Source organism: Balaenoptera acutorostrata, chromosome 15 (assembly GCF_949987535.1).
Source record: "Balaenoptera acutorostrata chromosome 15, mBalAcu1.1, whole genome shotgun sequence".
Taxonomy (NCBI): domain Eukaryota; kingdom Metazoa; phylum Chordata; class Mammalia; order Artiodactyla; family Balaenopteridae; genus Balaenoptera; species Balaenoptera acutorostrata.
Window position 1 is genome coordinate 87,246,233 of NC_080078.1, and position 72,089 is coordinate 87,318,321.

Sequence of the window (72,089 nt, forward strand, 5' to 3'; positions counted from 1 at the left end):
AGCACTTTCCTCTGGCTCCCCAGGGCTTAACCCCCCCCCCCGCCCCCACCACTGGTTTCAGTGGAGTTGAGTTCGCCCCGACTGCACTAGTCTTGAGGAATGTCTCGCCTGCCTGTTTAACTCTGTCTGGGGCCAGTTTGACTTTGACACACGTCTGCAGGCATCAGTGAAACCATTTGCGCAAGCCCGGACCGCCGCTCCAGCAAGCGCTCGGCTGTCCTGTGTATAAACACGTGCGCGCCAGCCAGTTAATCCAGGCCGGTTGCCTCTGTTTGTGTCAGATGATTCAGACTGTGTTCAGACGTGGAAAACACACCGAATCAATCTCAGAACTGGGCCCAGCAAATCTCAGGAGAACTGTTGGACGGCCTTTTGCTTCCCAGCACACTCTCTTCCCCAGACTAGCCTAATTTCAAGCTCCCCGACGTCGGCTTTGTATTAGTCACCTACATCATTTGGTGTGATAGGGCTTTTGCCTTTCAGCACCACTGAGGCACGATGTCGGCAGAGTCAAGCTGCCTCACACCAGCAGGGGCCCTTTTGAGCGTGCTCCCGAGCCCCTCCAAGCCCTTTATCCTTTCATCTTACAGGACCCCCAGGAAAACACTGCTAACCCCTCTTCACTGATGAGGAAGCCAGGCTCAGAAAGACTGAGGGTCTTGCCCAAGGTCACATGCACGGACAGAGCCAGAGCTGGGCCCCCGAGACTGCACGATTTCACAACGGAATGTAGCAAGGATTTAATTGAGTGGAGTAGGAATCCCAGAGGGAACGTAAACCCAGGGGGGATATATCTAGATTGCTGGCAGGGCAGCTGGGTCAGAAACCAATCTCCTGAGGGACCAAAGGGGACTCCTGCTGAAAGGAGACCCTTCCTGGCAGAAGCACTGGAGGAGGGTCTGGGCACTGTGTGTCTAGGGCAGATGGGGTATTGTCTGGGAAGAAAGGAAGGGATGGGCTACGGCAGGACCCATGAACTCAGCTGTCTCGCTGGGTTCTGCAGGACTTCAGGACCCCTCTGCTTGTGCAACACCAAGGGGACAGAGCCATCCCCCTTCCCATGACAGGACATCATTGAGCCTTGGAAAGTCAAAGGCTTCAGTGCTTCAGCAACTGGGAGAGAACCAGGGCCGCACAAATAAGGCGGCACTGGTGGAGGCTCAGGACGGAGCGGCAGCCGTCCTGGGGGGAGGAGTCTTGCTCATGAGCACAGGTGAGCGCCCGCCACCTGTGGACTTCAGGCACTCCTGCAGAGGGATGTTCTAGGGACTGAAGGGACCACAGGAGCCACTGAGGATTGCTTTTCTGTTGTCATCGTCTCTCCTCCTCTACTTAGTAGCCAGTGAGGGCTGGGGAGGCAGCTCTGCTGTCTCTTTATCGGCAATTTCACCCCCACCTGCCGAGAGTGAGATGCCTCCATGGGAATTTGACTCTGCCTCCCAAAGGTCAAGTTAAAACCACTACGTCTCCGTCTCCGGTGCTGCCTTTACAGGCACTGGGTAGGGTGGGATCTGCCGATGGAAGTTGATACCTGCCAGGAGAATTGCGTGTCAGTCAGTGAAACTATCACCTGTTCACTTGATAAGAGAAAATTAAATTATTCAGCTCCCAATAACACAAGCAGCATCCCAGCCATGATAGTGGCGTAATTGTTTTACAATTAAGGCACGCCGAGTCATGTTAATAATGTGTGCATTGAGTCGCTTATTTTTTTCCAAAGAGAGGCAATTCAAATAAGTAATTTAGTGGTAGAAATAAACTATGAATTTAATTTATATGTTCATTAATTGTACAATTAAACAGAACACTAATTGACTGTAGAATTATAGCTAAATGGAACACTGCACCCGGGTAATTAGTTCTCGTCCCGTTTTTCATTGTGAACGTAATTTTTGGTGGTCTCATCCTACCCAATTAGGTTTTGTTTGGCTTTATTGGAGCATAAATCATTCTTCTAGCACAGAGATTTAATCCCCCCAATACAGCTGGTGTGTTACTCCCTTTTTGCCAAAGGTTAACTCTTAAAAGAAAGGACATCTGGCTATAGCAGTCGGGATGGGCTGGTGCTGGCCTGTTCTGCAATTTCCAGTGCGTTCCCTGCAGCGGGAAGGGTAGAGGCGAAGAGTGCAGGTCAGTGATGGTAGCATCTTGGTTCTTCCCCTGCATCCGGGAGGGGCCGGAAGTCTGGACGACCTGCTCACCGCTTCTAAGGTTTTCACCTGGAATGGCCATTTTTAAACCATGGTCCCTTGAAGCCCACACAGGCTGTGGGCTCCGACACGGAGGAAGCCTGACAGGCAGGAAAGGTGTGTATGCCGGAAACGTGGTATCTTTTCATGGAAATGAAATGTCTGCAATAAACTCAGGACCACTTACCTTTGTGGGCTGCTCCATCGGGAGCTCGCACCTTAAGCTGATGTCATGAGCCAGAGGGTCCGGTTGTGATCAGCTAATCCCTGGTTCATCCTGAGATACATGTTTTCCCAGCTGCTCAGAAAGAAGAAAAGGAGAAGGGAAGATGTGAAGTGGTGGCTCGCTAATGACGCTGGAATGTAGCTTCCCCACGTGCATCGGGGAGGCTGGGGTACAGAGCCCCACGCAGGCGCCTCTGGAGGCACCAGGATCTCGCGGGGGTTTGGGTGGCTTGTCAAAGTGCACATTCCTGGCAGAGGGGCCCTCCCGGAGCAGTTTAAACTTCAGGGCTTCTCTCGGGCACAGTCCCTGAATGCAGCATAAAGTCAGACATGAAGCAGGCTGTTGCCAGCACGTTTTCCTTACACAGAGCTTCTGTGGGACCAGATTTGCTCAAGTCATCCAACAAACAGGGTGCATCCCAGACATGGTGACGGGTACTGGGGATACAGCGTCGGACAAGGCAGACCCAAATCCCTGCCCCATGGGACCCACGGCTGAGACCACAGCCACGGGGAATGTGACCCAGGGCCATCGGATGAGTCTCCTCGGCCGGCCCTGACCCAGCTGGAGGGGAATCCAAACAGCGGTCCCCGTATCAGCCTCCTGTGGCAGCTGTAACAAATTATCACCAACTTGGCAGCTAAAACAACACAAACTAGTTATGTGACAGTTCTGGGCGCTGGAAGTCTGACATGGATCTCCTGGGGCAAGATCAAGGTGTCATCAGCACTGGTCCCCTTTGAGGCTCCAGGGCCGCATTCCTTGCCTGGCCTTTTCCAGCTTCTGGAAGCGCCTGCGTTCCTTGGCTCGTGACCCCTTCCTCCATCTTCAGAGTCAGCAGTGGCGTCACTCCCACCTCTGCCTCCATCCTCACATCTCCCATTTTGACCCTCCAACCTCCCTCTTGCACTTAAGGACCCTCGTGAGGACTTTGGGTCCATCCAGACCATCCAGGACACCCTCCCATCTCAAGATCTTCAGTTAAATCAAATCTGGGGAGTCCCTTTTGCCATGTTGGGTAACCTGGTTCCAGGGATTAAGGTGAGGACGTTTGGGGGGCCGTTATTCTTCCCACCACCCTCCCCGTGGGGAAAAGGCGTGCAGTGGTGCCAGGTCTTAGATTCTGGGGGAAACAGACGGTCCTTCTGAGAGGCTTTAGAAATACTTGGTGTTAACTCTTCATTCCATCCTCCAGTCTGCTCCCAGTGACACTGAAATGAGAAATGTGACATTCAGAAGTGACAGGAATGCTCAAAGGCAAAAACCCTTCCTGCCCGTGGAGAGGAACTGGGTGGAACCAGTTTTTGTTTTATGTTTTTGTTGCATTATTTATACCATTGAAAGGCAAATTCCCATAGAAACGAATTATGACAGCAATGGAAGTTAGAAGGGTGGCCTCCCAGGTGATTCCATAATCTAGGGAAGGAGAAATTGCTCAGAACATCATTCACTTTACCATAAAAGTGTTGATGTAACAGGGCCTTAAACTGGAAAATTTCCCTAGTGACTAGTTTGCATGAAATTTATAATTATACATGAAACGTAATTAAAGAGCAGTCATTGTTGGTTCCTGAGTGTCAATAACTGAACATTTACCAGAGGAGAAGGCAAGCTTGCACCTCAGGAGTCTGTGGTGTACACACCCTCCCCCGAACCTTAGTTTCTTCCCGTCTTTATTTTGTTCCTAAGTACTTAGCACCTTCTGATACACTCTATAATTTACTTACTTGTTTTTTTTATCATCTGTCTCCCCCATGAGATCAGGGATTTTGCGTTTTGTTTTCTCTTCCAAGAACTAGAAAAGTGACTGCTCTGTCAAAGGCAGTTGATAAATATTTATAGAATGAATAAGTAATTTACACCATATGATTAGTACACTGTATTTTGCATATGGGAAATAATCTTTCTATTATAGAATTAAACCTGGGTTTTTATTGCTGTTTGGAGGATAAGATTTTTTTTTTTTAAGTGTTAAGTCAAGCCAAGATGCTTTAGGACTTTCCCAAGTTCCCAAATCAGGCCACGCAGTGGGGATTGGTCAGCTCCTTCCCCAACCAGACTCTCTCAAGTTCCCACTAAGATATTCATAAAGGCACAGAGAAAAATGGAGAATTTGTGAAGCCCTTGCACAATGCTGATGGAAAAGTTGAAGAGATAAGATGAAATGGTTAATTATAGATAAGAAAACCAATGTGAGGAATTATAGCTGTTTCTAAGGAAAATACCAGAACTACTGAAACAGAGTTAATTATCAATGACATCATTACAGAAAAATTGCTGGAAATGTGATAAATATCTCAGAATACAGGCGACAAATGTTCTCCATATCCCAAGGAAAATCAGTCAAAATGGGCCAAAGTTAGACACATTTCGGCAAGGATTTAAAATGATAAAATAAAGATAAACGCAAAGACCAGTTTTAGAAGGAGAAGATATGGCTGCATAAAAACAAACACAAATGTGTGTGGTCTCAGATCGCTCCCCACCACACTCCTGCCAGAAGGAAATAACGGCAGCTGCTGCAGTTCATGAAAAAAAGTGGAAAATCTGAGAACCTTAGACCCAAGCAGGGACTTTCCCTGTGTGTGGGTGACACCAGGCAGTCTCTGACATCCACCGGCTCATGAAATACACCATCCAGACACATTTTCTTCAAAGTGTTATAAAATGTCTACTTTAGTGCAGTAAGAGATGAATTTAACAGTTGAAGATTCCATCCGAGACTCGAAAAACTCCATGATGTAAGCACATCACAGGGTCTTGGATGTGCTGCAGAATCTAGTAGGACGGTTCTCATGCTGAGGTCTTCAGGGAGTTTGCCCGCCCCCAGAGATTCTGCTTCTGTTCTGTAGCCCGGCCAGACAACAGCTCTAATAGCCAATGAACCCTTATTTAAATTAAATAACTTCACCCTAAATTGCTATCTCTCATCCTGAGAGTTGGGCAGAATGCACCGAAATGTGCAGCTGATTGCCTCTGCCTTTCAGGAACCTGGGTGAGCCTTCCGTTCTCTCTTCTCCTTTGCATTTTCTAGGTTTTTAAAAGAAAAAGTCTTTCCAGTGAAAACAAGCAAAAAAACCAACCAAACAAAAAAAGCTTCACAGAAAGAGAAGAGCCAAGTTTTACAGGTCACAGTGACCTGATACCAATATATTCTAACATTCAGTTCTCATTGGAACAGAAAACCCTGTATTTTTATCTGGCTTTTACAAACCTCTTCAAATGTGAACTTCCAGATCCTCTCTGAAATTCCCCTTCTGTGCCACACTCAGTGAAATACATCTTTAATAAAAAGACTGAAAGTGAGTTTTTATCTAAGAGACTCCTGGAAACTTTGGAAGTTAATTCGTAGTTGAAAAAAACAAAACAGGCTTGGGTTTGTCTGGCTCAGCTGTCTGCTGACCTTGAAATTCAGGGTGGGCTGCTTACCTGCTCTAAGCCCTTGTTTCCCCATCTTTGAAATGGAGATGATTGTATCTACTTCAAAACAGCAAAGACAGAAATAATGCAACTTGAGGAAAGGTCAGAGACCCTCCCTCTCACAGTGTAGACGCTGGTGGTTGTAGAGGTACTGTGACGGATGAGGGAACGTGGATCTTCACCTTGGCATCTGTGGGAGAGGTAACTCTTCATGCTTTGTTACCCTCACATTTCAACAGAACCATCAAACCAACAGACTTGTGGGTCAGGAGATCCCCAAGACCACCATCAGTTTCAACAATTCACTAGGAGGACTCAGGAAAGCAGTTAAACTCATGGTTATGGTTTATCACAACGTAAGGATGCAGAGTAAGATCAGCTGATGGAAGACATGTGTAGGGCAGGCCTGGGAGAGACCAGGTGTGAACACCCAGGTGTGTGCCCCGAATGCAGTCGTGGAGAGCATTTACTTTTCCCAGCAGTGGTGTCTGACAACATGTGTGAAGCATGGCCATCCAGGGATGCTCACTGAGCCTTCGTGTCCAAGGTGTTCACGGTGGTCAGTTACACACACAGGCAACACTGACCACCCCTGTGGCTGACCTTTGGTCTCTAGTCCCTCCAGGGGTTGAGCTGATACAGCACGGCCCCAGGCCCTCACCACACATCTCGTTGTTGGCATAGAATATCAGGGGTAGCCCAAGGCCTCCGGTAAACAAGGACACTCTTACTAAACAGGAGGATCCAAGGAGAGCTCACCTCCCAGGAACTGGGCACAGGTCACTCCTTTCCGAGGCGAGGTTGATCCTCTACTGCACATCTCCTATCGGAGGTTCACTATTTGAAAAAGTCAAGACATAGGTGATAAAGACCCATCAGCAAAATGGCAGAAGGGATTCCAGGGCCCTGGGAGAGAGCTGTCTTTGGAACCAATTGCTAACATTTCTGAGAGGACAGGATATAGTTGAAAACTACTGTGACCACATGCTCTCACTACTTGCTGAGAGGTGACAACTCGGACTTTCCAGAACTGATGGTCTACCCCAGAGGTCAGCACACTTTTCCTGCTGTAAATATTTGTGGCTTTGCAGGTCTTGTGGTCTCAGCTCTGGGGTAGAACAAGAGCAGCCATTGACAACATGTAAACAAACCGGGGAGGCTGGGTTCCAGTAAAACTTTCTTTCTTTGTTTGCAGACACGGCAATTTGAATTCCACGTCATTTTCACATGTCATGAAATATGATGATCCCTTTGGTTTCTGGACTACGTGATGCACAGGGGATATTTGGGGGGGTTATGGAAATATTCTGTATGAAACAATAATGGTGCATACAGGCCATTATGTGTCTGTCAAAACTTATAGAACTGTATGACTCAAAGACCAAACCTTAACGTAAAAGGTGGACTTGGGTTAAGGCTCACAGTTGTAGAAAATGTACCACTAATGTAAGCTGTCAATAGGGAGAAGTGTGTACCTGGGCTGAGGGGGGAAGGGAGCGGGCATGTAGAGCTCTATGCACTGTCTGCTCAGTGATTCTGGAAATCTAAAACTATATGAAAAAATAAGGCCTAAAATGTTAAAACATTCTTAGCTCGCAGGTCATAGGAAACCAGAGACAGGTGGGGTTTGGCCCGTGACGCATCCTCACTGACCCGCAGACGAGGCGGAGGAAGGGCTCACACGTATACATATGTGGCCCCTTGGAAACACCAGGACTGGGTGTGTAAACAACCTGAGCGTCCTTACAGTGCGCACGAAGGGCTTCGGCTTCCGCTGAGCTGGGAGCAGCTGCTGTTCCTACTTGCTTTCCGCTTAAACAGCTGGATTATTTGCAGCGAAGACTTTGAAACGCGGGCCTGAAGGGAGACAGAAATGTCTTCAGGTGTTGTGCTGCCTTTAATAAGCTGCTCCCCCTCCTTGCTTCTTGAAGATGGAACAATCAATACAGCATCCCTTTGAACAGAATAATAAGCACCATTCATTTGGGAAACGTGTGTTGAGCACCCACCGTATGCTCGCCGCCTGCCTGGGCTGCCGGAGCTGGTGGCAGTTATGGGGCGATGTCGAAAATGGCTGGACAGCAACTCCAAATAAGAGAAAGAACACGTGGGGTCATGTTGCCTTTGTGGAATGTTTGCTAATAGATTTTAATGCAGCCCTGCGTTCCCATCGTGTGGCTGCCTGGTGCCCGCCTGACTTCCGTCTGTGGCTGTTCAGTCTGCCCGCGTCAGATGATGAGAACGCGTTCATCAGCCTCCCCTTGACAGGATGTGCATTTACTGCTTCTGACATTCTCATTACATCCACCGAGGGCTCAACCTAGTTCGTAAAGGCAGCGATGAAGTGGGTTTCCCACAGGAGAGATGAGGATGGAGGCCCCCTGACTCCACACTTGGAGATGGTCAGCAGAAACCAAGTCTGATCCTGCAGTCTCGCTTTCAGCGTTCACATGATTCTCTCTCCTTGGGATTCAGAGGGATCGGAGACCTAATTACAACTTCTCCTCCCGTGTTGAGCATTTACTCCAATTACGTGGTCAATAACTCATTGTATATGGATTTAAGTACTACTTGGGGACTTTCCATTTTTCTCCATCTCTGAGGCAGTGAGAATTGTGTTTTCGTCCATGGAGACCCCTTCCCTAGAGCCTTCTACCTGCTGGCTTAGCTCCTTCTGTGTAAGCCGGTCTTTCAAAGGAAGAACAAGGCAGCTTTAGCAAACCGCTGAGAGCACGGCGTCTGGGTGAGACTACAGGATTCCACCACACATCCCTAGCTCTGAGAATTCATTTCTGGTGCCTCAGTCTCCCCATCTTCAAAATGGGAATAACATTGATGCCTATTTGAAAAGCCCTTAGGATGATGCCCGATATGAAGTGTGCAATAAAGGAATAATCTGTAAAGAGGGCAAAGCAGTGAAAGCTGAGCATTTCCAGAGCAGCTTTGGGAAGAGAAAACAGAGAAAAGATGAGAGGCAGCCTGCTCTAGGTCCTGAATTCAGCAAGGATCTCAGAGCTGAATGCACAACCAGAGCTCTCAGTCCCATGTGTAATCACTGCGGGTGTAGAAATGATGCTGCCTTCTGTTTACCGACTTCCTCAGGCCAGGGTACTTTCAATGTAGAGACTCATTGCCTTCCAGAGTATTAAGAAAATCCCCACCAAAGGGGGCTGGATCTGCTTCTTACGCTCCCAGGAATGCACATTCGTTAAGAACCAGGCTGTCCCTGAAACACATTCTCAGACATGGGCTATAAATCCACCCTCTTCTTTGACAAACAGTAAATCAAACGTAGGTGATGACATTGATTTACCTGTAACTTAAATCCTTAGAAGTGTCATGTGCAATCTTGCTACTTTATTGGTGGTGCCCACTTTTCACTACAAGCCTCACAAAACATGTGACAAACCTCCGGGTGAAAATGTGTGATCTAAGATAAAACATTTCTCTGCAAGACCTCATTTCTCTATAGATTCAGAAACCTTTTGCACTACAGAGCTGCACTCCTGTGAATGAGGCCCCAGGGCCGGCAGCCGCAGCATCCCAGGGGAGCTTGTTAGGAATGCAGAATCTAGGGTCCCACCGGACCTGCTGACCCCCAGACCCCTGGGTGGTTCGTGTGCTCCTTAAAATGTGAACAGCTGTGCTGTTGTGCAGGTCGAGAGAAGCCAGGATGAGCCGTGTGTGGCTTCTGGCCCTCATCACGTCACTTCTGATCTAGTGACCTCTGCTTCAGCAGCAAGACACCCAAGCTCGACGCCCCGTGAGCTAATGAGTTAGAAGTCCACAGAGGCCAGTGGTTCCATGAATGGCAAAGCGTTGCCTCCAATCTGTCATTTTGGGGCTCCCCTTAGAGCACGTTTCCTCATTTTCCACTCCGTGCACTGAAATGCCTCCCAAAGAGCCCCTTGAAGAACGTTGCCTTCCAACAGGAGGACGGCAGAAAAACTGGGCAGAACGTGGGCTAGTTCCACTTTGCTCGCCTGCCATCTCCCCCCCATGCCTCCTTGCTGCCGCCTTGCAGTGAGCCATGTTTTATTTAACATTTTGTAATTGCAAAATGCATTTACACTTTATTTATTGAGTGTCTCTCCTTCTGTGCTCTCGGCCTGCTGAAGAATGATGGGGGTGATGCAATGTAGGAAGCAGAGGAAATGAACTTGGGGTAATGAGTTTTCACTTGACATCGGATGCAGTGTTTTATTTCACTCTCCTGACATGCATTTGGTTAGGGGCCATTTAGAATTACTAGTTAATATCGATACTTTCTATTAGATAATTCAGGGTGTGGAGCAACTTCTTTGTGATGGGTACGCTTTTGCATTTTATAATCAAAATCTATAGAGGAGTGCATCTCAGCTGTTCTCTTTGTGTAATGTTTATGCTACCTACAGACAAAAAAAAAGAGAGATCTTTTTGAAAAAGAAAGGCACATTTTTATTCTTCATTGAAACATGTAATCGAGTTCTTTATATATCAGACGAGTCTATTCATCTGTATTGAATGGTCATGGAGATGTTCTGTCTATTCAAAATGCACACAGCCTCAGTGCAAATGCAGGATGGACTCTTGTGATACCTAGGAAAATATAATGCTTTTCGGAACAACAGTTCCAACCGATTATAAAGTTGCCAAATGTTTGGACATAATCATTTCTGAAAAGACGATTAACAAAAAGTCAATTGATTCTGGCTCCTTTGGACTGACATGAATATTTTAGATTTAACTTGTGGTTTAGATGGCAATGAAGGGAGGGTCCATAGCTGTCAAGTACCTGTTAAAGATGTAGACATACACATACTTTGAAGTAGGAAAGCATATTCAATGTAAATTAACTTTAACATTCAAAGGTGATGGTTCGTGATTTATTTTCAAAATAGTGTATCTGTGAAAAATTAAGAGCCACAAGGATCCAATTATCTCGATGGCAGTCTAATTTATGTGGCATGAAGTACTTAAAGAAAAGTCGGGAGGGATGTTTAGTAAGGCTAAATTGGTGTTGCCTTGCTGGATCACAGCTTGAAGTCTATCTGAACGACATGGATCTCATTAAACATCATCAACTTAAAATCGCTTAGGTGATAAGAAAGATGAAGATGAAGATCAGCCCGATAAAAGTTTCCCTTTTGTTTATAAATGTACTTCCTCTTGGGAGCATCTCTGGCTTCCCCAAGCAAACAGCGCTTTGCCAGACAAGCTGGGAAGGCGGATGGGCTGGGAGCATCTTTCTGCCAAGATGCCCAGGTCTGTGGCAGCCCGACCGTTAGAGGGTGGTTCAGACCATCAACTCCCTCTGTCCCAGAGCCTGAAGTCCTGGCTGCTTGCTGGTATTGATTTTGGAAAGGAGATTTGAAATCGATCAATATCTGTTGGCAGCTGAAACCTTCAGATATTTGTTAAAGAAGCAGATCGTCATGTTTCTGTGGGCAGAGAGGGTGGCTGGTATTCAGGGTTACATGATTAAATAACACCTGGTTTAGCTGTTGTTGGTAAGTGACAGGTCGGCACAGAAGCGGGCATTTCCTGTGATTAATCTAAACAAGAACAACCCACATTGACCTGTTCCTTTGGCACCCGTGTAAGTGAAGAAAATTTGTCATTTGCTGCTTTAGAAGCACTTTCTCCCATCTAATGAGCTCTGCAGACAGATGGGGGGTTCCAATATAAACCTGCCACAGAGACCAGAACTATCAAGCAGCTGCAGGAGGCGGAGGGCCTTCCAGCAAAGCAGAGCACGGCTCAGCTCCCCAGGCACTCCTTCCACACTCTGAAAGGAGTGCAGGAAACAAAACATCTAAGTCATTAGGCAACCATGGGCTGCAGCCTTTCACAGCAACCGGAAGAGACATCCTTGCCCCATAAGCCTAGTGTCTGGGGGTGCATATGTCTCTACAAATTTATCTAGCTTCAGCCCCTAGTGGCACAAGGGATGCTGAATTCAGAGCAGGCATTAAAATGTATTTCCCTAGTAAGGAAGAATTCCTAAGCAGCCCACTGTTTACCATTTCATCTTCTGTGGAACGTTTTGGGACACACTGATAAAATACTCCATACTTGGCCATTCCACAGAGTCTAGGATTGTCAGCCTCTTCTGGGGTGACTTGAGGTTGGGGGGTAAGCTGGTGCTCATACAATCACAGATGCAAAGGAGGCAATTTAAGATACCCTGAACGTAACCAAGTCAAGTGAGAATATATCCAAGCTCAGGGGAAAAAGTAAAGATTCAAGAGAATCAAGATAGAATACCTGAAAATCCACAGCTGTAACCAGAATACTTAGATTTTATGCATAGCTTTCCATCGTTTAAGACTTTTGGGTTCTCTGAAACAAAGAGAAGAGGGTTTGAATCCTCTTCTGTGTTTGAATCTCTGCTTGCCCATGTGTCAGGTAACAGTGTGTGCTGAGTCTTAGATTCCTTATCTCGAGAGAGAAATGATAATCCCCAGCTTCAAGAACCCTTGTGTAGAGTAGATGAGATATCAAATATGCTACCCAGGGAGCAGCTGCGTAATAAATAGTATCTGAAATGGTATATTCCCCTGATGGGTATCTGTTTATTTACTACATGGCTATGCTACACACACACAGTGAATACACAGGTGCCTTCCTCTCCGTGTGTGTGTGTGTGTGTGTGTGTGTGTGTCCACTCTCAGAACCTCAACATCAAACGAGGCGTCCGTCAGACCTGTGGAGAGCTTATCTTTCTTCCTGATCTCCTGATCCGGCATTGACGTCCTCAACCTGGGATCCCATGTGGTCTCATCCCATGGGTCTTGGGGCCCATTCGTCTTGAGCCAACTCTAAATAATACGTCCTCCGGGAGCCCCAGGCAGATGAAGGGGCGGTTGTTACTGCTGGCATCCAGCAAATGCATCCAGCTCGTCAGTTTAAGTGCACCCTCACCTTTGAAGGTATATGCTGTCCCTGGCAATGGCAGTTTCTACCAAGTTCCGAGCAGACAACACAGTTTGAGCTGAACAATTTACAAAGGGCTTTCACATGTGTGATTCAGATCAATTGCTTTCTGCCCAGGGGTCAATGACAAACTGTATCAAGCGTTTCATAGCTCACCCTCACGATCAGTAAAATGTCTTCCCTCTCATTTATGCCCAGAACCAAAAGTCATGTGGGTCAGATTTTAATTTCTCACTAGGCCAGAGTCAGAGAATTAACCAGTATCCTTTAATGGAGGGCAGGTAGAAAGACACCTTGTAGGGCAATAAGGGAAAGGCAGAATCTCCAGGCATCAGTAGAAGGCAAGACCCTGAGAAGGATCCTTTTGCTGAGACTTCCACGTGTATGGGGTGTACCCTGTGACATACTGAAGGACCTGTGAATGAAGTATCTTTTATTCGTATGGTGGAGAAGAGGCCCATTACCATCAGGTGTCAGGACAAATTATAGGTCGACACCAGGAAAAAAAATCCGGTGAGTTCACCACTGGATCCCAAGCCCTGAGCTGCACACCTGGTACCACGGACAGATGCCTGTCACTGAGTGGACAGGAGACAAGGCAGAGAGGGAGGAGAACGGCTGTGTGTGTCTCTCATTGCTTCTGTCACGGCCCCGAGGGGAAGGGAGTTCAGAAGAGAAAATGATGAAGGAACAGGAGTGAGGGTCCCTGAGCAGCTGCTCCGTGCCAGGCACCCCTCTCAATAACGCTGTGGCCTGAGAGGCAGGTGTCATCCCCCGAAGTTCAGAGACGGAATCCTGCTCAAGGCTGCTAAGCGGTTGTAACGGGTCAAATCAGGATTCAACCTCACGGCTTTGCCCAAGCTGATGGACCGCTAGGAGGGCCCTGAGTCCTATGGAGAGGAGAGTCGGCGCACAGGTGTGCAGTGTGAGAGTCTGGAACAGGCACCTGGGTTCCTGGAAGGAAACCTCCAGCTTCACCTTCCTCCCGTCATGCACCTAGTGCCACCAGCGTCCCTCAAGACTGGACACCTAGACGCTGTGCTCCCCAAAGGCGGCAGAGAATGAGGGTTGGTCTTGCTGGGTTTCCTGACCCCCTCCTGCCCAGGACCCACCTCATCTTCCCTGGTGACCCAAGGGGCTCCACACGTGGACCCTGCCTTTCCTGGCCATGAGCTCGGAAGCATCTTTGTAAAGACCATAGTGATTAAAAAAGAGACACTTTGCCATCCATGGACACAGCATCGTGCCCGTGATTCTTTAATGAAGAAGACTCTAATCTCTGCCCCTGCTCATTTCTTGTTACCACAATTATAAATGTTTCTGTGGCTTTGTGGAGAGCTTTCTGGAAGCATAGAGGCAGAAAATCTATTTTCATGAAAGCTCTGCCTTTTAAATGAGGCTGTTGTTTCTTGTGGCCTGAATGCCACTCTAATTGCCCCTTCCTGATCAAATGACTCTCTTAATTGCTGCAGGTGTGTCTCTGCAGAAGGCACTTTCCTGGGCTGCCCCTCGGAATGGGTGGTGGCTGGCAGTTCCATCCAAACAGCATCGGTGAAGCAAGTACCAAGAGCTTTATACACGCCTCACCTTGTGGAGGTCTCACAATAACTTTGCGAGACAGATACCATTGTTGCTCCCATTGTACAGATGCAGAAACTAAGGCACAGGGGCCAAACAACTAACCCAAAGGCAGACAAGTAGTCGGTGCAACCAGTAGATGGCTGAGACAGGGCTTGAGTGTGTGTGGCGTGCTGGTAAACCAGCTCTCTGGGGGAATAAAAATGGGAGTGGTGGGTTTTAGCACTTGCCCATTTCTATAGTGTAAATAATCCCATCATTTAAAGCCACGGATGGTTTAATAGCTGGCTTGCTGAATTCCTAAATATTTAACAACCAGCTCTTGCCAGGCAGGGCAAGTGGGCTTCACTCACCCTCATTACTGGACCTCAGACACCAGCCACTGGGTCCAGCCAAGGCTGGAGGAGGGTCTTTAGCACAGTTGGGAACAACACCCATTTCTATATTCCCACACCCAGGGTTTAGGGTGAGAGGGAGGTGCCCCTCTGCATGTCATCAGAAATACTATGCATTTTGTGAAATCTTCCGAAACTCCTGAAAGGAAGCTAAGTCTAATTTTAAATCTTGAAGGAGTCCGTAGGAAGGAATCTCTAGAATTAGGTCTATCACAAGGAAGCTCTGCAACTTTCCAAAGGTAGGAAATGTCTGACCCAAATCACCTTCTTAGCAGGGTCCTTCTATCTGTGCTTCTCTTTCTATCACCTCTGATTTGAGCTGCGGCTACACTGCAGCGTCTGTCTGTTTGGCTCCGTGAGGTCAGGGCAGGGTCCGTTTTGGAGGACCTGGCTCATCTACAGACCCCTTCTCAGAACGGGCCCTGACCCGGGCCTGCCGAAGGAGCAGGTCTCACTAGCCCGCTGTGTCAGGAGTAGACCCCCCAAGGAGGAAGCACCAGCCCCGTCCTGCTGAGGGACCAGCCCCAGTGGCCACACCTGACACTGGACCACAGGGGTCCTAGCCAGTACTGACCAGCTCGTCTCAGTGATAAGCAGTCAGACGTGGGGATGGCCTTACCTGGTGGTGGGCACTGGGATTTCATGCGTGTGAACTGCCAGTGGCCACCCATGTAAGGGCCTTTGCAAATGGAACACAAAGTCTGCATTTATTTTCTGATTGATCAAATGGACTCTAAGGATGTACTGTATCCTGGTCCAAAATTCCACCACAGATTAGAAATTCATTTAAAATCGTGTTTAGCCAAGTTCCCCAACATCGCTCTCCAGAGGTTATTCAGTAAGCCCAAATAATTCCCTATGATCCAATTTCCATGGACAAATTTTAGACCAGAACTGGAATTTCTTTTCCCTCTCAAATACAAATGCCAATGTTTTAATCTTTTTTCTTTTCTAGATTGGTATAATAATAAGAGTCTTCCTGACAACATAATCCCGTCCAGAGCGAGGACAGATCCTGTCCTGAGACTCATTGGCTCAGTCTAATCCAGACACGGCAGGTCAGGCCCAGGCCCAGAGTCTTGGCTTGAGGAAAAGCAGTGCTTCCAGGAGAGGACAGTGTGGGAAATATGGCAAGGGACTCACATGTCCTCCTGAGGGATAAGACAGGGCAAAGGTACGTTCCTAAAACGGTCTCAATTCAGGTTGTGGTGATGGTTGCACATCTCTGTGAATTTACTAAGTACCATTTAAGTATATAATTTAAGTGGGTGAATTTCTTAGTATGTAAATGATATCTTTATAAACATGCTTTAAAAAGGTGCATTGCTGAGGAGGCCACTTCTGTCTTCTATAATGGTTGCATGTTGGTTAAACTCAGGTCGAGTGTATCAAAAGAAACAGAGCAAAACATATTCTTACAAGAGGGGATTGGATTAGCTTAGAACTGGGAGCATCAGACTCGGGAAACTTCAGGCCCAGGTGGATCCGGGGCTCAGAGATGTTATCAGGGTTCACTGTCTCCCCATTGTGCCCCTCAGCTTCCATCTACACTGGCCTCATCCTGTGGCCGGGGGCCAGGGATGTGGACCACCATCTCAGGCGGTGCTTCCCGCTTGGCAGCCATCCAGCCCCGTCAGTGCGCCCTCTTCAGGGCCCACCACTGTGGCCGGGGAAAGGGGCCCATTAATTGCTTGCACGTGGTCAGAAGACCTCCCCCATGCCATGGCCAGGCTGAGACAGAGTGCCCTGGGCAACGAAGCCCACCAGGACTGAGTAGGATGGGCAGGGGGTGTTTTCCCAAATGGAAGGCAAGGAGGGCACAGTTGCCATAAGACAGACAGACTGCAAAGCAAACTAACAGTGAAAAAGCAGAGCTCTCTGAGGTCACCTACCCCATAGCTCCCTGCCCACAATGTCTGGTGGACCCAGAAGAATGGTCCACACAGGCATCAGGCTTGGGCTGAACTCACAGCCTGGACCTGCCCCCGAGTCTGGGTCGGCTAAACTGAGGTTGACCCACAGACACATGAGTGAGAAATAAAGGCTGATTTCTGTAAACTGTTTGGGGATGGGGTAGTTCGTTACACAGCATAATTGTGGCAGTAGCTGACCATATACCCCCTTTGTTTGCAGAGCCAGGAATCAGTGTTTTCTCCCAACCGAGGAGCCCCACTACAATGAAAATAGGGTGAACTCCTTCACACGATGAACTACCTGGCAGAGCAGTGACCTCCTGCTCTATTCATGGAACCATCTCGCAACTTTTAAGACCTGGCCTCACAGGGGCTCTGACACAGACATGGAGCTTATGCCTTTAAGTCCCCTTTGCGTCTGTACAGCAGGCCTCCAAGCTCACCTGAGGAGCAGAGCAGAACCGCCGTCCTTGGAATGGCCTGGGTCCATCCCCACCTCTATCTGCGGGGACCACCACAGTGACTGGCATGGACCTCCATCTCCTTCCGCCATTCAGATCTTCACCTTCACCAAGGACACAGGTCAGCATTTATAGTGAACGGGACGCAGAGATCCCAAGTCACGGGAAAGTGTAGCAGCCCTCCCCCCACATCTGTTTGGTAATTTGTTTATGAGATTTCAGCTGTGCCCGGTGTCATATGTCCTTGGAGCACTGATGATTTCATCATGCCCCAAGGACATATGAGGAATCAAAGAGAAAGGTCAGGAGTCTTCGTGGGTGTAAATTATCATACCTTCTTGGAAGTGATGTGAGGACACCTCTGGGCAGTGTTTCTTTCTTTTTTTTTTCTTTTCAAGAGTTACTCTTTTCATTTTGAGAAAATTTTAGACCTAAGAAAAGTTGCAAAAATAATTCAAAGCGTACTCATACCCCCCTCACTCAGCTTCCCCTTATGTTAACATCTTTTTTTTTAAAGGAATTCCTTTATTTTTATTTTATTTTATTTATTTATTTATTTATTTTTGGCTGTGTTGGGTCTTCGTTTCTGTGCGAGGGCTTTCTCTAGTTGTGGCAAGCGGGGGCCACTCTTCATCGCGGTGCGCGGGCCTCTCACTGTCGCAGCCTCTCTTGTTGCGGAGCACAGGCTCCAGACACGCAGGCTCAGTAGTTGTGGCTCATGGGCCTAGTTGCTCCGCGGCATGTGGGATCTTCCCAGACCAGGGCTTGAACCCGTGTTCCCTGCATTGGCAGGCAGATTCTCAACCACTGCGCCACCAGGGAAGCCCCATGTTAACATCTTAATGTCGTTTTTATCAAAATTAAGAAATTATTCTTGCTGTAATCCTGCTAACTAGAGTATGGACATTCTAACGTAATAATACTCTAACTATTGAATTTCATAGTTTTTCGTTAACCCTTCTTCTGGTCCAGCATCCACTGCGGGATCCTGTGTTTGGCAGTACTGTCTCAGTCTCTTCCAATTTCGGGCAATTCCTCCGTCTTTCCTTATCTTTTGGGACCTTGACACTTTGGAAGATATTGGTCAGTTATTTTATTGAACATACCGCATTTTGGGTTTGCTGATGTTAGCTCATGGTGAGACTGAGGTTGTGTATTACTGGGAGAAACGCCCAGAAGCAGCGTCCTCCCCAGTGCATCCTGTCAGGGTGCCTGGCATCGATGTGTCTTCCTGGTGATGCTGCCCTTGACCTGAGCCTGACATGCCTGTGCCAGGTTCTCCCTGAAAACGTACTACTTTTCCTTTTGCAATTATTAGATATTTGGGAGGGCAGCAACGCAAATATCCTATTTCTGCTTAAACTCTGAATGGCACACACAGTGTATGAAAATAAGCGAATAACCCTTTTGCTCCAGTCTATAAACTCAAGTGACCATGGTTTAAGCCAAGGAAACTGGACGTCTGTCCCATGTCAGTCCGTCTCCTTCGATCTCCTCCCAGGCCCTCCCTGCTGACGTTTTCTGGTTTACGTGTCCAGCCTCCACTCTACCCTCTTCCATGCCAACCCTTTCCTTTCAATTCCCAAGAGCATTCTCGGGAGCCTGCACCATGGGCAGCAGTGGCCATGGCCCGGGCGGGCACGTGGCACGTATCCTTCAGTGAGGAAGGGTCCTTCCAGCTTCAGGGAAACAGATCCTGGAACAACTGGGGCAGATGCAGAGTGGTGTCCGGGCATTTCCGGTCTTTAAGCCCGTCTCATGCCCACACCAGGCGCACACGGTTCGCAGACCTTGGCCTGGCAGCCCCCCACCCAAGGTGTCCCTACATCCCTGAAGCTGCTCAGCGCCACCTCACCCCGTGGGGAAGAGGCGCAAGTTTGCAGGCGAGGCCGTCAGAAGATACGAAGAGAGCCTTCCTGGAGTTCTTCCCAAAGCCCGAAACAGACAGTGCCCCCACTTTCCTGGTAAATGTCACAAGCCGGTGTGTCGGTTTCCTTGGCTAATCTTCAGTGACAAGTACAGTTGGCTGGTTGGATTTCTCTCCTTCCTTTTTTCAACTGAACATAAGGTAAGGTCTCCAAACAGAGACATTGATCCAGGATTTCATTTTCCCCCTCTGCTGTTTCGGCTTTATGAGGACCCAAGTGGTTACTGCAGAAACTTTTGATGGGCCCAGCAGTCTGGCAAATTAAATCTTGCAGCCCAAGTGAATCCTGCCCGGGCATCTCCGCACAATCCCCGGCCTTTTGGTGGATTCATGTGTCTCTTCCGTGACGGGGTATAGGTTTACCCGCCTGCGGGTGCAGGTTAAATAATAAAAAGGCTGAAAACAAAACCAGCTTATATCACAGACAACCTACTGCTACTACTGCTTTTTCATTACAGTCCAGAGAGAAGGGACCACTAAGGAAAAGTGTGTTCTGGAGGAAGGGGAAAAATAAAAGATGGTGAGTGAAATGGGAGGGTCTGTGTGGGCAGCACCGAGCCCTGTTCTGCTGGGGAAAGGGTGCTGGCCAACCTGCCGTGAGATCCGCTCAGTTCTGCGGGGTGGGGAGAACACTGTAGATTCTCCTTACGGATGGGGGGGTGCAGCCTGGGTAAAACACGAATCCCCGCGACCCCCGCCGACTCTGACCCCGCGGGCGCACGGCCGGCAGAGTCGATATCCTGCAGGGGGACACGCGTCCTCTCTCCTTCATGTGCGCCTCGCCCACTCTCAGTAGAGAAACAGAGCAGCAGTCTGAAAACAGGCTCTCGCGCTGGCCTTGTGGCCCGTCAAAGTCAGAAGCTTCTTTCTTGTGACACACTCCAGCCACCTTTGGCCCCAGGTGGAGCTAGACTGGCCTCTTGCTGCGCTTGATACCAGGTTTGAAGCCAAGGGTCCTGTGGGAGCGGTTGAGCCAAAAAAAGTCCACAGATCTGATTTTCCAAGCCCGCCTGATGCCAGGCCAGTCGCATTTTTAAGTTATTTGTAGTATTTTTTAAAAGTAAGATATTTCACGTGAAAATCTGGATTTCTAGTTTATCTAGAAAAACAGAAAGATGCAGCTTCCTTGGGCCCCCTCGCACGGGGAAGCAAGGGGCTGAGCCAGGCTGGTGAGTGGCTTTGTCCAGCTGACCACCCTCCTCACGCCGCCCGTGGTGCCCCACTGTCCATCGCTGTGTGTCATCTTAAGGTGTGTCTGCTCTGTTCCCCAACGGATGTCCTGCTGGTCTCTGAAGGGATTCACCGTGTGACCCTCCGGTGGAGAAGGCCAGGGTGGGCTTGGCTCGGAGAGGAAGGGGCAGGGCCATCCACAGGGCGGATCTGCTCTGAGCCGGTCCCACTTGCTTTGCTGAGGATAATCACAACTTGGAAAAGATTTACTTAAAAAAAAAAAAAAAGGAATTAGAGCAGGTTCAAGGTTCTATCTGCAAAAATATCACTCAAAAGTGAGAAGCAGCGCGGGTGACGCCAGAGCCCATGGGCTCGGAGCCGGGCTGCCCCTGCTCCACGTGCTTGGGAAGCCAGGCTTGGACCCTCAGTTTCCCCATCTGTGAAACGGGTGTGATAGAACCGCCCTGAAGCTGGTACAGGGACAGGATGCGAAAATGCAGGCAGAACAGGGAGAATACAGAGGGGGCCACCGGTTGGCATGCACTGTTTTAATTTTCTGACCGGCGGCTCTGAGACGCTTGGCTGAACAGGAAAGGCAGGGGATTGAGTGGCAGTGAGCCCGTGGGACGTTTTTCCTCAGCTGAGCGTCTGGGAGAGTGAGGGGCAGCCTCGTTCCTGGACGAGTGTCTGAAGAATGAATGGGGCTGAGGCAGCTGGTGACCGCTTGGGGGTGGCGTGACCCTCAGGGTGGACAGCGCAGCCCCCAACCCCAGTGGCTGCCAGTGGGGAGGCCCCACTGGTCCGGGGCTAAGGGCAGTGCCTTCACTGAGCTGTCAGGGGCCTGCCCATCCTACCCCCGCGCAGAAGGTGGGCACCCGCAGGACCTCCCCTTGAGGCCCGTCTGCAGGCCTGGCCTGTGGGCGCCCCTGCCCTTTGCCTCTAGAGGGCAGCCCTCACCTCCCCAGCAAGACGCTTAACGCACAAGAGCACATTAGTGTAAGTCGTTGCCCAGCCCGCCGTCCCTGCCGCCTACGAGTCCCACGAGACCAAGGCCACTCTGTCCACACGCATCCCAGGGCTGAGCCCAGGGCCCGGTGCAGGGCAGACGCTCAGGACTGCTAGTTGGATGAAGGTGCCTGAGACTCTGCCAGACACGGGCAGGCCCCCCGGCCAGCCCCCAGCCCCGGGCATTTGATGGCAGCTCCTTTATAACATCGGAACGAAGTTTCAACGGCACCGAAGGTCTACTGGACAGTCTGTGCTTAGCGAGTACCGGCCGCTCACGAGGTTGTTAGTGTCCCCGGAGGAGAGCCACAGGGGAGCCCGGCCCGGGAAGCAGCGCCGTGGACACTGGGCGAGCTGGTCGGCGTCGGCTGTAGGCACGGTGCGGGCAGTCAGGTCCCGTCTTCTCGGATGTCTTTCCACTCCTCAACCAGTCAGAGCCACGCCACCCCATGTGTGTTTCAGTCTCGAAAATAAGAGGAGGAGCACCCACATTCCCTTCTTCAAAATTAAGACTTGGTCTGATTCAAGGAGTAGACCCTGATTATGGAGAAAACATTCAGAACTTTTTTTAAAAAAATTAGCAAAAGAAGCAATTGTCAGAGATTTTCAGTCCTCCCCACCCCACCAAGAGGAAGAAAAGGGGAAAAATCTTTTCTGAAATAACCATTTGAAAAGGGATCTGACTATTTTTACTTATAAGCAGGAAGCAGTGTGACCATAAAATAGGCCAGAAATACTTGGAAAATGCTAGATGCTTATATTTGACTAAATGGTGATAAGCTTATTGATGAACTGAAGGGATTCCTACATTCAGGTCCATCTGTCTTTGCGTTCTGAGGTCCCCACGGGTGCCCCTCAGATGTGGCTTCTTAGCCGTCCAGATTGAAACGTCTAAAACAGCATTTTGCCAAGTCTCATGGGATGTTCTGTGAAAGAAGTTTCTGTAGTTAAAAGTGTCCATGGAAAGCAGACACCTGAATGTCCCTCCCTTCTCAGAGGTTCACGGGGCATGGTGACTTAGTAAAGGCCCTGACAAGTCCTGCAAGAGAGACACTTGTTTCGCTCCATTTAATCCATTTTTCCTGGACTTTTTAGACTAAGGCACTTCTTTGGTAAAGAAACCTTACAACACCCCCTTGTTATACCGGCAACACAGTTTGAGAAAGCCTCATCCTGCAAAAGAAGAGACGCTCCATTGTGTGCAGAAACCGTCGTAAATGAGAAAGAGCACATGAAAACTTTGTCCAACTTTAAAACAATTGAAAGAAGGAGCATTTGAGCTGAATTTCTGAGACAGAAAAATGTCTAAGACATTGGCAGCCAGACGGCACCGTTCCATCCTTCCTTCCCTCAGGAGTGCAGGGCATGGAATATTCCATCAGCCTTGGAGCCGTCTCTCTGCCCCTTGGAGTCTCCCTGGCTTTGCATGCTCTGGTCGTTGCTGCCTGTAACGTTGCTGCCTCCTCCATGTTAGATGGCGCCCCTTTAACCCCACTTCTGCCAAATTGGGGGCCACGTCCACCGAGCGTATGCATCTCAAATGCAAACCGTCACCTTGTTTGTTCTGAGAGGCTGTCAGAGGACTCTGCTTCTCAGCCTTTGGCATTTTAATAGCAGGGCCTTGGCAGGCCTGCCGTGTGCTGCAGGGAGCCCTGCCCATCCGGGGCTCACGCCTTTTGGTGTCTGGGACGGAGAGCGCTCACCTCTCGCTGGCTAGAAAGGAGGATGTCTCAGGGTGTACAAGGCCAGCTTTGTTGCTCCCATGGACGAAGGTTGAATCCCACTAGGATTTTCCCATTAGGCACTGGGCTTTCTGAGGTAGGGATGCTGCAACTAGAGGATGTGCTTCCCGGAAAGGGATTCGACCACTCTCAGCACCGCAAGGGGGCCTGGTTCTGTGTACACGTGTGACCCCTGGAAAGTCATCCCTGAGAAACACAGCCTTCTGCAATCCCCGGACACCTCACTCCATACCACCCCATCTTCATTGGGATTAACCCGACCAAATGGAGGATACAAATCATCAGGGTTCCCCACTGGGCAGAGAAAGAAGCAGCTTTGTTAGCAGTGCCAGTGCAGAATCAAGTGACCATAGAAAGGTTTCTGGGGCCCCTGCTTCGTGCGAGGCTCTGTGTTGGGTGGCAGGGGGCATAAAGCGTCGTCTCAGGCTCAGGGAGCTCAGAGTGTGACTGAGGGGCCAGACGTGTGTGCCCCTCGCCACAGCACAAAGTAATCAGAGGTCACGTGCATTAGGATCTCCTGTGTTTGGGTGTTTTGTTTGCTTGTCCAGCTTGCGTTTTTGAGGTGCTGCTCCTCCCCGATTCCATTTGGTTCTCGGGGGACCATGAATCAGAGCCTCTAGTTCCCCCAGGCCCTGGGGATCCACTCCAGTCAGCAGTACTCCATCCCCAGTACCACAGAGACTGGTTCAGGCAGGAGCATGTACCCAAGCAGGGCCAAGGAAGCTTGTTGCCGGAACTGATTTATAGTCTATGAAGGCTGTGAGAGTGAAGGCTCTCTCTGCCGGGCTGCTGAGCTGAGGGATCCTGGGCAAGGCTGGGTCTAGAGTGAGGCATGTAGGGCAGCTGGGGCACAAAGTGGGGGGCGGTGAAGCTCACACAGCCGTGAGCGTGAACCCCTCCTTAAATTTGAGTCTGAAGCACCTCACCTGCCTCACCCTAGTCCTGGCCTTGATCCTGTGCCCCAAGGCCATCTTTCCTTGCTATGGGAGAAGACCTACTTGGAAGAGGAGAGAAGGATTATATACAGAGGGAAACAGCAGAGACACAGAGAGAAACAGAGCCTCAGTGACTTCATGGGAGGGCCTAGATCCAGTCTTGCCTGAAGCATGTCTTTCTCGTCACCAAGCTAATACATTGAGTTGGCTTTCTGTCCCTAAAAGTGCCAAGATACAACATAAACTGGTACCTTGAAGTGGAGCATTGCAAGTGATAGAGTGTAAAACACAGACTTGGCTGAGGTGAGGTGGTGAGGAGGCCAGTGAAAATTATGTGTCCCATGCGGGGCAGTTGGTGAGTTTTGTCCTGCAGTGTAGTGAAGCTGTAGATGAGGATGGTACCAGTTCTGTTTCAGGAGTCAGGGTGTTGAAGAGCATAATAGACTTTGTATGGTGTTCAGGAAGGTTCTAGAACAGAGGAGACCTAGCCTGCCTGTCTGAGAGCAGAACAGGAGCAGGGAAGAGCTTGTTTTTTATTATCTTTCAAGACAGGAAAGTGCTGGATCCAGCTGTGCCTGATGATAGCGCATCCTCGATTTCTGAGTTGTGAGAACCAGGACACTGCTCTTTTCCATGAGCCAGTCCACGGTGGGAAACGCCCACTGAAACTGAAGGACTTCTGATGCGGGCAGGATTGTGATCCCCTCCGCACACGCACTAAATTCTAAGCAACTCGGAGGCCAGTGCCTTGATCGCTCCACCTCTGCCACCCAGGTCAGTGTAGAGACTGACGCCTTACAGGCACGTAGTCAGCTGTGGGAGATGAATGAGTGAATGAATGTGTGGTGGACAGGCCTCCAGGGCCCCCTCTCGCAGGAGGGCTCACTCTGCCCTGGACACCCTACTTGCGATGTAGCCTCTGCTCCCTTGGAATAGCTACTTAGGCAGAGCAGAGTGAAGTTTAAAAGGACCATCTGGGGCCCCAGGGCCTGGGTGCTGACAATCTCCAGCTCTGAGCGAAAGGCACACGTACAATTCCGCCTTTCTGGTCTCCTCCAATCCCCCTGCCTAGGGAGGACGTGGCAGACACACCCAAAGGTGACCCACAATGCATCGCACCTTGTACAAATCGCCTTCCCTCCAGGGCAGGCAGACCCTGTGACTTGCTTCTGACCAATGGAATATGGCAGAGGGGACACGAGGTCACTGCCATGACCACATTACATCATATGACAAAGGTAAAGGGATCTAAGGATGCAGTGAAGGTCTCTGTTTGGTCGACTATGAATTAATCAAATGGATAATCCCAGGTGTGCCTGGCCTAATCAGGCAATGTGGAGGGTCGGGGAGACTTTTCAAGGAGGGTCTCGTCCTTCCCCGACATCAGAGTCTCCCCATAGAGAGACACTCCCTTGTTGGACATTCAGAAGCAAAAAGCCACGCTGAGAATGGCTGGGGGAGGTGGATGTCCAGGAGCTGGGCCCTCAGTTACGCAGCCGTAAGGAACTGAACACCCTGGGAAGAGGACGCCGACTCCACAGGAGCACGTTGGTCGCAGCCTTGGAAAACCCTGAGCGGAGGACACAGAGGGGCCCTGCTCGGACGCTGCCACCAGAAACTGTGCCGTAATAAACGCGTTTTGTTTCAAAGTGCTGTGTTTATGGTAACTTGTTAGGTGACAGTAGGTAACAAATACGGAGCAGAAAGGATCTGGTAGGGGCAGGAGGGCGGTATCCTCCAGGATCCTAGAGTAAACAGTCTTGCCTTGCAATTCAAACTCGAGGCTACGGGCTGGGAGAAGTGCAGAGAACCGCTCGCCCCAGGGTAGACCTCTCCCGGGAAAGCGCTTGGGCCACTGTCTACGTTTGCTGATCTAATTCCTACTCCGAGCACCAGTGGGCCCTTCACACACGTGCTGCTCAGCCCGTCTCCGGCTTGAATTTATGAAACATTTGCCGTTCGTGCCCTTTGTCCCCAGCGTGTGCTCCTGCCTGTTTCCCACTAGGCTCTCGGGGACCCTCAGCCCGGCTCTACCACGCGGCCTCAACTCTCTCCAGAACAGTCATTAAATAGAGTGGATGCAACGTTCTAATTCCCTTACTCAATTATGTTAAATTATACATTCCCACAAAATCTCTCCCCTTGCTGCATTATTTAAGGAGAAAGAGCTAAATAAAGAAGACTGCTATTTTTCATTCCTAATTCTCAGATAATTATAAATATACTGCTTTTTTTTTCCCCTTAATCGTGGTTTAACTTTTATGGAGATGGTTGATTTCCTTTTCACGGAAACTTGATTCTGACTGAAGCCCTCAACTTGTAATAAAGCTCATGCCTAATATACCTCCCCTTGTGCTCACAAGAATATCTCACCTGGGCATTTCTATAGCAACTCTCACAGCCGAGTGAGAGGCCAAGGAGGAGCTCGCCGAGAAGCCCAGCTTCATTCCTGAGCCAGCATGTCATGTGACCCCGACAAGCCTTCTGAATCCTGGTGCTGCCCCCATGGGAGACACCCTCATCATTTTACTCAGGGATTTGCAAATGCTCACTGATGGACTTTTCGCAGCTTGAACTCCAGTTTTCCCATTCATTTACATTTTGTGTTTCCAAATGTGTTTCTAGGGGAGGTTGAATGAGTGTTTGACTTTTCCTCACTCTGCTTCCCGTCCTAATTGTGATAAACCAAAAAGAGGAGCTCTCACTATTCAGAAATCCTAATCAATCAATGTTTGTGTAGAACACAAACTCCTTTAAGTAATGCAAATTATCAGACAATACAGGGAAAATACAGTAAAGTGCCTAAGAGCACAGACTCCAGAGACAGACGCCCAGCACTGCCATAGACTAGCTCTGTGACCTTGGACAAGTGACTCAGCCTCTCTGTGCCTCAGTTTTCCTATCTTCAAAATGGGATCATAATAGTACTTGACTCATAGGGTTATTGTGAGGATTAAATGAGTCAATGTAGTTAAAGCACTTAGAATGGTGCTTAGCCTATGATAAATGTTAGATGTATTATTATTATCATTCTTTTTTTTATTTTTATAAGATGGATTTCTTTGAATACCACAGGCGATTTACTGATTTACTCACTCACCCATTCATTCACTCATTCATTCATGCTGCAGGCATTACTTCTGTGCTCCCAGGATGGTGCTGGGCACTGTTGTGATTTGGATTTTCATTTTCTGCATCACTTTTCTCATCAGTGGGGAAAAGCTTAGACTCACTCCTCCAGGTTGAGCTGACTTATTTCTGCCAACACTGAGCCTTCTCCAGCTTGTTCCCTACCAGTGACCAGAGACTATAATTGTCTTTCACGGGCTCTGGATGCATCTGCAGAGAAAATGTCACACAAATGAGGTCAGTGGGAGAAAATAAGCCGGATACACTGGTGTAGGCGTTCTCTTGAAGGACTCGCGTCTTCCCATCCGCCAGCTTTCGTGGTTCTTCAGAATCCTGGCAATTCCTGGGTTTTGTGAAATAGATGAGCAACAGATTCAGGCTTGTATTGTTTCCTTCTGAAACCTTATTTCAGCACTTTCTGAGCACAGGTGAGTTTTCAGTGGCCAATAGCCAGCATATAAAGGGAGCGCCTGCACCTGCATCTCATCAGTTGTGCTAAATCTGTTCTGTGGGGCAGAGGTGAGGACAGACGGCTGCTGGGGTCATGCAGGTTAGCACAGACACATGCCTAAGACAACATTAAAGCAGGAAAAAGACGCGACCAGCCATCTTCTCAGGTGGCATTGTTAATTTCTATCACACAGCACTGCCTTCAGCCAGACACTGCTTCCTCTTTTTCTTACTTATGGCAACAATTCTTCCATCTGAGAGGATGAGATTATCTATGCTGCAGCCTCTCCATGCAGATAATCAAATTACGCGTCTGATTATCAGGGGTAACATCTGTCCACCCGGGAGGAGACAACTTGCCCGGCACCACCCTCGAAGCAAAGGTGTCCTCAGCAGCTCAGCAAGGATTTGAGGACCTCAGTTAATTACCCCATCCATCCTGACCCATAAACGCTCATAAACGTCAGAGGAATCACATCCAGAGGAAACAGATTGAATGAGAGGAAGGCAAAAGTTTTTAAGAAGTCATTTTTAGACACTTTGATAACATCTCTTTGTTGGGAAAATTTTTTTAATTAAAAACTAAGAAAACCCAAAAATCTATCATAGCATTTAGACCTCACTCCTTCTCAATTTGCAATAATTGATGCACGGCAGTAGTTCTCAATCAGGGGTAAATTTACCCTGCTGGGGAATGTCTGACAATGTTTGGAGACAATTTAGGGTGTTGCTACTGGCATTTAGTGGATGGAGGCCAGGACTGCTGTCAAACACCCTGCAGTGCTCAAGTGAGCCCCTCACAACAGAGAATTGCCTGGCTGTCAGTGGTACTGAGGTCTAGAAACCCTGTGACCAGGACTGATGCTAGGATACAACAAGTTTATTTTTATACAACATAAAAGCATCACTTGCTAGGCTAACTTGTGATGTAGAGATAATTTGAAGAGGAACATTTAACAAAGTGACAATCTGCTGGTGAGTACTTGAGTTATCACCTATCTGACTAAAAATCATTCAGCATTTTTCTCCAAGCAATAAAGCTGCCTGAATCCTCATTTTGTGTCATAAGAGTAATTATCATTGTCATAAATACAAAAGTAAATATTTATTGAGCAGTTGTTACTTTCCATAAAATGGGGATGTCCGTCTCGTCATGGGGACTCAGGATGGAATGCGTGTGAAGTGCTTGGTACGGGACCCGTCCGGGCAGTGATGGTGCAGGCAAACAGCAGGTGCCCGATAAACGCCGGGTGGTGGCACTAGGCGCTGGTACTGCAATCAGAGCTGCTCATCTCACCAGTACCCGTGAGTTCATCCCACTGGATGGTTCCAAATCTGAGGCTCGGGCTGCGCTTCTACCCTCCTCACCTCCGACACACACACACACTCACACACACTCGGGCTGCGCTTCTACCCTCCTCACCTCCGACACACACACACACTCACACACACTCGGGCTGCGCTTCTACCCTCCTCATCTCCGACACACACACACACACACACACACACTCGGGCTGCGCTTCTACCCTCCTTACCTCCGACACACACACACACACACACACACACACTCGGGCTGCGCTTCTACCCTCCTCATCTCCGACACACACACACACTCACACACACTCGGGCTGCGCTTCTACCCTCCTCATCTCCGACACACACACACACTCACACACACTCGGGCTGCGCTTCTACCCTCCTCATCTCCGACACACACACACACACACACACACTCGGGCTGTGCTTCTACCCTCCTCACCTCCGACACACACACACGCACACACACACTCGGGCCGTGCTTCTACCCTCCTTACCTCCGACACACACACACACACACACACACACACTCGGGCTGCGCTTCTACCCTCCTCATCTCCGACACACACACACACACACACTCACACACACTCGGGCTGCGCTTCTACCCTCCTCATCTCCAACACACACACACACACACACACACTCGGGCCGCGCTTCTACCCTCCTCATCTCCAACACACACACACACACACACACACACACACACACACACACACACACTCGGGCCGTGCTTCTACCCTCCTTACCTCCGACACACACACACACACACACACTCGGGCTGCGCTTCTACCCTCCTCATCTCCGACACACACACACACACACACTCACACACACTCGGGCTGCGCTTCTACCCTCCTCATCTCCAACACACACACACACACACACACACTCGGGCCGCGCTTCTACCCTCCTCATCTCCGACACACACACACACACACACACACACACAGTCAGCTCAGCAGTCAGCACCGCCCCCCAAGGAATCCAGAGTGAAGGTGGAAGCAGGCCCTGCGGTGGTGCCCGTGCAACCAGCCTGTCTGGGGTGATAGTTGTTTCCGAGCTGTGTGGTTGCTCATTCATGGGGGGCACAGATCACGCTCACCCAGAGGCAAGCTCCTTTCCAGCTATAAGGCCCCAGAGGCCGTGCAGAAAGGTGGAGGTTCTACCATTTTGAGAGACTCGGTCCTACTTCACTTCTGGATCTTCAAGGAAGATCTTGACGACTTTGTGTTTTTTCTTGGCCCAGACTCATTGGTGCAAGGAGACAGGACCAGGGTGCAAAGGCAGAGCCAGGGTCACCCCACAGCCAACCTCGTTCACTGGCCGTGAGGCTGTGCTTCAGGCTCCCCTGAGTCTCCGAATCCTGCCCCTTTGGGCAGTCAGACCCCCGGCAAGAAGTCCCTGCTTCTTCCTGATCTCCTGAAGGGGCCGAGAGGCTCAGGGAGGAGAGGATGCAGGGAAAGGGAAGGAAGGCGCAGAGTTAGGCAAGTCACACCACCTCTTGGTCTGGACGGCACCCCCATGAGGTCAGGGTGGTTCTCCCTGCTGCAGGCAGGAAAGCTGAGGTGCAAAGAGGTTAAGTAGGTGTCCAGGGTCCTTGAACTCGTTAGTGGAGAAACCAGGATTTGTCCCAGACTGTCTGATGGCAGATCCCGAATCCTGGGTCACCGGTCAGTGCTGCTTGGGAGCAAGGACGCTGGATTCAAGCAGACCTCAACCACTTCCTAGACTTGTGACATCAGCAGGGCGGCCTGTGCCTCTGAGCCTCCGCTTTCAAGTCTGCGGTTTGCAGATGACAGTAGTCTGTGAGGATCACACAGGGCATCGCAGGGGCAGGGCTCAGCCCAGAGCCCTGCACACAGCAAGGGCGCAGGAAAGATGGCCGCCATCACCACGATTACGGGTCCAAGCATCCAGCGACGTTGGCCGTACAGAGCCTCGATGTGCAGAGAACAAAAGGCCAGTCCGGGGGTAAAACCAGCTCTGCCTGGGAATGGGCAGAACCAAGCAAAGTTTGACAGTACAGGGGAGATGGCCAGGACTCTCTAGGGTACCTTTTCAGACTGTTTCCTCTGTAAATGTCACCCCACTTCCAGGAGATGGTACAGACGTGCCCCATATTGCCTGCCCTAATACATTTATGTAGTTTTCCCCTGGATGGTGTTAAACAGCACAACCTCTATTTCACACCTGAAGTATGATTCTTCAGTCTTTTAGCTCAACCGCAGTTGTGAAAATGGGGGCATGCTATCTGGCCGCCAGTAGAAAAAGCCAAAACATCCCTTTTCCGTGTGTGGTGAATTCTTATCTAATGTAATAGCAGGGTGACCTGAAGCAGCCTAATATCTTTAATCATTTTAATTAACTAGAGTATAGGGTTTTATCTAAATACGCCAGAAAAAAATGCAGTAATGACAGATACAGTAGGCATTTAACAACACCGAGGTCTCAGAAAGCTGATTGGAAAGCTGCAAGCGCTTTTGTTATTTCTCCTTTCTTAAAATAGACTCTGGCCAAATAAGGGAAAAAGACAATGTAAAGCAAATCAAGGCTGCTTGGCTCTGCACATTATTGTCAATTTTTCACCCTGAGATTTATGATTAGATGAAGGCTTCAGGTTCAGTACAAGGTATCGCCAATGATTTCACCACCCCCCCTTCCCAACATGAGTTCACAAAGAGAATAGTTACAATTAAGGCCAAACAGTCATTCTGCATCTTGATGGCTGAGGAAGGAAGCCCCAAACCTCTATTAACTCTGCCGGTGAAGGACAACCTCAAAGCCACTTCCTACACGTGCCAGGCACGGCCTCCGCTTGGACTCGTGTGGCCTTCTGGTCACATCTGCATAAAAGGATCCTGCGGGGGATCCCATTTCCAATTTTCCAATCCCAATCTCCCGAATTCCACTTTTCTCCTCCAATTTAAGAAACATACAGTGATTTTCTTTTCTTTTCAAACATTTTTTTATACAATTTTTGTCATATAGTGATTTTCTTGAAACGAGGTAAAGGAAAGAAGGAAAGCAAGTGCCGATTCTGATCATCTCCTTGTTGGGGTTGAGGCGCTGATGACCGGGGTGCTTACTGGGCCAGGAACACTCTGCAGTTGGGTCTCATGCCGGCCTTGGCAGTGGGGTGTCCACGATTCTGCTGGGCAGACGCTGACCCAGGACGCTGAGAGATGAGAGCAGGTGGCTTCCGAGGCCACCGCTGGGCTCACTCTGCACAGCCCAGGGGTCTTCCGTGCCATAGCCCGTGGGACGTCTCTCTAGAATCCAGAGGCTGTATAGATGCAAGGAGCTTATAGATCCAGGGTCCCGCCACCGGGGTCTGACAACTGCTCTAAATCCAGTGGCCCCAGCCCTTGCTCGGGCAAAAAGGAGAGACCCAGATCTCCATGTGTTTGTCCTGAGCGTGGAACGTGGTGATGCTTGCCCAGGGCTTGGCACGTGGTGAGCATTCGTCGTTATAGTCAAAACTGCCTTCACGACTTTCTTTGGGAAAGCTATTGTCAAAGAGATAGTCAGATGCTAAAACTATGGATAAAAATGAAGCCAAAATGAAATAGTCTAAAAATGCAGTGCTTGGGGGGAATCAGGGACTGCAGAACGGTCTCAGAATAATAAAACCAAGGTCTGTTGTATTCTCATTCCTGATCATTTAATGGGTAAAACATGGAATAAATAAAAAGGCCTTTTGAGCTGAAAAACAACGTGGCACGTCCTTTCCATAATGGTACGTGTTACGGATGTAAACCCTCGGGTTCCCGGCACGAAGGCCACTGCGTGGTTGAAGTGTCCGGGGTCAGAGAGTCGGGTGCATGTGGCTTCTGGCCTCATCAGCCACTCAGGGGTGCGGGACCTGAGCGGGGCACTTCGTCTGTCTAAACCTTGGTTTCCCGTCCGTGACGTGGGGACTGTGGAATCCACCCTTCAGTGCCCTTGTGAGAAGTACCCAAGTGAATGACTCCAAACCGTCCCCACACTCGCCTGCTAAACACATGCCTCTTCCCCTCTTTGTCATGAGGAAATGTCCCTTTGCTGTACTGGGGGGAGGAAAGGAACGCAGAAGCGCCAGATGAAGAAATCCTAATATTTTAGCACAGTGGCTGGTGCGCCTCGCTTCCTGATTTCCGCGTCTGGGTCAGGCTCTAAGGAAGAATTTTCCCCTTCAGAGGTAAATGCCCAGTCTCATTTTTACTCAATCCTTTCCCCTCTTTACCACTGAAAATATTAATTCTAGCTCTTACTTCCCAAGAAGAAAGACGATGCTATTGCAGTTTCAGTGATTTAAGTGGGCTCCCTTGTGTAACTTTGCTTGCTTTTCTGATTGCACCGTGTTCTTTCCTGGCTTTGACATGAATGATGGAACCATTCACAGGGTTTGATTACAGCCGTGGGTATGTTGGTGAGTGATTCTTCTTTGCTCTGATTTCAATTGCTTTGCAGTAGCAGTAGGTGAATTGGGGGAACAGATAAGGAAAAACAAACAAGGGTAAATAAAGGCAGGATAAAAGTACCCAGGAGAGAATATAGGTTATTTATATGGTGCCTTTTTTATTTTAGTATGCCATAAGAAAAAAAGCTGCACTTGAAAAAATGGATTTGAAGGCTCAAACATTTATGGCTAAACAGAAAGTATATGAAATACTGTAAACTAAAACTCATCCCTTGAATGTGTTTGCCATGTCCAGTGTGTACAATGCTCTCGCAACTGTGATCTTATTTTTCCTCTAAATGATTCTCTGTGGTCAGTGTCATTAACTCTTTCATGGATGACAAATCTGAAACTTAAAGACATGAAATAATTTTCTCCACAGCCAGGTAGCAGTGCTGGCTGGAAACTAGACATTTTCACCTAAATCCAGTGTCCTTTTTAAGACCCATGGTTGCTCTCCAAATGCCAGACCAATCATTCTCACTCTGCAAGATTTAAAGACATGCCTTAGGTCGGGGGCCTGTCTTGGAGGGACACATAAGATGAAAAGGCATATACCTTACTTTGGAGGAAGGAGAACATATCTGCTCTAGAATTACATATTTTTTGGCATCTCTGAAAACCTAGTCAGATCAGCTATTCCTTATTCTCGGTTCCGCAACCTTGACACTATTCATAATTGGCTGATTCGGGGCTGGATGACTCTTTGTTGTGCATTGTAGAATGTTTCGCAGCATCCCCGGTCTCTATACATGAGATGACGGTAGTACCCCTACCCTGCTGTGACCATCGAAAATGTCTCCAGACCTCACCACCTGTCCCCTCCGGGGAAAAACAGCCCCTAGTTAGAAAACTTTGTCTTATCTCTAGTCAGAATACAACTTGTGATTACACATTATTCCTTTTACTATTTAATTGTTTGGGTCTTTAATTTTATGAAAAAATGGGAACTTCCCTACAATCTCTTGAGTCTTCACTCCAAATTCAAGGGAAAAGGAAAACACAAAACTTTTGCAAAATTGGCATGCCAAAAGCAAATAACCACGATGCCATATGGGTTTATGTCTGGGTACAGAATTTTTACAAACATATTTCAGATTCAAATGTCCAAAAATATCTGTCTAATGATACGTAGTTTCAGAGTAAACACTTCATTTGTCTTCTAAGTGAGCATTCAGTTTATAGAAATGGAAAACTAATGTATTTTTTCTGCTGCCAGAAACAATCTCCATGGTATTCAGAGACCTTTGCTGATTACTTTTTAGCTACATGATGTTAACATTATTCAAACCAAAAACACTAAAATGATGGGTAGAAGGTTTATCTTGGATTTGATTCCTTGTCTGCCTTTAAAATCCAGTTTCACATCTAATCATAAAATAAAACAGAGGCATCTTGATAAAATGGAGAACTGATTGTAGATATCTTGTGCCACTAACCAAATTCCTACTGAAAGGAATGAAGGAAAACCTACAACAGCATTGAAAAGGCAAAGTCTCTCTACAGGCCACACAGCTGAGGACTTTGTGGTGGATACAGTGCATATGGAACAGTGTAAGTACAAGACCGAGGGCTGGACCACAGCCCGGTATCTAGACACGGTGGCGCAGGGCCGTGGGCAGTGGAACGAGGTGTGCCTGATGAAATTATGTGAGGGCCAACAGTTTATTGGGACCTGAGCTGAAGCACAGTATTGCCTGAGAAAGACAGGCCGTGCCAAGGGGTGGTTCTGTGCGGCCTGCAGAAATTCGGGATGAGCTGCCGGGATGGTTGGAGGTCAGCCTCCAAATTCGGAGGAGGGGAGAGCTGGGTCCTTACCTGACTCCATAGCGGTCTCCCAGGAGCCTGAATACATGCTCATGGACCAGGAGTGAAGATCTAGCAGACAGAAAGTGGGACATGAAAAGCTGTCTCAAAGAACATCATCAGGGCTTCCCTCATGGCGCAGTGGTTAAGAATCCGCCTGCCAATGCAGGGGACAGGGGTTCGAGCCCTGGTCCGGGAAGATCCCACATGCCGCGGAGCAACTAAGCCCGTGTACCACAACTACTGAGCCTGCGCTCTAGAGCCCGCGAGCCACAACTACTGAAGCACGCCCACCTAGAGCCCGTGCTCCGCAACAAGTGATGCCACCGCAATGAGAAGCCCACGCACCGCAACAAAGAGTAGCCCCCGCTTGCCACACATAGAGAAAGCCCACGTGCAGCAACAAAAGACCCAACTCAACCAAAAAAAAGAAAAAGAAGAACATGGTCAGTAAAACCAGAAAAGCAATGGCGCCCAGTTTTCTCATTGAGCTGCTTCTCAGCCTTCTGGATATTTTAGCATGAGATCAGGAAGCAGAACCCCAACAGAATCCAGGATGAGAGTGCAAAAATGTGGAGGAATTCAGCTGTCAACACTGTTTAGGGGAAAATATCCCAGATATGCAGAGAACACCCCTTACTTACAACGTCTTAATACATAAAATGAATGCCCTGTGTCTAACACTGTTCTTTTAACACTGTTAGGGAAATTCCAATTCATGCAATAGTTGACTGACTGATTGATAGATTGATTTGCCTATTCTGAAAAGCCAAGAAAAACATAGAGAAATAAGAAAGATAAGTACGTTGGGGCTATTTACAAATGATATGTACAGTGCAACAACAGCCAGACCTTACATACCAGACTCTGTGCTAAATGTTTTACCTATCTCTTTTAGTTGAATTCTACCTTGTGCTAGCTGTGAAAACTTACACAAATTTATTTAAACTCTCTGGGGTTGTACTTTGTTGGTTTTTTGGTATCTGTGAAGACTTACTTGTGTCTTAGAATACACCCAGGGCACTTGAAAAGAATGTATTCACGTTGGGTTCATGGATCTAGTTTCCAGTAATTGTGACTGACATGTGTCCGTATCCTTTCCATATCCTTTAATTGTGTTATCTATCATTTGTTGAAACCTGCATTGCTTTTCTCATTATCACTGCCGATTTGGCATCCTCTTGGTTTTCTGTCAGTATTTATTTTTAATTCATTTTGAAGCTATGCTGTCTGGTGCACACAAGTTCAGGATTGTGTGTGTGTGTGTGTGTGGTCTGGTGCACACAAGTTCAGGATTGTGTGTGTGTGTGTGTGTGTGTGTGTGTGTGTGTGGCAATTCTGGTGAATCATCTCGTTTCTCATGATGTAATAACCTCTTCATCCCTAATAATCTCTTTTACCCTAAAGTCCCTCGTGTCAGATTCATATAGCTACCTTAGTTGTCCCTTTTGGTTAGTGTTTGTATGGTGCATGTTTTTAAATTCCTTTTACTTTGAATCTTTTGGGACCTTACATTTTAAATTTATCTTTTGTGAATAGCATATGGTTGGATTTCTTTTTTTAAATGCAGTCTGAAAATTTCTTACTTTTAACTACATAGTATAATCTGTTTTTACTTTTTGTGGTTTTAAAAATATTTGGATGAGTTTATACGATCATAGTATAATCTTTTCTCCTTCCTGTGGTGTTTGATGGACTAGCCTTCATTCTCCTTTTTTTTTAGCCTTTCATCAGATTTGGAAGTTTTGCCTTCTATTTCTTTCCCTTTATTGGTAACTCTTAAAAATTTAACATTAGATATTTAACTTTCAAAGTCTAAAATTAATCAATGTGTATATTATCCTTTCAAAGAACACAACTTTGATAATCCCCTCCTAAAATCTCCTCAGAACTCAACTCTGATAATCCCCTCCTAAAATCTCCCATGTTCTTGTTACTGGCATTTAATTTTTACCTTCTTATAAGCCACCCAAATTAGACAGTTTTCCAGAATGCACTACAGGGATTTATAGAGATGAAAAATAAGGGGCAGACATTATGAGACCAGGAAGGTAAAATGAATAGGTTCAGAAATATATCTAGTAGGATTCTCAGCTATGACAATAAAGAGAATGCAGGAGAAGCAATAATCAGAGGGAGAATGCTTCAGGAATTTCCAGCGTTGAAGAACAAGAACCTACACACTCAGCAGGCTCAGTGAGCTCTGAACAGCATAAACAATATAAATCCCAGTAAATCTTATTGTGCTGTGACAGCAGGACACCAAAGAAACCGAGGAAATCTCAAAAGCAATCCTAGGGAAGAAATATTTAAAAAGAAATAACAATTAGTTACTAGATTTTTTTTCATAAAGTACAAGATAAGCTAGAAGGAAAGACAATGAAAGCTTCTGATTGCTAAATGATAAGTTTCTAGCAATCTATACCCAGATACACTATTATTTGAGAATGAAGGTAGATAAAGAACTTCTCAGTCATACAGAAACTACAAGTTTTACATTTGCAGATTCCCACTGAAGGAATGATTGAGGGATTAGATCCTTCAGCATAATCTCCGTATTGCTATGGTTACAAATTACCTCTGACATCTCAACGCATTAAAAAATGTTTCTTTTCCTTGCTCTGATTGCACTGGTGAGTATAAAGCCAATAATATTCATTTTTCTGCCCACATGACACCTACCACAGCTGGGGCTGTGCTCACAATTCACAGAAGGGAAACTCAAAGGAGCAATTTCCAGATATATACCCTCCGCCTTTTTACACTTGCACAAGGAGGCAGTGTATACATGGGCTTAGTGTTGCATTTTTCTGTAATGTAAAATAATGAGAGCGATTTTTAAACATCATTAAGGGAATGTATACAAATTATGGCCTACAATGGAATACTACAGAGCAGCTGTCAGCAAACTCCCTGTGGCCCACAAAGCCTAAAATACCTACCTCCTATCCCTTTAACAGAAAGTTCGCCAACCTCTGCTTTAGAGCACTAAAGTGAATCGGTGCAAATACAACTAAAAAATGTCAAAATTATAATGTGGCAAGGGAGAAAAAGCAAGGTTCAAAAGGATACGTACAATCTGATACACTTTATTTTAGTTATGTATAAAACATAAAAAATAATACTAATACTATATGTCCTGGTACATACACATATAAAAAAACAGAAAAAGAAGCGTAAGGAGGAAAATGTCTATAAATGTCAGAGCTCTGGTTACCTGTGGAGAGAGAAGGAAAAGAAATGAGTGGGTGAAGGTGGGAATGTTAGTAACATACTTATCAACATTTCTTGTCCTCCCAAATCTAAATGTGAGCAGAGGTTAAAACTCTAGGTCTTGGTACATTTGAGCTACTCCACAATTTAGAATTTAAAAATTACAAAATAAAGCAGTAATTAAAGAGGAAGTGCCCCAATGGGAAAGCAGGCTAAGGATGGCAGTAGAATCATACAAATGTGGGAGAAAATTACATCCTGAATAATAATCAACGACAAATTAATTTTTAAGAGGAGCATCATTTTTCTGCACGAATGACTCTTCAAGATAATACCTCTAAGTGTCAAGGACATGGGAATATGACGGCCACAGTATTCCGTGTGCTGCGTTGTATGTTGTAACAAACGTTTATCTTTGGGACCCCCGTTCCCCCACCACCACACATTCAGACTATAAACTCTTTGTGGGCAAGAGCCACATCTTTTTTCTATCTTTGTATCTCCAGCACCTGTCACTGTCTCTATGAAGATCAGCTATTTATCATACCTGTTTTGAAATAAAGGCAAGATTCTGTGTTCTCTGTGTTGCGCTTAAAATATTGATTTTGAAAAATGTCAGTTGTGCAGAAAAAAAATATGCCAACCATCTGGTGCTTTTCATCCCCAAAGTTTAGAACTCCGGTGAACTCTCAAAACAGGCAGACTTGAGTAGAAGAATAGAAATAAGGTCTTCATTTCCCAATATGGGAGCAAGTGTTAGGAGACATTTGAATGGCAAACAGGTCAATCAGCGTATAATTGCATCTGATAGACACTCTAGAAATCAGAAACATTCTTTACCTAGAGCTGAGTGCCACTTGAAAAGTTGACAACCTTTCCTCCCTTTGAAAACATCAAAGACAATCAAAGCATCAACTTCCAACCTGATCCTTAAGATCGAACGCCCAGCGGATGATGTTGCAATGAAGACAGCAGCCTTGCCAGGAGAAAAACTACATTACAGACCAAAATGTAAGTCACAGAGGAAACAAATCCCACTGCATCTCAGCAGTACCGTTGACTAGGCAACTGGCTGGTCCAACTTTGAGTGATCCTCAGCAATCCTGGGTTCATACAGGACAGCATCAGATGGGGGTGGGTCGGTAGCCAGGACAGTCACCTCTTTGAGGCTTGAGGGGCATCAAAGAAACATTTCCACCTGCTTGTGCTTCCACTAAAACTCTCCTTTGGGTTAACTTTAAACCTTCCAACGAAATGCAAAGAGTAGCTGGGAGAGGTAATACTTGACTTCAGATCAAACATTCACGCCTCATTTGAATTAACATTAGCAGTTACTTGGCCCAAAGCAGAGTTGAGAATAAGTGGGACTGTCAAGAAAGAATTTTATATCTCTGGTTAGAACTTGTCATCACTTTTAAGGGCAGGTTTTGGAAGGCTCTTCTGTGGATAAATGCATATTTGATTCCTGGAAACTAAGCTGTTGGACTTAGTCTTACAGTTTGGCTTTTCAATTGTTGTCTGGTAGGAAAATTTGCCATTTCCTTTTAGAAAACAATTTGCCAATGTATTTGTAATTGACTTTTATTTTGAGATAATTGTGGATCCACATACAGTTGTAAGAAATAACACAGAGAGATCCTGCATACCCTGTGTCTAGTTTTCCCTAATGGTAACGAGGAGAAAAACATCTCTTTCTCTACCCATCTTGGGTTCATTGGCTGGGATCCTGCAAATTAGAATAATAAAAGACATAACAAAAGAAAACAAACAGAAGCTTATTAACCTGTGCATGGCATGTACACAGAGGAGTAATCGGTGGTGAGTAACTCGAAAGGGTGGTTAGAAATTGGGCTTCTACAGAATCTTAATAAAAGAACAATACACTTGGTAAAGAAGTGGCAAGACAAAGGAAAAAGGAATTTGAGTTTCTAGGAGCAGAAAATTATAGGAAGGTAAATTTATAGAGGAACTAGTGGAAGAAAAGGTCTATATAGTAATGTCGGTCGTCTACATCCCTCTGCTGCCATCTCTGGGCTAAGGGTCTAGAGTTGTCCCTGGTCATTGCCTCTGGCCTTCCTGGTGGGGGTGAGCATCTTTACAAATTTATGTCTTGCTTTTAGGCAAATAGAAAGAGGACAGACAGCTTTTATTGTATCTGCTTCTTCTCAGTTGCCTTCAGTTCAAAATAATCCTTATGCCAAAGTGTCATATTTTGGGGTGCTATATTCTGTTACCCTTCAGTAACATCTTGCAAAACTATAGTAAAATCTCACCATCAGAATGTAGGCATTGATACAGTCGATATACAAAACATTTCCATCAGCACAGAATTCTCTCCTTTGTCCTTTCAAACCTTCTCCCCCACTCCCATCCCCAGAAACCACTAATCCCTTCTCCATTTCTAAATGCTATCATTTCAAGAACATTATATAAATGGAACTATGGAGTCTGTTATCTTTGGCATTGGCTTCTTTTCACTGTACATAATACCCTCAAGCTTCCTCTTAATTCTTGCGCACATCAGTATTCCATAATGTGGATGGACCACTCATTTATTCACTGAAAGACATCTCAATTGTTTCCACTTTTTGGCTATTACACATAAAACTGTTATGAACATTCATGCACAGGATTTTGTATGAATAGACATTTTCATTTTTCTGGGGAAAATGTCCAACAGTGCAATTGATGGGGTGTGTGGTAGTTGCATGGTCAGTTTTCTAAGAAATTACCAAATATTTTCCAGAGTGGCTGTACCATTTTACATTCCCACAAATAATATTTGTGTGTCAATGTATTTTAAAGGATTGTAAAGCTTCATGCTCATTAGCCTAGGGAATCTATCCTCAGGTGACAGCTCAAAATATGGAAAACCAAATAAAAAATTGATATAGGCTACTGTTTTGACTCTGGAAATGCATCGGGTAAGTTAGATGGTTATTTTGTATTTAAGCCTAGGAGAAAACCAAGTTAAAATTATATTTATGGAAAAGTATAATTGAGTGGAAAAACACATTGGCCTATGTTTCTCAGGCAACAATGCTTCTAATAAGCTATTTGTTTTGAACATATGGTCGTATCATTAGTACCACTGTGCCTACATGCTCTCCAGGGAGAAAAGTAAATGTGGAACATCGGGTGAGAAAACCTTAACCATAAAAGGTTAATTGACTGGTGAGAAGTAGGAAACTACTAAGGCCTGGAAAATTCCTTAGACTGGTAGACTGAAGTTACGGGTCACCAAGAGGCTGTGTGTCTGTCAGGGGAAGGGCAGCGGGAGTGGGTGGGAGGGGACCAAGGCAGGAGGATGGGAGGCGGTGGAGGGACCCTTACCCTCTGCATGATGGATGCGAGGACAGCCAGGGTTGAACGTTAGCACCCCCGTGTCCCTCAAGGTAAAAACTAACGCAAAACAAAAACCTTTCTCAGAAATCACATTTTTCAAAAACTGTTTGAAATCATGAGGTGGTTTTTTTAATATATATAAGATAAAATAGTAACCTAACTAGCTAGCATCAAGGGGGAAAGAATTTAATAACATTTCCTATATCTTTAGGGTCTTTGGAGTGTGTTGCTGGGAAACATTCCAGAAACCCAATATACAAAGAGATCAGAAGCAGTGAACTCCTGGGTCTTGTGTGATGGATCTGGGAGCCGTATCGCAGAAATGTCAAGCCAATCAAATCTTAACACAGAATTCAGTCCACTGTTAACAAATCACAGATATGAAATGATGCCTCTGTTAAATCCATTTCCCATGGAAACAGCACCTCCAGCGGAGTCTGGTGTTCACCAGGGGCTGCTGTTTTGGATGCTGGTGGAGGGAGTTGGGTGGAGTCCTCTAGAGATCCCTGGGGTGTGTGTCCCCAGAACCTGTAGGACGCCTGGAACCCTGTGGCCGTGTTACGGGGAGGGATGGAGACACAAAAGCAATTAAGCCCGTGGAAACCATTCCAGAAACCATGAGAATCTGTTAAAATCTTCCCTCTCTAGGTGGAGAAGGGAAAGCGACAAGCTCGTATTTTGGAATTACATAGACCTGGAAGGAAATCTCGTTTCTGCTACAGACTGCACTGCGGGGTCGTGGGAGGTCACGAGTCACATCACCTGATGAGTTTTCATTTGCTCACCTGGAAACGAGGACACTCATACCTGCTCATGGGGCCATCCTGCGGACCAGGTAAAGTTAAAAATGTGAACCATGTCGACTGAGGCGTGTCTTAACGACATTTGTTGCTGCATCGGTGGTGTTGATGTGCTGGCTGCATTCCTCTTGTTGCTGGGATTTGTATGTCGTTGGTGGACTTACAATCACATTTTCTTTAGGATTAATTTATTGGCTCAACGGGTGTTTGTTGAAAGCCCACTGGGCACCAGGCAGGGTTCTCGGAGCTGTGGACACAGCGCCCAGGTGCAAGGAGGCCAGGTTCTCAGGGAGCTTACATTCTGGGAGAGGGGAAGAAACTGTAAACAATGAATCACGCAGCCCAGGCACGATAGATGCTAAAAAGAAAAATAAAGTGGGACCAAGGGATAGAGCGTGAATGTGTGGGTGGAGAGGATGCCATGCTCAAGGTTGGTTAGGAAACGCCTCTGTGACAAGGTGGTGTTTAAACAGAGACCTGGAACCAGCGAGGTTTCGAGGGGAATAGTCGTGACCGTGATGTGATGCCAAGCACACTTTACTGAATTACTTCCTGGTGTGAGTTCTTGATGATTCTTTTTGATGCGGTGGTACCCAAGACTGATCTGGAAAGAGTTTCTGTTATATTTCGGGAGTGCTACATGGTCTCTTTGTTTGTTTAGTGGGCATCAGACTGTCTGTCCAGGACGTTTGGGCCTGGCTTCTCCGCAGGGATCACTCACGTGCCCGGGCGTCTCGGGCCTCTCTGCCCACGTTGGCTCACACGCGAGCTCCATGCTACCACGGTTCCTTGTCTTCCCACCCGTCTGTCTCCGCCAAGCGGCCTGCAGGCTGCGGGAGTGGGGGACTTAGACATCTTTTTTTCTCCGGTGTCTAACATAGCATTTATTTCAGAGCAGAACCTTTTTCAGACAAAGTCAGGAGAATCACTGAGGAAAAAGGAAAACTAAATGAGTTTGACTTTAAAAATGCATATACTGAATTTTTATGCAGCACATCAGCAGTAACAGAGTTTTTTCTAAGATTCTTGATCTAGGTAAGACAGAAATCCGCCCTAACTAGTTCAGGAAAAAGGAAGGAAGGAAGGTGGTCTAAAGATAGGAAAGAGCCTCCAGCCAGGCCCCACCGACGGTCTTAGAGGAATGCTGGGATGTTTGCCTCCACCTCTGCCCTCTCCCCACAGCCCCAGGTCGCTCCTCCCTGCTTCCTTCATGAATTCTCCCTCTGCCATAACGTCCTGCATGTGTGTGGCGTTGCCTGGCCAGGGCAGTGGCCCGAGCCGGGAAGCTCTGTGACCAGCCTCTTCAAGCCTCTTTGGTCTCACCTTCCCAGTTTTCCATCCGGGAGGCAGACTTTGGCTGGTGCAGGGCCTGGGGTCTGCCCTGGGCCACTCAGCTGCGGGCTTGGGATGGAGTCTGCAGCCCCAGATTTGCCCTTGTTCGCATCGGGTGGTTTTTTCATGTGCTTCTTCTACTAGTAAGCTCCATGCTGGTAGGGGCTGATGCTTAAAGCAGAGATACCCACCGTGCCTCTCAAAGGATCTAGGGTAGAGTAACGGCTCCATCTACATTTGTCAAGTGTTGATTTAATGTTGAATTGGGGAGAAAGGCAATGATTAGCATGTCTTCCATAACCATGCACTTCTCTGAGAAATTTAAAGTATGCTTTTGTTTCCTTAACAACGGCCCATTCTGCACCTAACTACCTCTACACTGGCATGATCCTTCTTTCCCCTCCAGATTTCTGCAAGATAACTAACCCAATCAGGAACCTCCACTTCCTAAACGGAGGAATATTACATTTAGGACTAAAAGGTAATAACTTTCTAAACATTCTAGGTGAAGGACAGCATTTGTGACTTCCACATCCTGAGGTGTAGTACATTGTGTGTGTGTCCGTTCACTGAGCCTACTTTTCTTATCTATTCAATGGAGGTACTACTACTAATAATAATAGTAATAATAGGAGGATATACTTCATATGGCTCTTGTGAGGATTAGAGGAAGTATGTGAACAGAGTGACCAGCATGGTACCTAGAAAAACATTCAGCCCTGAATATGCAGGTGCTACAAGTTTTATCAACACTGTCAGCGTCGGCGTCATTGTTACCATCCTCATGAACTTCACCATCAGCATCATCGTCATCATTGCCGTGAACTTCACCGTCCCCACCAGCATCAGCATCATTGTCATCATCGTCATGAACTTCACCATCACCACCAGCGTCAGCATCATTGTCATCATTGCCGTGAACTTCACCATCACCACCAGCATCAGCATCATCGTCATGAACTTCACCATCAGCGTCACCATCAGCAGCAGCAGCCATGACACCAGCATGACCATCATCCCCATCGTCACTCCCACCCGGTGGGTCATGACGATGGACAAGTGTAGGGCCATCATTTGTGGTTTTCTGATGCAGACAAAAGGACTCAACAAGCTCTATTTCTATTTTTTGAGAGGCAATATGAGGAAAGAACAAGCAGAACACAAATCATTTGGAAAAAAGTTTGATTTATGCCTGCAGTGACATACAGTCACTTTTCAACTCTGTTCATTAGCTTGTGGAATCTCTTGAACCCTCAGCTCTTAAGACACGGTTCTGAACCCAGTGAAGGCTTCAGCTCAGCTTGGAAATGAAATGTGAAGCGTGATAAAGATGAAAGACAGTTTGCAAGACGCCTGAGCATGGAAATTGTCTGCAATTTAGCCATTCTTCATTCTGTGTGATTGGAAGCACTGGCCCACTTACAAATGACAATCGAATAAAGAGCTTTAAACAAGCATTTTTTAGAATGTTAATTTACTGGGGGAGGAAAAAAATTGTTGTATCCTGCCAAATGACTGCAGCACCTATAAAATGGTAAGGTCATTTTTTTTTTGCAGAAATGTCACAGTGAGATTTTTAAAATAGATTCCTGGTGCAGTTTTAATAATGTCGAGGTTAAAGATAAGGGGGAAAAGTACTTAACAATGAAAGGGAAGCAAAAATATTGATGTTTAAAGTGGATTTTAGGAGTAGCCTTTTAGTATGTCGGTGTAAAATATTACCTTATGTCCTGCGAATATTTTTATAATTGTTTTATTCGTAATTAATAGCCATCAGCTGCACAGCTCCAGGCTGTTGATCCCTGCTCTGACTGTCCTGTGGAATATCATAAAATCAGTCCCTGGAGAGTCTGGAAGGAGGGAAAGGAAATGGGGAGTGTATGAGGCCTTGCAAAGTACTCAGAATTAAAATCTGAGTCAGGTCTGCAGTGGACATTTCTTGGAGTGTCTATCCAAACTCTCTCTTGAACTGACACCCATGATTCAAAGCCCCCAGTGGTCAGGATTGTACTAAGTAACCCAGACCCATCCATTCCTTTGTGCCTAGAATTTGTGCTGGGAAAAGAGCCAGAGAGATGGGCATAGAACATATTATTAGTACAGTGCCCGATATTTACTCCCCAGTGGAGGTCTCCAGTTGTTCAGTGTTACTTGGATTCCATAGGTATCTCGGTAACTGTCTGACAAATGACCCCTGCCTAAAGAAAACGTATTAATTAGATGGCTTATCATAATGAAAACAATCAACAGAGAGGTTTAATTCTCTTACTGAAGATGTATGGAAGGAGGGGGCCCCAGGGTTAGTTGAGGAACTTCCTGCAGTCTCTCTAATTCTCTTGGCCTTCACTTCAGTGTCACAGAATGGCTGCTGAAGCTCCAAAATCACATCTAGAGTTTAGCCAAGAAGGCAATAGAAATGTTTTCTCCCTGCCTCCTGCCTCTCCTAGACGTGCCCAGCGGCTTTCCTCTGTGGCCAGCTCTGAATCCTCCAGCGATCTCTAGGTGCACAGAAGGCTGGGAAAGCTTTTTTTTTTTTTGATCTCCCTAATGGAAGGTGTGCAAGAAGGGGGTTGAGAGCGGCTGTTGGGTTAGCGGTGACAGTGTGGGCCCCTCTGCCTTGAGTGGCTTTGTGTTAGCAACTAAAGAGCCCAAATATGACGCTGTGAGCTAAGGGATGAGGGGGCCTTCAGACTCTAGGCTCACATCCCAATATTTGCTCTACCTAAGCCTACAGGAAGGAGGGATGTGGGGTCCAGCCTCAACCCCACCTTCCCTCTCAGACCATGTGGGCAGCTCCACGTGCTGAGTAAGATCGCATACAACCATGTTCAGCCACCCAGGACACGGGATCTTTACTTCAGTTCCCTGTTTGGAACCATTATTCCATCCTGCCTCCCCCTCTGTCTCCCCAGAGGTCCTGGCTATCATGAATCGGACTATCACATCCATTCATGGTTTTTAAATATATTTTCCATAAACATAAGTGTTCATAACAATATATAGCATCACATTTTATATGATTTTATAATATTACACAGATGCTATCATACTGCTTATTTGATCGGGCAGCTTTCTCTTTTTTTCACTCAACGTTAAATTTCTGAGATTTATCCATGTTGGCATATGTAGCTCCAGTTCATATTAGCTACTATGTTCTCTTCTATTGTGTGAATAAATCATTATTTATTTATCTCCCTACTCATGGACTATTAAATTATTTCCACTTTATCGTCATTACAAGCAATGCCTGAAGGTACATATGTCTTCTTGAGTTTAGGAACAAGCACTGTTCTAGCTGTATGCCTAGGAGTGGAATTTATGGAATAAATACATTGAGGTACGAGCATCTTTTACCAGATTTCACCAGGCTGTTCTCCACCTCCAGCCACACCCCCACCAGCCATGGCCAGAGGTTCTACTTCTGATGGATGAGTGAGAAAGGGCATCTCTGTGGTTTTAATTTGCACTTTCTTAGTTACTAGTGAGTCTGAGCTTCGTGTTCCATGTCTACTGCTCATCTGAGTTTCCTCTTCTGTAAATCATCTGTTTTCCATCAGTGGTTTGTTTTGTTCTTATGATTCTGTAGGACCTTGCTCCGCATACCCGAGTATTCCTCTCCCATCAGTTATGTGCGCTGTCAGCGCATAACCCCAGAGTGCGGCTGTCTTTGTTTTGTTTAAGGTATCTTGTATTTTACAGATACTTTAAATTTAAATGTGGTATCACTTGTTTTGAGTGTGGTCTGTGCCTTTTTAGTCCAAATCAAGAAATTTGTCTCCATTCAAAATTATAAAATAGTCTGTTATAACTTACCTTACGGGGTTTGTTTTGCTTTGTTTGAAATGGTTTCAGGGACTTCCCTGGTGGCGCAGTGGTTAAGAATCCGCCTGCCAGTGCAGGGGACACGGGTTCAAGCCCTGTTCTGGGAAGATCCCACAGGCCACAGAGCAACTAAGCCCATGCACCACAACTACTGAGCCTGCACTCTAGAGCCCACGAGCCACAACTACTGAAGCCCGTGCACCTAGAGCCCGTGCTCCACAACAAGAGAAGCCACCGCAATGAGAAGCCCGCGCACTGCAACCAAGAGTAGCCCCCACTCGCCTCAACTAGAGAAAGTCCACGCGCGGCAATGAAGACCCAACACAGCCAAAAATAAATTTTAAAAAAAAGAAATGGTTTCACTTTTTCATATGTAAGTTTACAGTCAACTTTGAATTTACGTTTGGGTGTGATGAAAGTAAGGATATAATGGCCCACACTCCAACCAGGTAGGCGAAGATGCTGGCGCCATTTGTAGAACGCCCATCGCTTCTCTCTGACTTACAGGCGCCCCGTCTCATTCCAGGGCCCCATATGCCTGGGTTCTTTCCGGGCTCCCTGTTTTGTTCCAGTGGCCAGTTTGTTTGACCCTGAACTAATCCTTCATGGGTTTTTATTTTTACATAATAAATAATAAGCAGGGAATTTTTCCTTGACATTGACTGTAATCATTTCAAAACAGTCTGATATTTGCTTGTGGTTTTATCATGTTAAGGATATTCCCTTTTATTCCTAATTTGCTTGCTTTTTAAAAAATCATCTTTGGATGTTGAATTATATTACCTAATTTTGTGTATCTATTGATATGACTGTTCTTTAGAAATGTGTTAGTAAGTTGAATTGCATTCACAGGTTTCGTTATATTAAATGGTAAATGAACACCTGTCTTATGATTTAACAGTGTGTACAAGTGTGTGCATAAGTGTGTGTGTCCATGCACATACATACGGGCATTCAGTTTGCTGACATTTGATCTAGGATTCTGTATCTGTGCTCAAAAGTAAGAGAACATATTTCTTGTCAATGCTATAAATAATTCCATCCTTTCCTTTTGATTCTTTTGTGTTAGGAAGTTGATTGTGGGGTGGGGATGATTGATCCAATCTGAAAATTTCTGTCTTTTCAGAGAGGTTATGATGTTTCAGTAGGCATACAGTGAGGTTTCCTGGGACTTATTCCTACTCTTATTTTGGCTGTTGGTTTTCCTTTACCAGGCACGACCAGCACCAGGTTTGTGGGGGAACTGGGGTCCATCGCTCCAGGTGGTGCCCACCGCAGCCCTAGTGGGCGGGCTCACCTTTACGCAGGATCGAGTCTGTGGCCCTTACGCAGGGCCGCTTCTGCTAAGAATGTTTGCGTGTGTTTCTGCAAATGTCCGTCCAACACTAGAACTGACCAGCAGCTTAAAGGGAGGCAGGTGTCCGCTCAAAGCTCAAGATGAAATTTACACCCTCCAAGCCGAGCAGATGGTGAATACATTGCAGACTCAGATTTTCAGGCAGGATCTTCAAACGTGTACAAAGGAAAAAAATAAACCACCAACGAAGCCTATTAAAATATCCTTAGAAAGCACAGCTAAAGTCAAGTCAAAAGATCTAAAAGAAAAGATGGTCGCTCTCAGCAACTCTTGTCTCAATACCAGATAGCCTTCCGGTGATCATAAAAGTTCTTAGTGATTCCTTAGCCTTGATCATTTGGTAGCAGGAGGCTTATTGTGGCAATATTTTGCAAACAGTGTGTTAATTTTATTTAAAGTCCAATTCCAGGAGATACATAAGAGACACAGTGAAGTTAGGTATGCAGAAAGAAGCTCAGAGTCTGGACAGTTGAATAAAAGATGTGCTCTAAAATAATAACTCTGATTTGTCTAAAGTTATTTGTAAAATGGTTCTAAGGATAAAAACGACTTGGAATAGTTGGAAAACATTCCAAGCTAACATCTTTTAGGCCAGCATTATTCATTTTTATGTGCATTTTGACAGGATCTTTTTTTAAAAAATATTATTCCATTTCTGTATTATCACAACCTGTGACTACAGGCCAACTGAGAAAGTGATCAAAGGGGAATTAAGACATTTCCAGGAAAAATGAAATCTCATTGAAATCTTAGCGTTATCACCTAACTCTACCAGCGTGTACTCTGATGAGATAAGAATGCTGATCTTGTCTTGGGACTTACACATGGTTGAATGATGGCCCCCAAAAGATATATCCACAGTGTAACCCCTGGGACCGGTGAGTATTGCCTTATTTGGAAAAGGGGTCTTTGCAGAAGTAATTCAGTTAATGCTCTCGAGGTGAGATCATTCTGGATTATCCGAGTGGGCCCGCAATCCAGCGACAAATGTCCTTAGAGAAGACAAAAGAGGAGAAGACGTGGACACAGGGGAGAAGAAGAGGAGGAGGAGGCCACGTGAAGACAGAGGCAGAGACTGGAGTGATATGGCCACAGACCAGGGAACACCCGGACCCCCCAGCAGCTGGGAGTGGTAAGGAGGGATTCTTCTCTAGATCCTTCAGAAGGAGCACAGACCTGCTGATAGCTGCCCTTCGGACCGCTGCCCTCCAGAACAGTGAGAGGGTGCGTTCCTCGTTCTGTTGTTTGAAGCCACCAGGTTTTGGTTATTTGTTATGGCAGCCATAGGGCACTAATCCAGCTCCCGCCTTGTTGCATGTTGTTACCCACGGGTGATCCGAAGCCAGGAAGAGCAGTGAGGACCTCCATTGATACATCGTGAGCAAAAGAAAAACCTCCTGAAGCCTACAGTCTGAATTGCTGGATGGCTTTAACAAGGAGACTTAGTAATGTAGATGTAGAATTATAAAAGGCAGCATGGCAAAACCACATATGCACAGGACAAGCAACCATGAAAACCTTTGAGGGTAACCTTGAAGCAAAGGTGATGCAAATTTGTGAAAGGGTCCACACGAAGGCCAACATGACCCTGAGGGACTTTGATATGAGGCCGGCTTCTAGAACCAGGGACACCTGCCCAGCTCTGACCCCACGTGCAGTGCCCCCCGCCCAGTCCTCATGGACACTCTTCAAGGTGGACACATGGATGTGGGCAGAAAAGGTGCCAGGATGGAAAAATGGCTTAAATTCCACTAAAACAGGATGTTAGCAGATATGAGCAATTCCTTCCAAGATCCACAAGCCACACCACGTATTCATCTCGCCTGGGGGCTGCCAGAGGGAGGTTCTGAAACCTGCGACCCACACCAAGCGGGTGTCAGGTCAAGGTGCGGGTGCCACCTGTCTAAATGCTGGGCGTCCTGGTGGAGCCAGAGGCTTCTTCCCGCTGCTGGTGTTTCAGAAGTGGGTAGAACACCACTCTGCCGGAGGCTGAGTGCTACCCCAGGATCTGAATGACTCTGAGGGAGGAAAGTGTAAATTTCCACAGGAAAGGAGAGGGTGAGGGGGGGAGGGGCACAGAACGGGGAGGGGCCTTAGCATCGGACCCCCCAGGGCTCCTGAAAACAGAACCCCATTTCCTCACTCTCATCAACAACGAAGCACTTGGATACTCACTTCATGTTTGTTAAACTGAACTCTTTTAGTAGTTTAATGTTAGTTTTCCAACCCGATTATCCTGTAAGGATGCCAGTAAGAAACTGATATTTTTAGCACCCAGGGAGTAGAAATGTCAAAGCTTCAATTGGGAAATTTTGTGTAATTGGCATGATTCAGGGAAGGAGTTTTAAAACTCGTTTGACCAGTATTTTACTTGGAATATAGCGTTTGAATGGATACTATTCATTCATGGATCAACAAACGCGTAATAAGTGCTCACTGCATACCAGGCACAGCGCGGCAAACTCCACTCGTGTGCCGGGGCGGGGGTCGGGGGGTGGTTATCTAAGCGATTTCTAGCTGTTAACTCACTTAATACCCGTAACAAGCCTAGGAGGTAGATCCTTGTTTCCATTTTGCAAGTGAGAAAACTGAAACCTTGAAATAATGAAATAATTGGGCATAATTAGAATGTATTTGAAATAATGAAATAATTTGAAATAAAATGAAACACTGCAAGTTGGAATAATTTCCTCCAAGTATGTGGCGGTGGCGGTGGTGGTGCCGGGTGTGGACCAGTCCAAGCAGTCTGGCTCCAGCCAGATCCTGGGCTCCTAACCAGGTCTCCACACTCCTGGGTATGTGATGGTGAACTACAGTGTCACCAAGCCCATCCTTGTGTCACTAACAGCCCCAGGGGGAGTGAGACTTTACCAAAAATGCAGAAGTAAATATTCAATCACCGTTGCAATTAGCCCTAGAGAGTGAGGTTCAGAGTGCTCTGAGGTGCACAAAGAGGAATTTTCTACAGTCAAGTCTGCACAGGCTTCCGAGAAGAGCGTGACACTTGAGCTGATACCCAAGGGATAACTGTAAACGTGGTTAAGAGGGTGGTCGGGGGGGGTTTCAGGCTGACTAGAGCCACAGGCACAAACATTAATCTAGGTTTTGTACAAGATCCAGGCGTGTCCTCAGTGGATTCCTGTTGCAGATCCGTGGGCTTCCATGTGATCCCTGAAGCACCAGCACCTCCTGGAGGCTTGTTAGAAAGGCGAGGTCCTGGGCTCCACCCCACAGCTACTGAGGGGGAAATTCTGGACGTGGACCCAGCACACTGTTCTCAGAAGCCCTCCCAGAGGTTCTGATGCTCACTGAAGTTTGCAAACAGCTGTCATAGAGGATGCAGTGGGGGCCCTGCCCAGAGCCCCTTCCCCAGCGACGTACCTGTCCGGCAGCGGCTGTGAGTGTGGGGCACTGACAGCTCACAGCTGCTGCCGCTGACTCTGGAGAGTTTCCCTCGGCCTCATGGGAGCGCCGGTCCATGCAAAGTCCCCTCTGCCGTCAAGTTAAGGTCCACTCCCTACAAGGGGGCAAGACTTCCTCACATGGGTCCATCCTTGGTCTCATTCACAGCCCGTGAGAAGGTACTGTCTCCACTTCTGATCTCTCCCAGTATGTCTGTCCTAAGTATGTTTGTGCCCAGGCTTCCCTCATTCCCTGCACTTCCCTCTCTCCATCACCAGTCACTGAATTTCCAAACATCCTCAGGGCCCAAACCAAATACCAATTTTCCATAAACTTTCCCCAGATGTCACCCTCCAGCCTCACCAAGAAGTATTAGTTTTCCACTCTCTTTGGCCTCATGGCATTGACTAAAGGAATGAATTAGTGAAGAGTAAATGAATGGAGTGATCTACCTGTGTAGAGTCAGACTCTACCTGACTGCGTTTCAACTCCAGAGTTAAAGTTAAGTTGTCTATATGCGTCGTAGACTGTGGAATTTACATGTGTTTTAAAATATCGAAGATGTGCCAACTCAAGTAATCTTCCTCTGAAGCAAAATCTATTGACAACTAGATTTCACTTTAAAATCCTCAAAAACAATACCTGCTTGTCTGTAGTAGCAAGTGGAAAGAAGGACGATCTTTGTGGAGTTTGGGCAATTGCTTTTGCGTCTCCGAGGGCTAATCATCAACCATCAGGATTTTGGGTGACACCTACACCTTTGCCCTCACAGTTATGCCCCTGCTTCATTCAGAATATACTTAAGGAAGATTTCATAGCTCAGGAACGTGGGCAAGTGAAATTTCTCTCACAGACAACATTACCTTCCAGAAAAATGGCATCAGCAGAAGAAGGGCACATATAGGACTGCTTTTTCTAAATGCACGTGGGTTTTTATGGCCAACACCAAATAGAGGCTGGGAGAAATACGAATTTCAAAACAGAAAACAATGACACCTCTTCTTGTTGTAAGCGTATTTAGATTCTGCACCTCTGTTGGCATAGAAACTAGTGCCTTGAGCTCTGGTTTAGGGATGACAATGGTATTTGTTTCTTTCCCACCCTCTTCTCCTGGAAAGTGAAGGTGCTGAATGGGTTGCCAAAGCAATCATACAGTAAGCTTTTCTGATCGGAGTATCCCTCGAGTTAACCATGTCAGCCCAGGACTGCACAATGGAGGATATTGATGAATAATTTTATGACTCATTTGGGCAGATCCATGAAGCCAATTACTTCATAAGGTGGCATTTCATCACGGCTGCCTTCGATCCACTGTGACTGGGTCATTGATTAGCGTTTGCCAAGGAAAGCGAGTGGAACGGTCTGGGCCCCAGAACTGCTGACAGTTGTGTCTGGACTTTACGAAGGGCGTTTCCAGCAATGCGCATGGGATTCCCTTGGGCTGGCTTAATTATCCTGCCATTTGATAAGGTCTGGCAATTTGATAGAAAGTGGGAGAAAATCCCTGGTAATATTAGGCAGAATCCGTAATTCTTCGCTTCTGGTAGGACTCATCTGGAACAGCCTCCCCACATCCCCTCCCTTTTTATTGAAGAATTTGAACATTGAATCTAGACACGTGTTCATGCATCGTTTGCTCGGCTTGGAGAAATCGATTAAATTAAAATTTCCAGATGAAAGATATATATATACATTAGGTCTTCCTTTTGATTTTTTTTAGCTTAAATACAATAGAATTATGTTTTGGTACACTTTTCATTGATGTACTGTAGGGCTGTGAACAAGAGGAAGCAATTTGTAAGTAGCAAATGCCGTGTGATTCCAAGCACATGCGTAATTGGAAAATTAGGTGCAAATAAAAATATTTTTTGCAAAAGATGTATTTTTGCACAGTTTGCTCTCTTTCATTCTCGTGCAGATGCATAGTTGATAGAGTTTTGCGTTCACTCAGCTACCGACTTCTGGAGGCTGCCCACGGGTGTCTATTCCATCTCAGAGACCCAATGCAGTGTGACACCCAGCGACGTTTCCGCCATCGGAATGCAGAGCAGTTAATGCTGAGGAAGAAGCTTCTTCTCTGGGAAAAGAAGTCCAATCAGGCGGAGACAGTTTCCGCCAGTGCAGAGCTCTGGAAACTTCCTGTTGTCACTGCCATTTAGTTGGAAGGCAGAAGAGAACCACAGAGCCAGGAATCGGAGCTGGGATGACTTGTTTCTTTAAATAAATGTTTTTCTTTTATGCTAAGAATTTTAGAATTATGGAAAAAACGTGAAGATGGTACACAGAGTTTCCCCATGTCCCACACCCAATTTCCCCTATCATTTTTAAACATTTTACTGAGATGTAATTCACATACCATACAATTCGCCCATTCATAACGTACAGTTCAATGGTTTTTAGTGTATTCACAATTGTGCAACCATCACCACAATCAATAGCAGACATTTTCATTACCTCAGAAAGAAACCCTGTTCCTAATATCAGTCATTCTCTTTTGACCTCACATCTCCCAGCCCTAGGCAACCACTGATGTACCTTCTGTCACTATAGATTTGCCTACTCTGGACATTTTATATAAATGGGGTCATACAACATATGGTTATTGTAACTGTCTTCTTTCACTTAGCATAATGTTTTCAAGGTTCAGCTATGTTTCTTCTTGGAGAATTGATTGCTTTATCATTATATAATGGTTCTGTTTATCCCTAATAACCTCCCTACTCTGAACTCTGCTTTGTCTGGCATTAATATAGCTGCTCCAAATGTCTTTTATTTGTGTTAGCAGGCATATCTTTCTCCATCTCTTTACTTTGAACATACCCTAGTGTTTCTCTCTAAAGTAGGTATCTTATAGACAATATGTAGTCTGGTCTTGGTTTTTATTTTTTTAATACCCCCTAATAACCTTTTCCTTTTAATTACTGTATTTAGACCATTCACATTTAAAATGACTGATAGAGTTGGATTCATGTCTACCATATTTGAATGTGTTTTCCTTTTGTTGCCATTGTTCTTTATTTCTTTACATCCCCTCCATTTTTCTTTCTTCTCTGGCTGAATTGAGAATTTTATACGATTATATTTTATGTAATCTCTTAAATTATCGGTTATACTTCTTTTAAAAATTTTTTTCAAAGATATTTAAAGGATTTACAATATGCATGTTCAACTAATCTACACCCGCCTTCAAATAGCACTGTACTACAGGTATCTTATATCACAGGATTCCCAGTTTCTCCCTCACATCCTTCATGACACTGTTGTTATTTATTTCACTGTCCATATGCTGTAATCACCCAATATTTTTGTTACTAGTATTAATTTAACATTTAATTTAAACACAGTTATCTGTTAGATCAATTTAGAATAAGAAACATAATATTTTATTTTCATTTATATTTTCTCTGAAGCGCTCCCATTCTGTATGTAATCTGAGGTTTGGATCTTTTTCATTTTCTTTTTCTTGGAGAGTTTCTTTTACCATTTCAAGTAGGGAAGGTCTGTTGGCAATGAATTCCTACAGTTTTTGTTTTTCTGAGAAAGTCTTTATTTCTACTTTACTTTTGAAGGATAATTTTGCTGGATATAGAATTCTAGGTGGGTAGGTATTTTCTGTCAACCTTTAAAATATTTCACTACATTCTTATTTCTTGCGTGCTTTCTGTTGAGAAATCCACCATTTTTCTTAGCTTCTTTTGATTTTTTTCTTTGCCTTTGGTTTTCTACCATTTGAATATGTTATGCATAGGTGTAGATTTATTGATTATTATTATGCTTGGTGTTATCTGAGCTTTATGGATCTGTGTTTTGGTGTCTGTCTTTAATTTTGGAAATTTCTCAATAATTAGTACTTCAAAATTTCTTTTGATCAGTTCTCTCTTTCTTCTCTTTCTGGTTTTCCAAATATTCACATTTTACACCTTTTGAAATTATCCCAGCAATCTTACATGTTCCATTCTTGGTGGTGTTCCTGTGGTTTCCGTTCTTTTTCTCTCATTCCATTTCAGTCTGGGAAGTTTTCTTCTGACATGTCTTCAAGCTCACTGACTCTTTCCTCCACTTTTTCAGTCTGCTTCTGAGCCCATCAAAGGCATTCTTTATTTCTGTTTTGGTATTTTTGAGTTCTATCATTTTCTTTCGAGGTTTTCTCAGAGTTTCCATCTCTCTGCTTCCATTACCCATCTGTTCGTGCATGCTGTCTATTTTATCCACAGATTTCCTTGACTTACTAGTTATAGTTATTTTAAATTCCTAGTCAGATAATCGCAACATCTGTGTCATAACCTAAATCTGGTCAGCTGTCTGCCACTTTATCAGTGTTTTGGACCCTGTGGTTTAGCTCTGTCAACATTTCCTAAAGTGAGCCGAATGGAACATAAGTCCTGTAAAATGACTGACCTGGAAAAATAAAACACTTGGGAATGACACAAACTATCCATTCCCTATTGGAGACTCACACTAGATATTAGTCTGTTGAGCACTTATTCAATAATGAATTAATTTTAGAGTTCTACAGGAAAGAAACTAGTTCAAATCTGTCCAACAAAAAGATTCCTAAACTTATTTAAGGATAAAGACATTTGTGGATACTTGTTAACACTACCTGAATCTTGCTTTCCCTGGGATATGTTTTGGTAAAATAATACCATAATCTAAAATGTGCTTCTCTACTTTTTTACATTATTCTTTTCTAGATTTCATTAGACTATATATGTATGTTTTGAACATCAGAAGTTAAAATACTTTGCTTGATATTCATTATGAAATTCCCTATGTAATTTTCCAGATCTTAGATGATCATTAAGACTCTTATTTGTATATTTTTAGTTATGTATTTTTAAAAACTTAGGTGACAAAATAAAAGTGTAGGCTATCTTTACCTAGTCAGCATATGTGAAGGCTCTAGTTCCCAAAGAAAACAAATGCCCATCAAATGCCCCTTCGTTCTTTCACACACCAAACATCACCTGGTGCCTGAGCTGTGCCATATAGAGTCGAGTTCCTTGTTCCAGGAGAGGCAGCGAGAACTCCTGTCTCTGGGGCAGCTTATAGTCCAGAGGCAGCGAGAACTCCTGTCTCTGGGGAAGCTTATAGTCCAGGAGAGGCAGCGAGAACTCCTGTCTCTGGGGAAGCTTATAGTCCAGAGGCAGCGAGAACTCCTGTCTCTGGGGAAGCTTATAGTCCAGGAGAGGCAGCGAGAACTCCTGTCTCTGGGGAAGCTTATAGTCCAGGGGCAGCGAGAACTCCTGTCTCTGGGGAAGCTTATAGTCCAGAGGCAGCGAGAACTCCTGTCTCTGGGGAAGCTTATAGTCCAGAGGCAGCGAGAACTCCTGTCTCTGGGGCAGCTTATAGTCCAGAGGCAGCGAGAACTCCTGTCTCGGGGAAAGCTTATAGTCCAGGGGCAGCGAGAACTCCTGTCTCTGGGGAAGCTTACAGTCCAGGAGCAGCGAGAACTCCTGTCTCTGGGGAAGCTTACAGTCCAGGGGCAGCGAGAACTCCTGTCTCTGGGGCAGCTTATAGTCCAGAGGCAGCGAGAACTCCTGTCTCGGGGGCAGCTTATAGTCCAGAGGCAGCGAGAACTCCTGTCTCTGGGGAAGCTTATAGTCCAGGGGCAGCGAGAACTCCTGTCTCTGGGGAAGCTTATAGTCCAGAGGCAGCGAGAACTCCTGTCTCGGGGGCAGCTTATAGTCCAGAGGCAGCGAGAACTCCTGTCTCTGGGGAAGCTTATAGTCCAGAGGCAGCGAGAACTCCTGTCTCTGGGGAAGCTTATAGTCCAGAGGCAGCGAGAACTCCTGTCTCTGGGGAAGCTTATAGTCCAGGGGCAGCGAGTACTCCTGTCTCTGGGGAAGCTTATAGTCCAGAGGCAGCGAGAACTCCTGTCTCTGGGGAAGCTTATAGTCCAGAGGCAGCGAGAACTCCTGTCTCTGGGGAAGCTTATAGTCCAGAGGCAGCGAGAACTCCTGTCTCTGGGGAAGCTTATAGTCCAGGGGCAGCGAGAACTCCTGTCTCGGGGGCAGCTTATAGTCCAGAGGCAGCGAGAACTCCTGTCTCGGGGGCAGCTTATAGTCCAGAGGCAGCGAGAACTCCTGTCTCGGGGGAAGCTTATAGTCCAGGGGCAGCGAGAACTCCTGTCTCTGGGGCAGCTTATAGTCCAGAGGCAGCGAGAACTCCTGTCTCGGGGGCAGCTTATAGTCCAGGGGCAGCGAGAACTCCTGTCTCTGGGGAAGCTTATAGTCCAGGGGCAGCGAGAACTCCTGTCTCTGGGGCAGCTTATAGTCCAGGGGCAGCGAGAACTCCTGTCTCGGGGGCAGCTTATAGTCCAGGGGCAGCGAGAACTCCTGTCTCTGGGGAAGCTTATAGTCCAGGGGCAGCGAGAACTCCTGTCTCTGGGGCAGCTTATAGTCCAGAGGCAGCGAGAACTCCTGTCTCGGGGGCAGCTTATAGTCCAGGGGCAGCGAGAACTCCTGTCTCTGGGGCAGCTTATAGTCCAGAGGCAGCGAGAACTCCTGTCTCGGGGGCAGCTTATAGTCCAGGGGCAGCGAGAACTCCTGTCTCTGGGGCAGCTTATAGTCCAGGGGCAGCGAGAACTCCTGTCTCTGGGGCAGCTTATAGTCCAGGGGCAGCGAGAACTCCTGTCTCTGGGGCAGCTTATAGTCCAGGGGCAGCGAGAACTCCTGTCTCTGGGGCAGCTTATAGTCCAGGGGCAGCGAGAACTCCTGTCTCGGGGGAAGCTTATAGTCCAGGGGCAGCGAGAACTCCTGTCTCTGGGGAAGCTTATAGTCCAGAGGCAGCGAGAACTCCTGTCTCTGGGGAAGCTTATAGTCCAGGGGCAGCGAGTACTCCTGTCTCTGGGGAAGCTTACAGTCCAGGGGCAGCGAGAACTCCTGTCTCTGGGGAAGCTTACAGTCCAGGGGCAGCGAGAACTCCTGTCTCTGGGGAAGCTTACAGTCCAGGGGCAGCGAGAACTCCTGTCTCTGGGGAAGCTTACAGTCCAGGGGCAGCGAGAACTCCTGTCTCTGGGGAAGCTTACAGTCCAGGGGCAGCGAGAACTCCTGTCTCTGGGGAAGCTTACAGTCCAGGGGCAGCGAGAACTCCTGTCTCTGGGGAAGCTTACAGTCCAGGGGCAGCGAGAACTCCTGTCTCTGGGGCAGCTTATAGTCCAGGGGCAGCGAGAACTCCTGTCTCTGGGGCAGCTTATAGTCCAGGGGCAGCGAGAACTCCTGTCTCTTGGGCAGCTTATAGTCCAGGGGCAGCGAGAACTCCTGTCTCTGGGGCAGCTTATAGTCCAGGGGCAGCGAGAACTCCTGTCTCTGGGGCAGCTTATAGTCCAGGGGCAGCAAGAACTCCTGTCTCTGGGGCAGCTTATAGTCCAGGGGCAGCGAGAACTCCTGTCTCTGGGGCAGCTTATAGTCCAGGGGCAGCGAGAACTCCTGTCTCTGGGGAAGCTTATAGTCCAGGGGCAGCGAGAACTCCTGTCTCTGGGGAAGCTTATAGTCCAGAGGCAGCGAGAACTCCTGTCTCTGGGGAAGCTTATAGTCCAGAGGCAGCGAGAACTCCTGTCTCTGGGGAAGCTTATAGTCCAGAGGCAGCGAGAACTCCTGTCTCTGGGGAAGCTTATAGTCCAAGTATGTGCCTGTGAAGCACTAGCTCTTTTCTTAGAGACACACAGATGATGACTTTGGCTTTTTCCTTACTTTAAGGCCTATGAGTCATAATAAAGGTGTCGTGAGAAGGCTTGACATTTCTAATTTTTGCTTAGAACAAGTTGCATTTAAGTTTGGAAAAATATATATATATATATACACCTCAGAGCACTAATCCCATAGACTGTTAATATATGTAATGCAAAAGCCATTCCAAGATCAAACATTCCATAGTACTTCATATTTAGGGAAATTTAACATCCATCCTTACTGAAGGCACTCTTACCTCCTTTCATTTGCTATTGTGTCCAGTGAATCTGTGTGTGTGTGGCTGGTAGGGCAGTCACAGAGTTTCTAAAACTTGTTTCTCAGGAAGCATCTCATGAATGTGGTGTTTCATAATTCACATTTGGGGAAATGCTTTTCTATTCCCTGTCTACATCAGAGTGCCAAGTACCCAGATAAGACATTTGTAAATATGCCAGTTTTAGATGCCCAGAAACTACGGAAGAAGAAAGGAATCTCAATGGGGAAAAATGTCAAAATAAGAATTCTGAGTGATTTGAAGCCTGCAGATGCTTTACAGAGTCAAAAAAAGTAAATCACAAAGGGGGGAAAAGTCAACCTACAAGCTGAAAACAAGCTGAAACAAATGAACCTAATTTTATATCAAAGTGGTAACATAACACAGAGAAAAATTATTCCTTGTAATCTCTGAAAACAGCAACCTAAATCTAAATCCTTGGTGATTATAATTCTAAGGATAAAAAGAACTACAGAGAAATCTTAAAATTCACTCAGTGTTTTTTTAATAATAATTTTTATATCATAATTTTGACACCATTTAATGAACCTTTTAGAATAAATAACTGTTAATATTATTAGTGCAAATGTATACAAATATATAAAAATATAAAATAAAAAACAACAAGAAAATAAATTCTGTCATGCTAAATTGGAATAGAAAATGGTAATAAAAACTCATGATTTAACACACGCACACATCCTAGCTCTCTCCAGTGAGAGGGTTTAGAAGCAATAATATCTTGGGGCAATAGCACACAAGCTCAGATCTAATCACTTCCATTAGAAGGAAGTAGGGTTCAAAGACATATTACCATGTGTCAAAGGCAGTTCCAGTGGTTAAACGTGGGATTATTTGAGCATTCCCCCAAACACATTTTTATTGTAAAATATAGAATATAAAATACATGAGTCCCTCATGTTATTAAAATACAAAACAAAGCAGAACAAACTCAAAATAAAAAAACCCAAACAGAGTGGCACATGAGGAAGGAGAGGCTCTCGCCGGCTTCCTTTTCAGAAAAGGGTTTGAGAGCCCATTGCAGGGACGGCAGAGGGCAGGCACTCAGCTGTCAGCTCCTCCAGGACTGCCTCAAGTTCAGGGAGCCGCCTGGCTCAAGGTTATCCTCTGTGGGGGTTAGGAGGGCTGAGCGAGGCGGGGCTGTATAGGTCCAGCCATTTCAATCCAGCTGGGGTGGGTTGGGCAGTTCCCTATTCTGAAGGGCTGGGCTGGTCCCAGAGTCCCCTCGACGTTGGCTGAGGCTTCATCAGGCTGTGCTGTGGTTTAACCTCTTCCTCTGCCCAATCCTGCCCCCCTTCCCTTCACAGGGGTTTATCTCTAATGAGCATCCTGCACCCCAAAATCCATCTCAGCATTAGATTGTGGGGAACCCAAATCGTGACATGATAAAAGAAAAAAACATGCCACTACTGAAAGTGACAACTACAACCACTTCTTACCTTGAAAATTGGTACCTAATGGGAAAGCATTAAGCATTTACCCAGAACCAGTTTATCCTCAGTTAATAAGAAAAACGACTCTTTACAGGAAACTGGCAGGAGATAGATGTGGAAGGAATGGTAGAATTAGATGCGGAAGGAATGGTAGAATTAGGAGATGGTGTCTTTGCAGTCCCCGGTCACATCGTCCACCCAGGAGTGTCAGGATGGCTATGATCATTAGGAAGAAGCTTATCAGAGAAAGGATTTGCTCGATTCCAAAGTACATGTCGAAACTTTCCTTGTTATTTTTGAAAAAGAAATATACATTCACATGGATAAATCTTGAGGTCACAAGCTTAACCAAGTGGTAAAATTTGTCATGACTATTGGTAGGATAGGCCTCTATTCTATGCTTCCTAAAGAAAATCAGTAAGAAGTAGGGATTTCATGGTGGTCCAGTAGTTAAGTCTTCGCCTTCCAATGCAGGGGGTGCAGGTTTGATCCCTGGTCAGGGAGGATTCCCTGGTTAGGGAGCTAAGATCCCACATGCCTCGCGGCCAAAAAACTGCAGCCAAGGGCTTCCCTGGTGGCGCAGTGGTTGGGAGTCTGCCTGCCAATGCAGGGGACACGGGTTCGAGCCCTGGTCTGGGAAGATCCCACATGCCGCGGAGCAACTAGGCCCGTGAGCCTGCGCGTCTGGAGCCTGTGCTCCGCAACAAGAGGCCGCGACAGTGAGAGGCCTGCGCACCGCGATGAAGAGTGGCCCCCGCTCGCCGCAACTGGAGAAAGCCCTCGCACAAAAACGAAGACCCAACACAGCCACAAATTAATTAATTAATTAATTAATTAAAAAAACAAAAAACAAACAAAAAAAAACTGCAGCCAAAAAACCAAAACGTAAAACAGAAGCAATATTGTAACAAATTCAATAAAGACTTCAAGAATGGTCCACATCAAAAAATCTTGAAGAAAAAAAAAGTAAACAGCATCACCCATGAAGTGTTCTTGTTGAAAAAACATTTAATCTAAAGTTATTCAATACTTTACACCTAACCGTAATGTAGGGAATCCAGGGATAAAGGATTAAATGTCCCAACAAGAATGCAATCAAATATTCCACAATGGAAGACATTCTGAAAGCTATCTGACATAGTATCAGAAAAATCATTATTTAAACATGCAGCGAAGAGTTGGGGGAGGGGGTTTAGAACAAAGGAGACAAATTAAATACAACAGCCTCCAAAACAATGTGTAAATGTCGACTGGTTCCTGGAAAGCGGAAAGCCTGGAACACCCAACCCCTCTTAAGCTGTAGGCATGATACACCAGAGTTTAACATGCAGATACCTGCCAGTGGTATGTTTTTAATCCTTATGCCCTCGTGCTCAGGGAAGTGGCTGGGACTAGAGATTTTTTAATGGACATTTGCCACTGTGGCCTGTCCCCCGCATCCCTTTTCCCTTTTGAGGGTAAGGGGACCTCTGTGTTCCTTTGCTGAACCAACCATCACCCACTCACCATCCTGAGCTTTGGGAAGAAGGAGACACAAGCCCAACACCAAGGATGATGTCACCTCATACCTGGCCATGCCAGACTCGCAGTGACTGGAAAGGGGTGGTCATGTGACCTAGGGAGCCCAGTACGTTTTTTTCTTTTTTGAACTACTGGGAAAGAGTTTTACTCTTTATCAAAAGTTTAGTAAATGAGCAGGCTATCAGCCTGGAGATACTGTGCCCGTCTATACCACAAGAGGGGGTCCTGCCAGAGAACGATGCAGCAGAGCCAGAGAAGGAGGAAGACGTGAGAGGGACATCATTTGGGTCACTAGATCCAACCATGCCTGAAGGCGACACCCAGGGCTTTCCAGAAATGGGAGCCAGTAAACTCCCTGTTTGGCTAAAGCCCATTGGGTTGTGTGTGTTACTCCTGCATCCCTGAAAGTGCTGAATAAAACAGATGTGACAGTTAAAAATATGAACAAATTTAGGTGTATGTGTGTGGGAATCTTTTTAAAAGAACTTAGTAGGCAAAAGATGTGATATTTTATTTTTAAATTTTAATTATGAAACGTTTCAAATAAGCATGAAAGTACAGAAGATAATAGAACAGATCATCCATGCACCCACCTCTGAACAGATATTAACATTTTGTCATATTTGCTGCAAATGTCTTTACCGAAGCATCTGCGTGGTTTAAAATGCAAGAGAGGAAAGAGTATATGGCGTCCTATCTGTCCCTATCCCGTCTTCCAGGCACCGTGTCCTTTTCCCTAGAGGCAACCAGGACTAACAGTTTTCAGCGTATGCTCTCAGAAACGTTCAAATGCAGACACTGGGAATGCATTTGATCACAAACATTGACTTATCTTTGCCTATTCCCACAGAATATACATTGGAGATTGTTCATATCAGAAGGTATAAGGCTACCGCATTCCCCTTAAAAGCTGTGAAGGTTCCCATGGAAGCAGACCTATTGATTTATGTTTAGATCGTGTTCAATATTTTGCTGTAGTGCAGGAGACAGCCACGGATGACCTTGTGCGTAGATCACTTCACACAGGTGGGGCTCCATTTTAGCACGTTTCTAGGAGTGAGAAATCTAAGTCAAAGGTTTTGTATAATTGTAATTTTGATAGATTTGCCAAATGTTCGACATAGAGGTCGTATCAATTTGTGCTTCCACTGGTAATGTATGAAAGAATCTAATCTACAAATTCTGGTCAAGTTACCAACGTGATCACTAAAAAAATGTCATTTCAAGGTTGTTTGAAGTTGTGTTTCATGTCGAGCAAAATTTTATACATTTAAGAGCCACTTGTCTTTCATTTTCTGTGAACTCCCTGTATTTTGTGCCCATTTTTCCACTGGACTGTTTTTTTTAAAAAACTGGCCAAAACTATCTATCAGTCTATCATCTCTCTCCCTCTATCACTTTTTTAAAATGGCCCTTTGTGGCATAAATAGCAAGTGTGTTCCACATTTTCTCATTTGTCTTTTTACTTTTTGTAATGGTGATTTTTATCATGTAGAATTTTTTAAAATTTATTTTCAAATAATCAAATTTATCAGTCTATTTTAGGGTTTTGTGCCATTTTAGAAAGGTATTATGGGATGAATTGTATCCTCTTCAACTTCATATGATGAAGCCCTCACCCCAGGACCTCAGAATGTGACTGTATTTGGAGACAGGGTCTTCAAAGAGGTGATTAAGGTAAAATGGGGTGATGGGTTTTTATTCACTATGACTGGTGTCCTCATAAAGGGAGGAGATTAGGACCCAGAAAGACCCAGAGGGAAGACCATGTGGAGACACAGAGAGAAGACAGCCATCTGCAAGCCAAGGACAGAGGCCTGGGGCAGAACCTACCCTCATGGTCCTCAGAAGAAACCAACCCTGCTGACACCTTGATCTTGGACTTCCAGCTTCCAGAATGAAAGGAAAGAAATGCCTGCTGTGTAAGCCACCCAATCTGTGGTCCTGCTTTAGGGCAGCCTGAGCTGACTAATACAAAAGGATTTCTCACAAAAGGATTTTTTAAAAAAGCAAAATGTCCCATGTATCTTCCAGACATGTAGGTTATTTTATTGCCAATTTTTGAACTGTATTTCTTCCCTTCCAAATCTTCTTCAGTGGATAAAGTTGGTCTCAGAGGGATGCTACTTTTTTTTCAAAGAAGGGCCAGGAGGTGAGGCGCCAGCTCTCGCTGGGTAACTGAATTTCCCTGAGTGCACATCTGCTGGCCTGTCTGTGCCACCTGCTCGGAGAGCACTGACCCCGACAGAAGGCATGGGCAGCATCTACGTGAGCATGTAGTTTAGCCCAAGAGAAAATAAAGTGGGTTGGAGATCTGGTCATTCAGTTGCACATCATAAAAATATGTCCAGTAACGATCACCTCCTAGACATGGCAAAAGAACGCTTTTTCAAACTCTGTTCGGCAGCATGTCTGCAGCATCCCAGGACCATGGCCCCTCCACCAGACGCCCTCCCCGCTGGCCGAGGAGCAGTGGATGCTTAGTGGCTTCTCACCAGGCCGTGCGCGCAGATCCCAGGGAGCGAGCACGTCAGAAAAACTCAGCTTGAAGAGACTTGTGTGGACAGCTCTGGCTCCTGCAGCACTGACTTTGTTTTCTAATCAAGCTCTTGGGCTGAATTTATTCACTTTGTCCTGCTCATAAACTCATCATGTAGCTTTTAAGCAGAGGGAAATGTCCCCATTCATTGTGAGTTGATATGGAAAGTGATAAAAGAGCCAATTTGTCCTTTTCCCCCCTGGATATAGATTTGAGCTAACAAAAAGTTACCACTGAAGTAGCTGGTCGTACATCAAAGAGTTTAGATCTAATGGGCCTTTGAAGAGATAGTGTAAACACGTGGGAATAAAGTTCTAAGGGAGCAATGTTGCTTTAGAACGCCAAGGGGCTTTTATGACTATCAGCAGTGTTTAAATTTTAAATAGTTCTTCAATAAGTTCTTTCAACTTCTCCCTTTCTCTCCTCTCCCCACAATTAGACCATAAGTAGGACTAGTCGGGATTGGACAAACCGTGGTTATTGTGGTTGGTGTGCAGTGTTGCCAGAGGAGGGGATAAGATGATGTATTTCACTTTCCCTGCCACACACTTGAGATCTGATGAACAGGACTCTTGTCTGTGCATTTGCAGCAAGATACCCCAGCACCCTTCTAAGACTCTGCTCATGGTGACAGATCAGTGGGGCACAATGATGTTTTCTGGATTCGTTTCAAATCTCCTCTTAGGAGGTGCCATGGGGGCAAAGGTCAGTAATTAACCTTGGACACTGGACAACTAATTTCACATGGGACTTCTCTTTCTCTCTCTGGCTCACCACTGGGGAGCCAGAATCTGATGTAGTGCCTGGCACATAGTAGGACTCAACAGATATTTATTTGATGAATAAAGGAACATTTTTTAAATGGAAGATTAAATAAAGGCCAACCCTCAAAATGAGGACAGCTAGAAAAAGCATACAACATATTAAAAATTCTCCAAGAGGACAGCAGAAAGCTAACAAGGTAGTGAAGAATTAGTGGGATAAGATAAAGGAAATTCAGCTAAAATTAAGAGATGCTTTTCGTCTAAGATCACTGAAGTGAACTAGAAACCAACAGGCCATTACAGCCTCTCCAGATCTAGTTGTCTCAGTCATTTGAAATTAGATTGAGGTGATCCCAAACATAAATTGAATCAAATAGGACCTGAGTCATTTACAAACAATTGTAAATGTACAATGATTGGCACACTGTATAAAATAACCAAGCACGTTGAGATGGCGAGGCAACATGTACAAAAAGCAGTAGAAGATACAGGTAATAGAAACAGATTAACAGGGGATCCAGAAATGAGAGTTGTTGGACTTGCAAAAAACTATGATTATCATGTTCAAGGAGGTAGAAGCCATTGAGAATTTCTACAAAGAATCGGCAAACTATTAAAAGAAGAATCATTTGGAAATTACAGAAAAATGCATAAAAATTTTAGAACAAGTCAATGAATTTAGCATAGGTTGGATGCAGAAAGAACAGTGAAGCAAGAGATAGATCAGATGTCAATGTCAATAGTTAATCATCAACTGACAAATTATGGGACAAACAGAATAGGGTGGAAGAGACACCGAGGATGCTGAGAGGAGGACTAGCACATGTGTAACTGGAACCCAGAAGAGTGGAGAGAGAAAACTGGGCCGAAGTAACGTTACATTGGTGGGAACTTTCCAAAGCTAATAAAGCACAAAACTGACAGATCTAAGAAGCTTTACTAACCCCAATATAGTAAATTTTTCAAAATTACACACTAAGGTACTCTATAGTACCTTAACTTCTGAAAACTAAAAGTGAAGGGAATTTTTTAAATTCTTAAAGTCAGAAAAAAAGAGGCAAGTTTCCTTCAAAAAAACTCATGTTAACTGAAACTGACAACTCTCAACAGTAGAAACAGAAGTCAGAAGACAGATAAAAAGTGTTAAAGAACTAACAGAAAATAACTGCCAAGCTAGAATTCTATACCCAGCAAAATAATAACCTGTAGTGATACTGATGCAATAAAGGCATCTTCAAGCAAACGTAAACTGTGCGATCCCATCATCACCAAGCCAGCACTAAGGGAAATTCTGAAGTTGTTCATCAAGTAGAAGAAGCCAGACTCAAAAGAGTATGAACTATGCTACTGCTTGTATCTAATATTTAAAAAACGAAACTGTAATAGATACAGTTGTATATTTGTGTGCTTAAACTATAAAGAAAAGGAAGAAAGGGATTCTCATAAAAGATGGGAAAGCCAATTACTTCCTGCGAGTGGGGAGAAAGCGATTTGGTGGGGCAGGAAGGGGCTTCTGCAGTGAAGCAATATTCCATTCTTTGGTCTGGATGGTGGTGTCCTGGGTGTGCATTTTGTGACCAATCATTAAGATGTATATTTTAAAATTTTACTCTTTTCTCTATGTGTCATATTCATAATAGCAAAAATGTTTTAAAAATGAAAGAGATGGAAAAACAACCTAGTATTTGACTTAAATATCCTTTTAGGCAAATAGCTCCGTCAAGAACAGGTCTTAGATAAGACCAAGTAAGTCAAGTGTGCAAGAAGGCAGAGCAGAGCACAAGTATCTTAGGTCAGTTTCCATCATGTTTCCAGGACAAATTCAGGTTGTGGAATGTGCTGGAAGATGCTGATATGGAATCCTATTAGATCCTCTTGTAATGAGAGGGGGAGAGAGAGAGAGATTTTAAATTTATTTGAAAAGCAATGTATTTCTGTTTAAAAAATTAAAAAGGAAATACAGTTTATCAAATGAAAGGGATAAACACTTGTAATCCCACCATTTAGATAGGCACCTAACGACACGGTATATATTTATATCTCTATATTATGTCACAATATTTTATCTATGTCAATATAATGCAAGGCATATAAGAGGTGTTCAGTAAATGCTATTATCCTCCTTACGTTCATCATAGGAAATTACTTTTATTATTCAGTTTGAAACATGTGATTCTGACCCAGTGCTATAACATAAAGGAAGAACAAGTTCTCTTTTTGTATTCTAAAACGTTGACATGATGGAATTGAATAGCTGCTGCTATTACAGCAGTGCTGTTTTGGGGAGGCACGCAATTATCATCATCTAACATTACTGAGCACCCACTGAGGGACAGACGTTGCACCAGATACAGTATGAACCATATTTAAAAGAAAGAGGCAATCACCGCAGCCTGCAGAAAAGGAATTATGATATAAAAAAGTAACTCGACTTTCCTTGGGAAATATTTAATTACATGTGGACATATTTGCATGTTTTCTTTGTGACGTACTTATTGAAGAGCAAGGAGAGATATATTAAAGTATCACAGGCTGGAGGGAAAGTAAGAAATCTAGTTGTTTCCAGTTTAGGGAAAAATACAAAGGAGCAAATACTATTCGCTATTCTTTACCTACCCACCTCTCTCTGGGTCATCTCCTGTAATCTTACAACAATGATAGAAACCTCAATTTTGTTGGTTCCCATATTTATATCTTGCGAGATAGCAGTTTTTTTTTTAACTACTAACACTTCTTTCTAACCAGCCACTGGTCACATCTGTCTGGGTCTCGCACAGGAACTTCAGAAGCCTCTGGGAAAACCCAAACTCATCATCCACCCTCCCCCTCCAAAACGTTTCTCTTCTAATTTCCTACCTGGGATTGCAACATCACCAGTCTTTTTAGCTTGAGTCCTCTGAGAAAACTTTGACAATCCCTTTTCTCAGCCCACATCTTATGAATCATCAATCCCTGTAGTTTATGACCCTGAAGTATGTTGATTCCATGTCACCTCCCCACTTCTTTACCCATTGACTCAGCCTCTTCCACCCTGGCTATTGTAAGAGCCTCCTAAATGGTCTCATGTTCATTTAGTCTTTCCTCTGCAATGGCCACGGCATTATTCTTTTAGACACACTGATCGTATCATGTCATATCCAAGATCAAAGACCTTTATGATCCCCCAGTGCCTCCAGGACAATGTCAAATTCCCTAAGCAAGACAGCCAAGCCATCTCCTTACCTGCCCCAGTCCAGACTAAACACCAGCTGCTCCCTTGTTTGTTGCAAGTTTCTGTAACCAGGGGTCCTTATAACCCCCTTTCATACTGTTTAATTTCATGTCTCCCTGTCTTTATTTACGGTGTCCCCATTTGCCTGAAATATACCCCTTTTTCATTTCAGTTATAGCAAACTTCTGTCTGTTCTCTAAGATATAACACACATTTGACCCGTGGTTTCCGTCCATTCCTGCAAAATTTATCATGTCTTCCTGTTACTGTCCTGAGTAGAACCTAGTCTGCTTAGTCACCCTCATTTATCATTCTCCCTGCACAGAGCTCATTCATCCTTTCAATAAGTCATTGAGTATTGATTGATTGTGTTTGCTACGGCAGGCACTGTTCCAGGCACTAGGGGCACAAGCTAAAAGATCAGTTGAGTCTGATCCCTTTGGAGCTTACGTCCTGTTGGTGGGAAGCAGAACGGAAATAAATACACAAGATCATTTCAGAAAGTTGTTGTTTGGAAGAAAGTAAAACAAAGTAGTGGGATAGAAATGACTAGATGGGGTCTATTTAGATGGTGTTGCTTGGGACGTCCTCTCTAATGAGACGACATGTGATAGCATGCCTGAATTATGAGAGGTAACCAGGCATGTGAAGAAGCATTAAAGTTTGCTCCAGGGAAAGGAAGAGAATTTGAAAACACCTGAGTTAAGAGTTACTTAATGGTGTTGTTTACAGGAATTCTTTCTAGAAGACCAGTTCACCTGGGATATGAATAGCAAAGACACCAGGGCTGTATCACATAGTCTTTACATTATAACTCTTTTTATAAAAGTCCTACTGGCTGCCCTAAGGGCTACAATATACACCTTTGATTGATTAGTCTACCTTCTAATAATATTGAATTGCTTCACACATTATGTAAGAAACTTACAACTACATAATATTTGTTATACATTTTACTTGTATGTATGCTATAAACCCATGATAAATTGATACTCTTTATTTTTGGTAGTCAATTATCTTTTAAAGTGATTAAAAATAGTATTTCATATTTACTTTCATTTTAACGATTTCTGGAGTTCTTCATTCCTTTCTGTAGAGCCAAGTATCTGTGCCATATTCCTTTCATCTGAAGAACTTCCTGTAACACATATTTTACTGCAAGATAGCTGGTAATAAATTTTCTAAGTTTTGTTTGTTCATTTGGAAGAAAAAGGGTTTTTTTCTTTCATTATAAAAAGATATCTATAATTGGTATAGAATTCTGGGTTGACAGTTTTTTCCAACTCTTTAAAGATTTCATTCTATTATTTTCTGGCTTGCATAGTTTCTTAAGAGAAGTCGTCTGAATTCTTTTTTTTTTTTTCCTTCTCTATATAATGTGCTTTTTTTCTTTGGATCCCTTCAATATTTTCTTTGTTTCTTTGGTTTTTCAACAGTTTGAGTATGATGTGTCCAGGGCTTCCTTTTTTGTGATTTCTTTTTTTTTTTTTTATAGCTACTTTATTTATTTATTTTATTTATTTTTGGCTGTGTTGGGTCTTCGGTTCATGCTAGGGCTTTCTCTGGTTACGGCAAGTGGGGACCACTCTTCATCGCGGTGCGGGGACCGCTCTTCATCGCGGTGCGCGGGCCTTTCACTATCGTGGCCCCTCCCGTTGCGGGGCACAGGCTCCAGACGCGCAGGCTCAGTAGTTGTGGCTCACGGGCCCAGCTGCTCCGCGGCATGTGGGATCTTCCCAGACCAGGGCTCAAACCCGTGTCCCCTGCATTAGCAGGCAGATTCTCAACCACTGCGCCACCAGGGAAGCCCTCTTTTTTTTTTTTATGGTTGGCATTCTCTGAACTTCTTGAATCTGTAGTTTTATGTATTTCATTACATTTTTGAAAATCACAGGCATTATCTCTTCAAGTACTTCTTTGATCTTGCCCCTCAGCTCTGAGGTGTTCTGTACTTTTCTTTTCCTACTCTTTTTTCTCTTTGTGTTTCAGTTTAGGCAGTTTCTCTTGATCCGTCTTCAAATTTACTCATTTTCCCCTTCATGTGTTTTGAGTCTACTGATAAATTTATCTGAGAAACTCTTCATCTCTTTTACCATGATTTTTATTTACATTTATATCCTCCCTGCTGAAATTACCCATCGGTCCCTGCACACTGTCCTCTTTTTCCTTTAAAGCCTTTGACTTATCAGTCATGGTTATTTTAAGTCACCTTTATGATATTTACAACATCTGAGTCATTCCTGAGCCTATTTCAGTTGATTGTTTTGTCTCTTGGCAGTCTTTTTATCTCATAACTTTTGGTTTATACTCATGTTTGGACACAGCAAGACCCTTCTCCTGCTGGGCTGTTCATGTTGAGGCAC